At 46.1% G+C, this 71,134-nt stretch overlaps 4 protein-coding genes across 12 annotated transcripts in view; 1 reads left to right on the top strand and 3 right to left on the bottom strand.

The window, feature by feature from the left end:
- Positions 1-12,378, bottom strand: part of LOC144735112 (uncharacterized) — a 14,125-nt gene extending 1,747 nt beyond the window's left edge. The window contains exons 1-7 of the mRNA XM_078617527.1: positions 11,353-12,378; positions 8,375-11,139; positions 7,625-7,771; positions 6,895-6,977; positions 5,793-5,960; positions 2,199-2,490; positions 1-1,827 (exon numbers count right to left, since the gene is read on the bottom strand). The exon at positions 1-1,827 is cut by the window's left edge and continues 1,747 nt beyond it. Of these exons, the coding sequence (XP_078473653.1) occupies positions 1,433-1,827; positions 2,199-2,490; positions 5,793-5,960; positions 6,895-6,977; positions 7,625-7,771; positions 8,375-8,687 (1,398 nt within the window). The 5' untranslated portion in view covers positions 8,688-11,139; positions 11,353-12,378 and the 3' untranslated portion in view covers positions 1-1,432. The remainder of the gene's footprint in view (positions 1,828-2,198; positions 2,491-5,792; positions 5,961-6,894; positions 6,978-7,624; positions 7,772-8,374; positions 11,140-11,352) is intronic.
- Positions 12,379-15,295: 2,917 nt separating this feature from the next.
- LOC144735070 (putative ATP-dependent RNA helicase DHX35) lies at positions 15,296-37,381 on the bottom strand. The gene is made up of 22 exons (XM_078617465.1): positions 37,292-37,381; positions 35,102-35,229; positions 34,581-34,673; positions 33,919-33,996; positions 33,408-33,512; positions 31,984-32,045; positions 31,748-31,817; positions 30,845-30,904; positions 30,173-30,285; positions 29,723-29,819; positions 28,521-28,688; positions 27,854-28,064; positions 26,711-26,835; positions 26,475-26,529; positions 25,330-25,425; positions 24,206-24,300; positions 23,586-23,663; positions 22,715-22,844; positions 21,049-21,130; positions 20,048-20,119; positions 19,248-19,359; positions 15,296-18,245 (listed from the first exon to the last, which is right to left on the bottom strand). The coding sequence occupies exons 1-22, from the start codon at positions 37,329-37,331 to the stop codon at positions 18,207-18,209; spliced, it is 2,109 nt and encodes a 702-aa protein (XP_078473591.1). The 5' UTR covers positions 37,332-37,381; the 3' UTR covers positions 15,296-18,206.
- A 915-nt stretch (positions 37,382-38,296) lies between these two features.
- C54H16orf87 (chromosome 54 C16orf87 homolog) lies at positions 38,297-50,123 on the top strand. Of its 2 annotated transcripts, none has more exons than XM_078617490.1 (4): positions 38,297-38,611; positions 40,489-40,594; positions 46,234-46,443; positions 49,200-50,123. In XM_078617490.1, exons 1-4 carry the CDS (start codon positions 38,543-38,545, stop codon positions 49,316-49,318), a joined length of 504 nt encoding a protein of 167 aa, XP_078473616.1. In that variant the 5' UTR covers positions 38,297-38,542; the 3' UTR covers positions 49,319-50,123. The 2 variants fall into 2 exon arrangements, with proteins under 2 accessions (XP_078473616.1, XP_078473615.1); XM_078617489.1 differs by having other exon boundaries at positions 49,197-50,123.
- Positions 50,124-56,561: 6,438 nt separating this feature from the next.
- On the bottom strand, positions 56,562-66,800 carry LOC144735270 (uncharacterized). Of its 8 annotated transcripts, none has more exons than XR_013588595.1 (9): positions 66,514-66,800; positions 66,159-66,261; positions 65,326-65,408; positions 63,712-63,779; positions 62,203-62,307; positions 61,586-61,676; positions 61,022-61,108; positions 59,656-59,797; positions 56,562-57,017 (listed from the first exon to the last, which is right to left on the bottom strand). XR_013588595.1 is itself a non-coding variant. In XM_078617781.1 (8 exons), the coding sequence occupies exons 1-8, from the start codon at positions 66,616-66,618 to the stop codon at positions 59,726-59,728; spliced, it is 714 nt and encodes a 237-aa protein (XP_078473907.1). In that variant the 5' UTR covers positions 66,619-66,800; the 3' UTR covers positions 56,562-59,725. The 8 variants fall into 8 exon arrangements, 4 of the variants coding, with proteins under 4 accessions (XP_078473907.1, XP_078473909.1, XP_078473908.1 ...); XR_013588596.1 differs by having other exon boundaries at positions 59,661-59,797; XR_013588597.1 differs by having other exon boundaries at positions 66,219-66,261.
- Positions 66,801-71,134: the final 4,334 nt, after the last annotated feature.

The following is a 71,134-nucleotide window of genomic DNA, read 5'->3' as shown; positions in this document are numbered from 1 at the left end:
TGCACCACGGCTGTACCGAAAAATCTACAGCTAGGGAAAAAATAAAAGCCATGCGGAGAGTGTTTCGTAGCAATCTCAGTTGTTGGGTCAGTCCTTGCAGCAGTACACATTTTCATTTCTCAAGGTCAAGGGTCACCCAGCCAATTCCGTTGCCCTCTGACCTTTCAATGAAGACCACGTTTATCAATATTTGCTCATTTCTGTCGAAGCCGACACCCATACACGTGCAGTCCAATTAATTTATACATTCACGTGTTCCTTGTGGTGCAGTGGGGAGTAGTGCTGTAATGATGGTCAGCGATCTGCACTACAGACGTCGAGGTCCAAGTTCGATTCCTGGCCATGGCTAACATCAATCGTGAAAACAGCACTGGTCATGAGCTTCTCCGCACCTCCGATTAGCACGCTTGGCTATGTACGGTGCGAAAGAAGTTCAACAATCATACATTCTCCTGGTGCAAGGTGTAAATGTCAGCACTGTGGAGAGACTAGGGTAATTCATATTTTATTTTACTGTTCGTGTGTGTTTTGCACGTGTTCACGTTCTATGCGGAAACAGTTCGGTACCTCTGCACGATTTCAACTTAAGTGTCAAGTTGTGTTGCCATCACGAAATCGCCACTATTGAAGACAATTGGCCACAGTGATTCGCGTATTGTACAAAACTTGGGAAACACGAATCGGTGGTAAATCGACGTCGCAGATACGAAGACGAGTCTTGCCCCAACAGATACCCCCGTCAGCTTCCGCACTGCCAGCAGTTCATCGCTTCAAGACAATCTCGTGTTGGATACTGTTGGATATTGAGGGACTGCGTTTGTTATCTTGCTGTGGTCTGGAATTGTTCCTTGCTGTTGTTTTGCTGCCTTGCCAAAGCTTGGGAGTTGGTGCACTTATGCAATTTGAACTTATATACTTTATCCATTTTATGCATTTATTTATTGGTGATTTGCTCACCTTTCCTATACGTTGAACTGCTATCGTGTTTTTGCACCGTTTGTTGTTGTCACGTTCTGACCTGCCCCTAATAGACATCTGTGAAAAAGAGCTTCATAGCTCATCGGATTTCTCCAGGAATAAAGATTCTGATTCTACAAAGACGCTGCACGAATCTGCAAGATGTTAAATCCCTCGCCTGGTATACAGGAGGTTGTGGGTTCGATCCAGACCTTGCATATTTCTCCCTGTGGTTGCGTGGATTTTTCTCCAGGTCCTCCGCGTTTTTCCTCCGCATTCAGAATCAACACGCGTTCAGAGTATTTGGCTGCTGTAAATGTCCACACGATAAGCCACTTGGTTGCGCTATCATTTGTGACAGCCAGGTCACTTCTGAAAAAGAGCGATACGAGTCAGTGGGCCTTACCTGGTAAAATAAAAAAATGTAGTTTTCTTTTTTTTTAGTCGATTCCTCGAGGAGTTTTTTTATTCCGTCTCAGACGCTCAGCTTTCCCGTAGCGGCAGCCGTCTGTTCGTCAGAACCTCTGGCGGCGCGGTCTGCCTCCATCGCAGGGCGAACTCCTCGTCCGCCCGCGTCCGCCCTCGACGTCTCCGCGGCGAGAGGCGTTCTGGGGTCCGGAGGGCCGTGCCGACCGCGGGGGCCCGCGGGCCCTCGCGATCGGCCGGGCGGGAGGCCCAGCGTGGAACAGAGGGACCCGGCGCGGGGGGGGAGGCCGCGCCGCGCCCGCCACGAGCGCCGCCGTTCATCCCTGCGCTCGAACCTCCGCATGAGCAGCAGCTGCTGGCGCATCAGCGCCACCTGCTCGCGCATCAGCAGCACCAGCTCCTGCTGCAGGGACGGGGATGCGCGGCCACTGCGCGCTCGCACGCCTGCACACGCACGAGTACGCACAAGCGCAGAAACAAAGATTCCCCTGTATAGCCTTAACAGACTGTTGGGGCAAGTGCTGTTCGCGAGCATCTATGGAGGCCGGCATGGAACACGAGGGGGTGGGTGGCCAACACCGCGCCTTTGTCTCCCCAGTGGCGATGTTTAAACACAGCACTAGGTTACTCATTTGAGGCCGAGTCGACCTAGGGGAGGCCCAGGGCCGGTTCAGATAATCGTCACCGGTATTGGCCGTGAGCCAGAATCGAACTCAGGTCGACGGATTCATAGAGCAGTGCACTAACCGCTGCGTTACCGCACCCCGCACAGAAGGAAACACACAACGCGTGCGCGCTCGTTCACCAGTCCGTACGTTTGCCGTTACCCCCATGCAGTCCGTCCTCCCAGGGGGGTGGTGGGGGGGTCGCGGCAGGGTCACGACCCCTGACCCGCGTGCCTTCTCTCCGCAGCAGCCGCCCGCTTCTGTGGTGTCGTCGCTGCTGCTGCTGCTGCTGTGACGACGACGACGTGGTGGTGGTGGAATAGAAGTCATCCCTGGCGGATGCATGGGCTCCACCCCTGGCTTCGACCTCCTCCTCTGCCAGCTCCACTTTGACGGACACTGCGAACTCTGCCTCCTGAAGAGTCGCCGCCTCCTCCTTCAGCTGCCGTCAAGAGGTGCGCCACAGAGGGGGAGTGGGTCGTTAGCCCTTCGATACACGTGTGTGACAGCATGCCACGTAGTAGTAGATCATCATTACCACTAGCCCTGGCATTAGCCCACATGCACAGCGGTGGTGGGAATAAGGAGAGGGGGGGAGGGGGCGACGGGGTAGATAGCCCCGAGACCCAGAAAGTATTTTCTTATCAGAGAATAGACATTGCACGTGGTTTTATCAACGTTGGGATCCGATTTAAAAGGCTTGTAATTTGAGGATCGCCTCCCCCTGCCCACCCGTCCACCCTCGCCCCCACCCCTCCCCTTGAGATGTTTCCAGATCCGCCACCGACGCGTAGCAGCTCCCAACAGCCCTGCGACAAAGTGTGACGGCCGACTGGCCTAATGGGGAACAAACAAAGACGTTAAATCACAGCGGTGGTCGCGCTCTTGGCTCAAGAGGCTCGTAATGGCCACGTACGTGCAAGAAGCCAAGTGGGCACCGCTGACATCACAACTCCGGGTCGATACGATGATTTGGCCACCCGTGATTAAACTAACACTAAACTATTTCTTTTTATTTCACCAGGTAGGGCCCACTGAGCTATAATAGCTCCTTTTCAGAAGCGACCTGGCCACAAATGATAGCTCGACAAAGTGGCTTATCATCATGCGGAAATGTACGGCAGTTAAATACTCTTGCTTCTAAATGTGGAGGGGAAAAACAGACGACCCAGAGGAAAATCCACATGACCACGGGGAGAGAGAGACCCACAAACTCCAAATATACAGGCGTCAGGGTCGGGATTTAACCCACGACCTCCCGTATACCAGGCGTGACGGTTAACATCTCACCACCGCAGCACCCTTATTTAACCGTTTTTTTCCAGCGTAGCGGGTTGATGGTCTCCAATTGGCTGCAAATACACAACCGTTCCGGATTCATACAGCGCGGCTAAAACGCAACCGCGTCTCAAGACTACGTCCCCGGTGGCTCGGAGGTCAGAGCTGTGAGCTGGCACCGGCGCAACCACCCGCGGTTGAAGCGGGGGCCCCTCCAGTGCCACGGGTTTAAAGGTCGCAGGCCAGTCGTTGATGACCGTGCAAAAACAGCCGATTGTGAAACATTACGTTCCTTTTTTCTTCTTGGTTCTTTCGGTAAAGTCACGTAGAATGGAAATAATAAAATAATTAAAATAAAACATAATAAAATAATTCTCACGACGTTTCGGCCACAACGCAAGCAGCCGTCCTCAGGTGGAGGACAGGTCTGTCGAGGAGACAGAGTCCTGTTCTCCACCTGAGAGCGGCTGCTTGCGTTGTGGCCGAAACGTCGTGAGAATTATTTTATTATGTTTTATTTTTATTATTTTATTATTTCCCTTCTACGTGACTTTACCGAAAGAACCAAGAAGATGAATCCCTGCAGTCACGAAAGCTTTAAATCGAAAAATTCCGTTCCTTCTTCACTCATCTTGGCCGATGTCCAATTTTGACAATTGTTGAGGTATGAACAGGGTGCCTGAGTGAAGTGTGCCCCCTACTGTGGAACGAATGCAAACGCAGCTCGAAGGATTTATTTGGGAGTTCCGTGACAATGTTCACTTACACTGTGGGAATCCGAGGAGCTTATGAAGCTCTTTTTCACAGACGTCCAGTAGGGATGGGTTCAGAACGTTGCAACAAACAAAAACACGATAGGAGCGCAAAGTATAGGAAAGGTAAACAAATCATTATGAGACCTCCTTTGCCAGTAGTAAGATATAGTAATAGGTTTTCACCCTTTTATCCGGCACCAACACTGACACCTTTATACAAGGGATCATGTTTGCAATAACCACAACACAAGCAGCCAAAATGCAAACAAACAGAGACAACTCTGATAATGATATGCACTGTCCTTGAAATTGATTGGTCCAAACATGATCCCTTGTATAAAGGTGTCAGTTTTGGTGCCAGATAAAAGGGTTAAAACCTATTACTATTTCTTGCTACTGGCAAAGGAGGTCTCAATGTAAATGCTTACCCCGAGCTCTCAATACTCTGATAGTGAGCTGTTTTTGAGTTGTACGCCTTTTGGCGTCATCTGGTCCAACACCATGTGAGACTAGGCTCTAAGAAAAGCTGTCTCGGGTGTGGACCAATCAATTTCAAGGACAGTGCATATCATTAACAGAGTTGTCTCTGTTTGTTTGCATTTTGACTGCTTGTGTTGTGGTTATTGCAAACATGATCCCTTGTATAAAGGTGTCAGTTTTGGTGCCAGATAAAAGGGTAAAAACCTATTACAGTAAACAAATCACTTTAAAACATAAACACAAATGAAACTTTTTTTTTCACCAAGTAAAGTCCAAATGTGTGTATGTTGAACTTCTTTCGCGCCGTACGTAGCCAACCATGCTAGTCAAAGGTGCGAGGGAAGGACAACAAACTATGGGTCTCTGTGTGAGCCTCTGCCCCCCCGGGATTTTGTCTAACACATGGGCCAATAGATTCCTTTCCATGTGACACGATGCCGATAGCACGATAAGAAAAGTTTCGGGGTAGAGGAGGTGGAACATTTGGGAAAAGAGGGAAAATTTTGAAAAAGGAAAAAAAATCACTAAATTCAGCTAAATTATACCTTGGAGAATTAAGAAAAATAATCATCTTAGATTACCTCCTGCGTCAGCAGTTCTCCTGCTGCGTTTGCCTCACCGGATGACGGTTGCTTGTGTTGAGATCGAAACGTCGTGATCTATTAATTTTCTATCTATGTGACTCTACCGAAAGAACCGAAGAGTATGCGATGAACGTTTGTCTGTGGCAGCACCCTCCTGAGTGCAGAAAATAGAAAAAGTATCTCGAAGGACTCTGCGATATACGTCTGGCCGCAGGCCAGTCTCTTAACACGCGCAGTGTGACGCACTGCCCCACGATAATTCCAACGTTATGCCAAGAGCACAGCTATTCATATTAGAATTGCGTACAAGACAAGCAAAAATAAAGCATGCGTGGCGAGTTGATGGATGGGTGTAAGCCAGCCCACCCAATGATTTTACGCAAAAAAAACTTGTGGAACGATTCAAGTTGGTGAATCAAGCCAATATGGATGTCAAAATCTCGTCAAAATCCAAACTCTCCCAGACGTGTCTTCCGGCTGCGCCGCGTGTTGTTCGGCACGATGTCCGACGTTTTGATCCACGTGCCGGGAATCTACCGAAGACGCTCGCCGGTACAACGTGAACACACTTCGGAGAGCGATGCAGCACAACCGTGACAACCTACTCGCTCGTGTCACGGAAGCACATTTCAATTATCTTCACTTACCCCGGGTGCGTAATCCTCACAGACAGGCACTCCCGAATTGTCCTCTTGTTGCTGCTGGTGCTGCAGTTGTCTGGCCTCTATCCCCACTTCCACGTCCTCCTCCTCCTCCATCACCAGCAGCTCCACCTTCACCGCTGGACAAACCTCCTCCTCCTTCAGTAGCTGTGGCTGCCGGGGGCACGGCACGCGTCAAGAAATCACTCGGGGCCCGGCAGAGAGGAGATCTTCATCTCGGCAGAGCGTGACCCACAACCCACGACCGCATGGCGCTTCCAGTCTAAACTAAATTAAAACTAGTTTTTATTTTACCAGGTAAGGCCCACTGAGCTATAATAGCTCTTTTTCAGAAGCGACCTGGCCACAAATGATAGCTCAACGAAGTGGCTTATCACGTGAAAATGTATAGCATCCTAATACTCTAAACGTGTGATGTTGAGTCTAAATGTGGAGGGAAAAACCGGAGGACCCGGAGACAAATGCACACGACCACGGGGAGATAGAAATGCACTTCCGATTATCGCGGTTGGTTACGTACAGTGCGGAAGAAGTTCAACAGACATGCAAACTCCAAATATACAAACATCAGCGTTGGGATCGAACTCACGGCCCCCTGTATACCAGGCGAGGTAGTTAACATCTCACCGCCGTGGCGAGATCCAAACTGGGCAACCCCAACAAATGGGAGCGTTTTTGTTTTGTTCATCAGTCATTGAGCAGAGTTCCCTGGGCAAAGGAGCAGCAGCAGCAGTAAGAGAGACAGCTGGAGGTTTCCTGACAGTATTGTCCAGTAAGAAGACCTCCCCATGCGAAGAAGAAGCAAGGACATTGACAAAGAAAATGGAACAAATGCCTAGAGGAGCTATTGGCTACGTATGGTGCAAAAGATGTTCAACATAAATACAACATACATACAACATACATACAACATACATACAACATACATACCTACATACAAGTCAGTGCATAAAGAGACGTGGAGAGATGCACGCTTGGAATTAGACCGAGCGTCCGGCTATCTCGTGTACAAGAGAAAATAACCGCTGCTGGTCGCTGGCTGTGGTGCCTGTGGCTCCAGGTGGTGTCTGTGAGGTTGTGCCATCACCTGCGGGCGTTTGTCTTCGTGCAGGTGCCGTTGCAGCGCCACCGCTCCCGCTTCTTCACCTCCACCTCCCGCCAATGGCGAAGCTGCCAAAATGACAACTGATGAGCCGCAAGCTAGGGGGTGCGGTCGCGGTTACAGGCGGACGAGCACATGTCATGCGAGGTCAAGCATGCCGCTTCGCAAACCCTCCATTCGGCCCGCGTGGAGTGGGCTGTGCCTCCCCACTATACAGGCCCCACGGCACGCTTAGCTTAAGAGATTTGACAACGGATTTAATTGTAGGCCGTTAATCCGTTACCGCGATTTTACCTGGGTTTCAAAAATTTCACTTTACGATGCGAAGTTAATTTTGCCGACGTGACGATTATCGCGATATCAGTTCTGTATTACTTTGTAACTGTTTATCACAATTTATTTGTGGCTGACGAGATGTGTACAATTTTTATTTCATAAAAACAAAAAAATTACTTACATTTTTCTAGCTTAATTTATGGCAATTGCATGAAAAAAATTACAATTTGCAACTAGCAGTTTTCACGCGGGGCGGCGAAAAACCACAAGCAGCCAGAGCTGACGTCAAAAAATTTCCGAAGCTCCGTGGTCCTACATTGGAATATTCGAAAGAGACAGACACGGGAAGGGTGGTGGTGTGGGAGGCATTGTCTGCTTCTCTATATTGTGACTGCTATTTAAACCTAGGGCCTTCACAGGCCGCCTCTCCCGGCCTCACCGGTTGCGGACGAGCCGTGTGACGGCTCGGTGGGAGGAGGCCCCTCCAGCGGTGGCAGAGGCGGAGCGGGAGAAGAGGGCCCTGTGACCGTGCAGGGCTCCAGCAGTCGCTGCATGCCCTTCATAAACCGGAACGCCATCTGGACTCCTGCAACGTCGGGCGGTAAACGTCATGCGGTGGCGGCGGTGGCATGCATGCCAACCCTGTCGACAGCGGGTGGGGCAAAGCGTGGGTACGGTCACACTTGCCCTCCCCCCACTAACCCGCGTTATAGCAAGCGCCACGTGCGTTCTCACCGCGCACGTGTCAACCTTATCGATTAAAGTACGTAGATGCCATTTTTTTTTTCTATTAAGCCATCAACAACTTTGCAAACAGCTGGGATTTAAACGGAATCCCACCTCCGGTCTTCACAGAGCCACTGCTCCACGCACCGGGGGGGGCGGGGAGCCAACACCGCCACGCCACCGCCAATCACCAGCACGCCACCGCCACTGCCACTCACCGGCACGCCACACCACCGCCACTCACCGGCACAGCACCGCCACTGCCACTCACCGGCATGCCACCGCCACTCACCAGCACGCCACTGCCACTCACCGGCACGCCACTGCCACACCACTCACCAGCATACCACTGCCACTGACCAGCACGCCACACCACCGCCACTCACCGGCACAGCACGGCCACTCACCAGCACGCCACCATCGTGACTCACGAGCACGCCACGGCCACGCCGCCGACACTCACCGGCCGCCGCCGCAGCCTTCTGCTTGTGGTAGAGGCTCTTGAGCGTCTTCCAGCGGTAGCGGATTTGCTGGATGGGGCGGAAGAAGCCGCGGCGTGCCATCTGCACGCGCGCCGCCTCGAAGATGTGCGCGTTGCGCTGGCGCTTGGCGTCCAGCTGGGACACGACACCCATGCCCTCGATGATGGAGAGCAACGCTAGCGTCTCCATGTCCGACCAGTACACGTAGCGCCCGCACGGCTGCTGCTGCTGCTGCGACGATGCCATCGTGATCCGGCTACAGTTTCTGTCCCAGGCGTTTGTTTCGGCCTTCATTTGTTGCACTTTTCCCGTTTAGGTTTTTTTTCCTTCCAGTTTCAATGTTTCATTCTCACCAGCTTCCACGTGTTATTGTTGTTCAGAAAAACGGAAACAACCGGGAAGAGAGGAAGACTTCACAGGGAACGGCTTGACGACGACATAAGAGATTAGTGCAAGGAGGTTGTCCCACTACCTGAGCATATTGGCACGAGAGGAAAGTGGCAACAAATGACAAAATGTGCAGTGGACACCTATGGACTATCTGCTCATGGATGGTGATGATGATGATGGTGGTGACCAGCTTCCATTCGATTTGTGTCGAATCACTTGGAGTTTATATTTCATTTACAGTTCTTTCAGTTTTAGTTTTGTTGTTCTGGTTTAGGGTGACCGATGGCTTGACGACGTTTGTTTCCGTGCGGTGGATGTCAATGCAGTCTCGCGGTGATTTTAAAGTCTTTTTTTACCATTAGCAAAGCTTCAAACTTGTGTCAGACACAACTAAGATTGGCACCTGCAAGAGCTGCCTTTGTCAGTTCTACTGCTGCCTCAATTTCCCCGTGGTTCTTGCGGCTTTTGTTGGCCCGTGAGAAAATCGGCTTTGCTCATGCTTTGGGCAGTTTGTGGAGGAACTGACATTTGACATCAAAGACCTAATTTCCGTTGCTTAGGTAAAGACTTGGTATTTTTTTTAAAGGCACAAATGCTACGTGATAAATGATTACAAGTAAAATTGCAAATTATGGTTAATCGTCCACGTGAAAATAGACTATCAATAGAGTTTTCCTTGCAAGTGAAAAATATCCGTTGTACTCGGTTAAATAAAGTATATCGCTTACAAGATAATTAATCTCGATGTGCCCTCTCCTGGTTAAATTACTTCAAACACAAGGAGACCTCAATGGGCTACCATCTTGTTAAAGGCCACTGAATTTAAATGTTAGGGTGTTTAGTGGACCACATTACCCTTTTTTCTAATTCAGTGTAGTAAATATTTCAGGGCTTTTTTCTGATAAACGTATTATCGATACTAAATTCAGCATTTAGGAGCACTCAGCCTCCGTGGAAAATTGCTCATAAAAGCCCTCTCGACCTCCTGTTAGGCCAAAAAAATCAATCTAAATTCCTTGCGCACCTACAGGGCCCACACATTGTTAGCCCTTGGCTCATAATGGCAACAACAAAAACCAGCCCGAGTAGATTAAACTGGCTTTGAGCTGTGGACTTCTAAAATGTATAATAACCGCCGCACAGCAATACATCTGGCTAGAAAGTGTGAGGCTTTACAGCCGAGACATCGCTGCCAGGTGGGCAACAGAGGGCAGTGTCCGCAACATCCATCGCTGTGCTCTACTTTTATGTTGCCACATCTTTCCCTTCAGCAAAATCCGGCCTGTATCCGTGTGGTTAATACTAAACAACAGCAATAATAATTATTCACGTTTAAAAGGCGGATTTCATTTGTAGACCCCAACACGCCACTGTCCAGGAAACAAAACAGAAGCAGCTGGGTAAACGGGCCAGAACTTAGGCGGGGTTAAAGGCCAGATTGAAGAGGCGAGTTTGCAAGACGGCACTTAAATATAGCCCACGACTCCGATCGCCTTATTAGCGAAGCGTTCCGAAGCCGAGGATGGGGATGTCGCGCTGGCAAAAAAAGACCCGGCTTAACTCCCGGTGAAGTATGGTCAAATCACCCCACACGTGGGCTTAAGGAGGAGGCCCTTAATCCATCAGCGGACTTACCACAAGGGGGACCCGCAAGTGGATTGAAATTTCTCCGGTCGCCGAATTCGAGTTGCACTGACACGGCTAGCCGGACGAGACGCACACACGTGGTTGCATTACAACGTGGGCTACAGCAACAACAACAACAGCAGCAGCAGACCCATCGCCCCACTTGCTTCGACTTCTATGGAGTCAGATGTGTCGACAAACCAGCCCCAGCTATAGTAATAGGTTTTTACCTTTTCAACTGGTACATACAAGGCATCATGTTTGCAATAACCACAAGACAAGCAGTCAAAATGCAAACAAAAAGAAACAACTCTGATGATGATAATGATATGCACTGTCCTTGAAGTTGATTGGTCCACACCCGAGACAGCTTTTCTTAGAGCCTAGTCTCCATTGGTGTTGGACCAGATGACGCCAAAAGGCGTATGTCCCCAGCTACCCCCCATCAACAACAATGACCGCTCAGTGGCCGTGACGTCACCGCAGCGGCTGTGCCAGGCCAGGTGCACTTTGAGGCCACGTGACGTTGTCGAAGGACCGCTGGCAGGAGGTCACTGGACAGCCCCAGCAGCTGCCACGTGCTGTTACTGCGCAAACTTTATGCGATTTTATCCGCCCGGCGCTCCGCTCGTTGTTGTGAGCGTCGCCTCCTCTTGGCCTCGCCCAACTGCACGGCAGCGTCCTTCACGAACCTCCTCCTCCTCCTCCGCAGAGGAAGATCTTGAAACCGCTGGTACCGGTCATGGACAAGTAGCACATCAGTACCGGCACATACACAAAACGTTACACATTTTGAATTAACACGACACAGTGCACAAGCACACGTTCTACAGACGGTAGTTACACCACCACCAGCTTAACAATCGCAAGGGACAGGACCGTGCCGCACGTTGTGTTTGTACATCAACACAACGGAATTCGACGCCAAGATTGTAAACTGTACCGATGTACTTGTGCTGTATGAATCTTGTTACAAATGTGAGGAAAGCCACCGATCGCGCAAAACGTCGCGATTTGTGGGGGGGAGGGAAGGGGGCGGCGGCGGAGGGGGGGTTCCCCCCTCACAAAAATAACGTTCCCGCGACGTTCGCACGACGTTTGCGCAACAAATGGCTCCACTTTGACGACGGCGGCGACGAAGAGGTGGTGGGTGACGTCACGCGCGTCGATGAATTGCAAGCTCCCCTCGCGCTCTGGGAGGGGGGGGGGTAATCCAAAAACTATAATCCCGGAGCAGATTCCGGTGGAGCACGGAGCGGATTGCGACTACGTACGCGAGGTCTGTTGTGAGAGTCCGGATCCGTTTAGGGGGGTGGGTACCGCACCGGGGTTTGCTTGAAACAGCAGCTGGATCTGTCGACGTTGTGGGCGGTGCCATTCGCAAGCGCGGGGAGGGGGCGGGCGAATAGAAGGGGGGAGGGTGAGGAGGGGGAACCCGGAAGCGATGCACTTTATTGTTATCACATGCAGTGGAAATCGATGGTAAATGTATCGATGGTAAATGTATTTACCATCGATTAATGGTAAATGATGAAGACCGCTTGTGTCGCGATCGAAACGTCGTTGGTTTTTTGCTTTTATGATTTATTTTATTTATAATTAAATGTTATTTTTTTAAAAATATATCTACGTGACTTTACCGAAAGAACCAATAATATGTATTTACACAACGTGGACAATTAGAAATGTACCATTATTACTAATCATTCATCACTATAGTTTTGTATTAAAATATCAGACAGCGTTTAGGCCATTCACACTTGCAATGAAACTCTGGTAAATGTATTTACACAACGTGGACAATTAGAAATTCAACATTACAAATTATTCACTATAGTTTTGTATTCAAATATCAGCGCTTGGGGCCATAACACTCATCCAATTGTACGTAAGGAGTTACACATGTACGGTCCATGTACATGATGTACCTGAAATCAAATTTTCCACACTTTGCTCAGTTTCTCCACAAACTGCCCAAAATTAATTCGGGGCCGTCCATAAATGACGTCACACGATTTTGGACGATTTTTGACCCCCCCCCCCCCCCCTAGTCACACGGCGTCACAAAAAGTCAGACCCCCCTGAAATATGACGTCACAAAGCTCTTCCCCCCACCCCCCCCAAAAAAATATAAAACATGCTTCAAATCACTTTAAACTATTGTCATTGTAGTGCATATTTAATGTGGCGCTGCACTCTGATGTTGTAGGAGAAAACATTTATTAAAAGTCAATTTAATTAAGTATAACGTGTTGTCTATATGTATTTAAAGTTGCGCATTTTGATGTGACGTGACATTTCTCAAACCCCCCCCGCCCTCGTCACACATCGTCACAAATTTCTGACCCCCCCCCCCCCCCGAGGTGCGTGACGTCATTTATGGACGGCCCCTTAGCAGGGGCAATTTTCACACGCCCCAACAAAACCCGCAAGACCCACGGGGCAATTGAGGCAAGCTTTGCAGGTACCAATCCCTTGGTTTGCGTCTGACTCAAGTTTGAAGCTTTGCTAATGGTACCAAAAAAAAAACCAGTTTAAAATCACGGTCAGACTACATTGCTACATTGACCATTTAAGTTATTTCGGTAAAGTCACGTAGGTAAAAAATAAAAATTTATAAAAGTAAAATAAAATCACGACGTTTCGGAGGCAACACAAGCTTCCTGGCCCATCCCCCTCCCCTAAACCAGTATATATACGGGGTAGTATCCCTTGGAATCTCTCATTTACTTGATTGCAGCAAGCGTGCTGTGACGGTTCCACCTGAAGACGGAAGCTTGTGTTGCCTCCGAAACGTCGTGATTTTTATTTTACTTTTATTAATTTAGATGTTTTTACCTATGTGACTTTACCGAAAAAACCTAAGAATATGAATACTTGCAGTCACGAAAGCTTCAAATCTAGAATTGACCATTTAAATCAGCCCTATTGGTTTTCCGGTTTTCCAGACGCACCACACAACACCACAGGAAGACATCGCGACAAATAACCTCGGGTTCGGTGCCGCATTACTGTATCACTCCGCTCAGCCACTCAGCTCAAGAAAGTAGTTCGTCGTCGACCGCTCAGAAACCGCGTCACAACGGTGCGCGTTCCACGTTGTTGTGCAAAGTAGTCCCTCGTGGAAGAACCGCGTGAAGAGAGGACTTACCGTATAGTCCGCTTGAGAGCACGTCTTTCTGGACTCTTAGTTCAGTCGTTTGTGGAGTCTTAGCGCGGTGATTGTCTGCTCACTGTGCGAGGTGTACAGCTGTAGAATTGTAATGTATTGCAGTATCTTCTTGGTTCTTTCGGTAAAGTAACGTAGAAGGGAAATAATAAAATAATAAAAATAAAACATAATAAATTATATTACAATAATAAAAATAAAACATAATAAATTATATTATTTTATTATGTTTTATTTTTATTATTTTATTATTTCCCTTCTACGTGACTTTACCGAAAGAACCAAAAAGATGAATCCCTACAGTCACGAAAGCTTTAAATCGAAAAGTATTACAGTATATTCATTTTCATGGGTAATGGTGAACGTAAATAAGATAAAGTTGTACAGCATCGCTGAAAAAACTAACAATTGTCGAAAGAGTAACTTTACCGAGCTTTACCGAAATAACCAGAGTATGGATTCTTGCAGTCACGAAAGCTTCAAATCAAGATTGAGTAATAGGGTTTTAAAAACGAAAATTAAATGGGAGTATCCACGTGGACGGATAGGATGGCAACATTCGTCGTTCTTTGGCAAGTTGGACGGAACTCCAGGACTGGAAAGGAATAAAAAGGCTTTTACACCATTGGAACCGCCTTTTGGCGTCATCTGGTCCAACACCATGTGAGACTAGGCTCTAAGAAAAGCTGTCTCGGGTGTGGGCCAATCAATTTAAAGGACAGTGCATACATTATCAGAGTTGTGTTTTTTGTTTGCATTCCGACCGCAGGTATTGTGGTCAATGCAAACATGACTCCTCGTAAAAAAAGGTGTCAGTTTTGTTGCCAGATAAAAGGGTAAAAAACAATTATAATACAAAGGCCGTCTGCTCTATATTAGGTGTACGGTGCTTTTCTGGAAGACTTTGCAGTTTTTTCCTGGATTTTTCTGTTTGCATAGTCACTTTAAGATGTTTTTTGTTTGTTGCGGTTGCACCCGATTCAAGAGCCGAATGGCTCACAGGGCTATACCAAATAAATGAAACTGAAAAAACGTGTGTGCGTGTCTCTCCTCTCCCCGTGGCTGCGTGGATTTTTCTCCGGGTCCTCCGGTTTTTCCCCTCCACAATCAGAAATGTGCGTTTAAGAATATTTTGCTTGCGATAAATGTCCACATAAGGGAAATATTAAAATAATAAAACAATACAATTCTCACGTTTCGATTGCAACACAAGCAATCATCATCAGGTGTGAAAGCCACAGCAAGAACATTTTCTTGCTGTGGTTTTCACAAGAAAATGTTCTTGCTGTGGGTTTCACACCTGATGATGATTGCTCGTGTTGCAATCGAAACATGAGAATTTATTTTTATTATTTTATTATTTCCCTTCTACGTGACTTTACCGAAAGAACCAAGAATATAAGCTACTTCGTTGAGCTATTTGTGGCAATGGCGCTTCTGAAGAATATCTATATAGCTCAGTGGGACTTTCCTGATGAAATAGTTTAATGGTTAAGAAATGTATTTATTGTATTGGGTAAGCCGACAGTGTCCTCGGGGAGATCTTATAATGAGGGGGTGCCCGCACCTGCACCCGAATCTGCGTTATAACCGGGGAGCACTGTTTGCAAAAGTGCTTTGCCCAGACAATGAACATGCTCGCGCCATCGTACCCCTAAATGTATTTTTTTCCGAGGAGACACACGCATGTAGGAAGGTGTCACATAATCCACGCATATGCATAAAAAACTTGATTTATTTATACACAGTTTAAAGTCTGAAATGACATATTTTAGATTTTCAGGGCGAATTTGAATATCCTGACGCAGCGGTTTGATGCTGGAACTGCTGTATTCAACATCTTCCAGGAGCACAGCGATTCAACATCAAACAAGGCATCGACACCATCCCCATCCACAGTGAAGGAAGAGAGCACGGAGGAAAAACGTAGAAGAAAACTCCAACCTTAATATTAAAAGTGGAAATCACAGTATCGGGCCCAGACATTGGCTCAATAAAAAATAAATATAAAAATGAACAAATCACAGTACACACACGTGTCGACTCGGTCTTGAACACGGTCTTATTTTACTAAGACGGATGCTCTCCGCTTAACCATCCCACTGCCGCCCGGCTGTCAGGTGCTTCAGGTGGACACGCCTCTGAAGCCTCCGAAGGAACCGGAGGGCACGGGGGTCATGTGCTGTTGCTGCTGTTGCTGCAGGGAGCAAGCGAGCCCTCGTCTGCACACGCGCCCAGCGCTTGCCGCACGCCTCGTGTGGTCACGCAAAACGTGCGAGAGTCTTGGCGGATCCAAGGGTGGGGAGACGGGGGTGATGTATATGTACGTATGTTTAACTTCTATCATATTGTACGGGATCGCCTCCCCCTTGAGACCCCACAATTAGATTTTTATATTTACCACAATCAACACATTTCATGTTTTGTTAACGTGCGGCTTGAAATATCGCCAATGCCGTCTCACCCCTTGGGAAGTTTCGAGTATTTGGCTGCTATAAATTTCCACATACAGTAAAACCTTGGATTGCGAGTAACTTGGTCTGCGAGTGTTTTGCAAGACAAGCAAATTTCTTTAATAAGTATTAATTTGATAAACGAGCGAAGTCTTGCCATACGAGTATTACGTGTATACGCTTTGTCTGCCAAGCATCACGTGATCACAACGAGTGCTTTGATATACGAATGCTTTGGATGCTCGCAATCCAAGGTTTTACCGTAAGCCACTTCGTTGAGCTTCTGATAAAGAGCTATACAGCTCATTGGGCCTTACCTGGTGAAATAAAAAGTTTAGTTTCAACTTACTGTGGTGCACCCAAATATACTAGTGGGTGGACAAGTGGGTGTAATTTACAAAATTTGTTCCGAGATAAACTCAGCCTTAATTTAGTCTCTGTACCTATACTGGGTCTGCCCTAGGTCGACTCAGCCTTAAAATAGTATGAATCTATACTCTCGCATAATTATTATAACTCGTAACCATACTACTATCCCTACCACTACCCCTAAATATATTCCTAACACTTGAACCTAACATTAAGGTTACACTAAATACGAAAACAAATGTGTGCCGGCATCATAGGCAGGTAGCCTTCATCTAGGAGTGGACCAATCATGGCTGCCAAGAGGGTCAATGTTTTACAACATTACCACAATTTTTTCTGAATCTTAAGTTTAATGAATTAGTGCAACAAAACATGGCACACAATTCGTACTATACACTGCAAGTAGTATTTACACAACACTTACAATTTTTGTACAAAAATATGTTTTAAATGTATCTTTAAATAACTTGGGGTAGGGTGGGGAATTTCTTCAACGTGTTTGTAATCTGTCCCTTTGAGTATTATGCATGTGGGAGCAAACCAGAGGAAACCCCTTCATAAGAGGGGATAACACTGAGGCTGGTTGTTTAAGCAGTGCGTCGCATATCCGACTCACTGGCGAGGGAGGCATAGGTAGATCGTTGAAAATGTTGTTTAAGTGAACAGGCTCATAAAATGGCGACTCCACATCCACATCTGGCACTGGGTGCGGTCGATTAATTGGTCCGGGTGGATATATGACATTGTAGAGCAAGAACTCTATTTACGTGGCGGATGCATCCCTGGAAAGCACGGAATTTGACGGACAGCGTACATCTAAAACTATTTTACCACCGACTTTAATGATATAAATTTAGGACACGTTCCTAGGGGTAATTTTTGGGTGAAAGTTTGCACAATGCCACAAAGGATAACAAAAGATGGCCAAAACGATATTACACAAGTTTAAATATATACAGTAATACAAAGTCCTCACCAGAGATGGCGGGAGAGATTGTATTCAGAGAGGGTAGTACAGTGTACAGTATGGCGGCGATGTAAACAAAGAGGCTTTAGCGCCCACTAGGGAGCACCATGGCATAGCGCGTATTGACGCACACCACTCAACCTTCCCGCGTTCTTTTCTTTAAAAATTTCAAAACGGAGTGAATCAATTCATTTAAAATCCCATTATGTTCCCTAATTCGTTGGCTATGTTACAGCGAAACAAAGTAGAAATAGGAGCAACGTAAACAGAGGGCTCACTGTACTGTGTGTCACGTCTATTTGATGTAATCACATCCCACCATCTCCCGGCACGCACGATGGCTCCGTCTCTGCACAATCCACCGACCCCCACCCACTTAAATTTCGATTTAAAGCTTTCGTGACTGCAGGCATTCATCTTCTTGGTTCTTTCGGTAAAGTCACGTAGAAGGGAAGTAATAAAATAATAAAAATAAAACATAATAAACGGCTGCTTGCATTGTGGTCGAAACGTCGTGAAAATTAGTTTATTATGTTTAATTTTTATTATTTTATTACTTCCCTTCTACGTGACTTTACCGAAAGAACCAAGAAGATGGACCCCCACCCACTTCCGAGTCGCTAGCTCACAGGACTCGCCGTGGCTACCGCCGGGCTCGCTGTGCTGCGTGTCACGTCTATTTGATGTAATCACATCCCACAGGTTACCATCCCACAATCTCCCGCACGCACGATGGCTCCGTCTCTGCACAATCCACCGAACCCCACCCACTTCCGAGTCGCTGGCTCACAGGACTCGCCGTGGCTACCGCCGAGCTCGCTGTGCTGTGCGAGACGCCGCTACGATGGTCGCGACCGCTTGGATGCTTGAGAAAAATCCTGCGTGCGATACACGGGCAGCAGAGAATGGCGGCCCTCAACCAGAGTACATACACAGAACGCACAACCCTGCGCCGTCATTATCAGCAACGAATGAAGGTTTATCTCAAATCGTCGCTGTATAGTTCACGGTTCTGCAATGTAACAACCCACTGAGCACCGACACACAAGCCGATGTCATTGCTCCATCTCTTTGGTGGGCACTCTCTCGTGTTCGTTCCATATCCTTGGGCTGCCGGTATTCTAGACCATCGGCCATCGTCCCTTCTAGCGACATTTCCTGCCCCAGCTCACTTTTAACAGTTTTAATGACCTCTTTTAATAACTGGCGTATAAATGTTGCGTGTACGAACATCACGCTCCTGGTTCATATAAAGTCAACTCTTGAAATATCTGGGGTAATGGAAGGAGGCGTGACCCGATAAAACAAAAATTAGGAAAATAAAAAGAACATTTAAATTCGGCTATACGAACGTATTTATTCTTAACTTGCGGAGAATGCAGGTGATAACATATAATTACTTTTACAATGGTTTACTTAGCAAAGCGTCACCAAGTACCATAACTATTCTTCATGAGAGTTCTGCAAAGCTTTCACAGTAGTGCGCGAAGATCATGATGTATATTCCCAATTTAATAATTTGTGGGTCACTTTTCATTTTGACAAATATGGCCCCTGACGCAGGCACGCAACGGCCTACCCTTGCAAATAACGTCACGGGATCTTGAATGTCAACTGTGAAGTAGACTGCGTGTATTGTTACAGTGAAGAAACCCGTAGTGTTAATCAGCGTGGTCGTTGAATTCTAAACCGTGAACCTTTGCGTGGAGCAGCGAACGCACGAATGCTAGGCTATGTCACCGCCCCGTTGGATGACTCATCATTATCTTTGACGAAAATAACAACAAAAATCACCCTTTCGGCATTTATTTTCGTCACTAATTTCACGAACCAAATGAAGCGGTGAGCGTCACGAGAGCGACGCGGTGACAAAGCCTCACCGTGCTCTGCTGGAAGAAGTGCGGAGCAAGTTCCGTGAGCCAGGCCGGCTCCACCGCCGTCACGTCCCTCATGAAGAAGCGAGATGTCTGCACCACCTCGTTAAACACCACCCTGACGCGCGCGCGCACACACACGCACGCATAGAGAGACCCTCATTTAGGATTAAACATTGGAAGAGGCTGCTGTGGTGCAATGGCTAGCACACTGGATTAGCAATAGAGAGATTGCTGGTTTGACCTCACACGGCAGCTGAAACAAATGGGATATCTTAAATGCCCCTGGCTTGTCCACCCAGCAGTGCAAATGGGTACACCACCAGCTCCGACAAGTAAAACATCATGATGACAAACTTTACTCTCATATGAAGAGCAGGTGGGAAAGTCCTGTCATTTACTGTGGGCCAGCAGTGGACTGCAAGGAATCTCAGAAGTAACTCTGTGACCTCCGCTTCAGTGGGCCATTCTCTAACAGATGGTTTGCATTGCTCTGTGAGGGACATGAATGGATTCTAGATTTGAAGCTTTCGTGACTGCAAGGATTCATACTCTTAGGTTTTTTCGGTAAAGTCACGTGGGTGGAAAAATAAAAAAATAATAAGCTATATGATAAACCTATTCTTATTTCTATTATTTTTATTATTTACTTATTTTTTACCTACGTGGCTTTACCGAAAAAACCTAAGAGTATGACACGAATGGATACTTGGTCCCACCATGTGATGGCGAGAGCACAATCGGGGTTACAATTTTACGAAAAATCACGGGTTTATGAAGTATGAAAGACGTTGCGTTATCATTACCACTGCGGTGGCTTCTCTGCATAGAGCATGGAGGTCGGGTGGATGTGGAGCTCAAAGTCGTCGCGTACCGTCCTGTTTAACAGACAAAGAGAAAAATCCAAGCCAACGTAAATCCTCTGCCATAAATTGTTGCACTACGCGTTGTTTCGCATAAACGTTGATGAATTATGGAAAATATTTATTTGTGAGTTTAAGTGCTGTTGATATGTGCCTATTAAGGCCGGCAATGTGTACAAAGAGTGGTGGGGGGGTGGCAGTATTGGACTTGGTGGCAGTACCAAGTCCAGTGGCCTTTGCTGATGTTAATACACCACCAAACCACGTACTTATTACGGCTGAGTCTACATAGCAGAGACTCAGAACTGGTTCGGATATCACTCACACTGCTGATGTGAGCCATGGCACAGAACCGAACTTAGGTCGTTGGGTTTATAGCAACTACGCAACTACTCCCCCACGACACACCCACTCATGTCTACACACGTAAAGCCCTGAGAAAAAAACAAATAGCAGGGATCCAATCTCAGGTGCTCAACAGCACCAGCAGAATGTCTCTGACCATGGCCATTGTGAGTTTTCTTAGAGAAGCAGGTAGAGACCCATCTTAGTCCAGCACCTGAGCAGTGCTGGCCATTGCAAGTCCCCTGAACCCCACAGACAATTTTGCTTCTCCTAAGCCAAACATTCCATGATTGCGTGGGGTGTCTCCACGAGCTTCCGTTCCGTGCCTCTTCTCTCGTCACATCCACCCGTCCTCGCGTCTCGTTCCACCCCATCCTCCCATCTCCCCCTCGGTCTCCCGCTCTACTCCTTCTGCGTTGCACCTTTAGCATCTCCATATGGTAATCTTCACATTGCACCATCTTTGTCTCTTCTCAACACAAACCATCAAAGTCTCACCTCCTTAACCTTCACAATAATCTCAGTACCCCCTGCTAAAGCTCTAGCAACGACCACCCCATCGTATTAGAATGCATTCGGTAGTGTGGAGAACGCCGCACCTGTAGGCTCCACTGTGGTGAAGTTTGGCGGCATTGGCGAAGAAACCGGACACAATGCATCTCCGCACAGGGTCTGCGTCTCCTGCTCAGGCACACAGAGCGGGAAGACCAGACACACAAAACACACCGGCTACAGGGACGATCTCGTGCCAGAGTGCACCGCTTTAGGGTTTCAAAGATTAAAATGCTTCTTGATGAATTTTTTTGGAGAAATCTGTTCCACAACCCACACTGTGTGAATATTAATTTCTGGGCCTAAAATTTCCCGTATTTTTTTCTATTACTTAACCATTTTTTATTGAATTCAACACGGCGCTGCTACGTTGTTTTTTTCATTTCACAATAACTTACACACAAATAATTCAATAATATTGCATTGCCTGAATTTAGCTTATTAAAGCATGAACAATTAAAAAAATGCACATTTACATGCAACAATCACTCTTTGCAGGACATATAAATGGTGTGTCCCTTGTGTAGATGCAGGCCCATTCAGATAAGTTTTATGACTTCCACCTACCAAGACCATTCTCCGGCACAAGGTAGTAAACCCTGCTTGTTGTGAGAGTTCCGAAAGAACATTTATACTGGTAGGAACCTCCTGGTTACACCAGCCCAAAGGGGATTATTGTGTCCGTCCGTCGTGCAGGGAGGGGCTAGGTGGGGAGGGTGGGGAGGGGCTAGGTGGGGAGGGTGGGGCTGGGTGGGGAGGGGAGAGGAGGGTGGGGAGGGAGGGGAGGGGCTGGGTGGGGAGGATGGGGCTGGGTGGGGAAGGGCTGGTCACCCCGTGGTGCCCTTATAAAACTCAACGTTTAACCTACTCACGTCGGCTTGTGCCCGCCCTCACAGTCGGGCATATTTGCGGAATACACCACGCCGCCGTTGACCCTGGCCATTGACCGAGCAACCCAACGTTCCTACCAGCTCCCTCCGCAGGAATGTGTTTAATCTTAGAAAATGACATCAATAGCAAACGTGGAATGCCCACGTGCACATACCGCCCTCCCTCAACCCATCGATGGAAGAGGGCCTCCCCACACAGTTGAGGTCAACCAAACTTCGCCACGCTTCTCAATGCTCTTCGGTGGAAATAGGCAACTTAGGATCAGTTGTACAAATTATAAAAACTATATTTTTTTATTCTACCAGGTAAGGCCCAGAGCTCTTTTTTAGAAGCATCCTTGCCATCACAAACGATAGCTTAACGAAGTGGCTTATTACGTGGACATTTATTGCAGCCAAATACTCTTTAAACACACGTTTTCCAAATGTGGATGGAAAATATTCTTAGGTTTTTTCGGTAAAGTCACGTAGGTAAAAAATTTTAATTCATAAAAGTAAAATAAAAATAAAATAGAAATCACGACGTTTCGGAGGCAACACAAGCCTCCGTCTTCAGGTGGAACCGTCACAGCACGATAGCTGTATCGAAAAAACCTAAGAATATGAATCCTTGCAGTCACGAAAGCTTCAAATCTAGTGGAGGGTAAAACCAGAGGACCCGGAGGAAAATCCACATGACCACGGGGACAGCATGCAAACTCCAAATATACAGTCAGTTCAGATATCACTCGTCAATGAGGTCAAACTCAAGTCACCGGATTCATCGTGCAGTGTGCCAACCACTGTCCCACCGCTCCCCTGGCCTAGGGAGGAAGAAACGTACCGTTGCTGGAGTTGCTGGGGATGTGGAACCTTCGAAGAAGCTTCCGAAGCTGCTCCTGCAGGATTCCAGCCCGCACCATCCCCTTGTAGTTGAGGAAGTGTTGCTGGCACCAGGCAGAACTCCTGTTGTGCTGAGTTCCATACAAAAATTAACCCGTAAAAACAAAGTTTTTCACTATAAATCCTTTATATGCGTGTTCAATGGGCCACAACCCAGCCCACATTGGTCTTTGAAACAGACGGCTAGAGTCCTCTCGTCCTCTGGCTTGAGATGGCTGCCACCTATGGGTCAGATGATTGCCTGCCACCATTAAGCAATTGGTAATTAAATATAATTTTTTTTTCACCTAAAAAGTGTAAAATTTTGGAAAAAAATTATTCATGAAAAGAAATTGTCACGCACAACGAGTCTGTGTACAAAATGTCAGCTCGATTTGATCACGGGAAGTGGGTTAAAAAACGACCGAAAGATTTGCACGGTCGTAAGCGCGCAAGCAAGCAAGTAAGTGAACTTAATATAAAGGATTTAAAAATGGGAATGTTTGTCGAGAGGTCACCTCGACCAACCATCGCCACTGATGCCAACGCATATCTTCCCACGCTTCCTTACACTTTCTGGATTGTCTCCCATTTTTTATCACTACAGTCGACACGTGACCTCGAAATGTGCAAGGTGATTTATTACACATTCCTAAAGCAGAGACCAATTTCTCTACAATTTTCCATTTGTTTCAACTCTAAAGGGGGTCTCTACCCTTCCACCCCCCCCCCCCACTCAAAAAACCCCCATTAAACGCAGAATACTGTACATCGGCCCACGATATTTGGAGGACACATTTAAAATAGCAGCAGTCAAGCAGTCAAGAGCTCACCTTCACGAATGCCTCAAACACGTTCAGCATCGTCATGTGATCGCCCTCTTCCACGGCAAACTTACGCTGCTGACGAGCCTGCAAGCAACACACCGGAGTCACGGTGGGCAGGATTGGTGGATCACACAGAGATACTCGTGTGCTGCAAGACTCGTAAGCTGCACGGCTGCAAGATGGTCGCAAGAAACAAGCATGTTGACCTATGCGTAGTTTCTTTTTTTGGGTCATCCTCTCTTACAGCTGGGTTTTCTCCGGGCACTGCTTTCGTCCCACACGCATATAAATAAGCAGTAAATTAAATGGCAAAAAAAACCCCCCCAAAAATGCTCAAGAAAGACAGTGTTCACACTCAGTTTATCCTCCGTAAACAACTATAATGATCGGAGACGGCTTTGGCCTACGATCAAATAACTTGGAATGCACCCGGCCTCATCACATCTCGGAAGATAAGCAGGTACGAAGCCTGCCTCGTGTTAAAATTGCTGACCACCATTTCACAGCCGGATGCCATAATTGGAACCGGGGCTGTGCTATGTGGGTGCATGGACTCAAGTGCTGTACGTATACAAGATCCCTTGACGACGATCGATGATGAGGAACTTGTGTGTTGTTTTGCTTACGGCCTTTATCTTCTGGTTGGGCGGAGAAAGGAACACGTTCTGAATCTGCATCATGGCGGCGATGGTGATAATCTCTTTTGAGCAGCCAAAGGTTCCTGTGAAATAAACCCATAAAATGTCGTCACCATTGTTGAGAAACAACGATTTTGAACACTGCTCAGTGGTCACAACACTGAGCCAGGGACCACTGCGATCCTGGGGTTGAATCTGGATGCCCGTGCTCGATGAAGCTTGGTTCTCAGGTGCATTGAGTTCATGGACTCAATTTAGTCACCAATGATTACACACTAAATCTCCCCATCATAATAAACTTGATGTGCCACTTTAAATCAGCATATTCCATTTCTGCCAAGTTAGGGATGTTTGCTCGATTGACATGAACAACCACAGTAGGTCAGTGAAAGTGATTTCCCTCCTGTAGACAGAGGCCTACTGAAGTGACTTATAGCTCTATAAGGCCTTCTTCTGGGGTGGTTCTCGGACACAGCATGGTGAACTGCTCACCGCGAGAGGTCCAAAAAGACATTTGTGATACTACAATTACTACCATAATAGCCCAGAAATGCGTGTAACGCGCGTGACGTCACTCCACATGCCGCACCCCCCGTCATTAATAATAAAATATTCATGAGCGGGTGGAGTGTTACACTCACGCGGAATAAGGTCGAGCGGAAAGATATTTTTTTTCGCAAAGTCGCTTCAAACATGACGTTTCTTTACAGAAAGTCACGGTCAAAAATAAATATACGCAGCACAGTGCTACATACGTACGAGACGTCACTGCAAAAGAGCCCCCCCCCCCACCCACCGTCATTACGTCATTGCTATCATAAGCAAGAAAAAATTAACGCAAATTCGCTTTAAATTTGACGTTTCTTTATTGAAAGTTACTCAAATAAATAACTCTACGCAGATGTTCCTTAACGTAAATATTACAGCTTCCTTCCTAGGACGGGCAAAAGGCTAGTTGTAACATAAATGACAACTGACAAGAGGGGGCAGAAGCCAAACGAATAAGTGTGCTTCAAAATATTGTGAATTTTACATCAGGGCTGATTAGGTACTTGGCTGAGGGCATCAGTGGGACGATTTCAAATTTGAAAGAAAAAAAACAGACTCTGTACCTGATTCAAGCAGCATCTTGGCGTACATGGGTCCCATCGGGAACTCAGCCATGCGCACTCCTAGAGGCTCCGTCAGCTGACACTGCTCATCAAGGCCTGCGTGTGCACAAGAGTGGGGAGTGGCGGAGCAGCAGTTCAGTGCGCTGCGCTACAAACTCGGCAACCCCGAGTTCGATTCCCGCTCACGGCCAACACCAGCGACGATTATTCTGAACCGATCCTGGGCCTCCCCTAGGTCGACTCAGCCTCAAAGTAGTACCTGGTGCGGTGTGTAAACATCGCCACTGGGGAGATAAAGGCAGCCGGACATGGTGCTGGCCACCTATCCCCTGGTGTGCCATGCCACTTGCCCCAAGTCTGTTAAGGCTACACAGGGGATCTTTGTCTTTGTTGTGTATTTGTGCATTTACACAAAGAGGAAAGAGCAGTGCCTTCGCGGTTAGTTCACGGTGCCACAATCCTGGACATCCCGAGTTTGATTCCCAGCCTTGCACGTCATCATTGGCGCTAGCCGAACATGTCCTGTACATCGTCAACAATGACTCAACCATTCTCGAGTAGCTGGCACCGTGTGTGAACATCACCACTGAAGAGACAAAGGCGGCCGTGCATTACACTGGCCAGCCTTAATAGGCGCTCGCTTACATCACCCATCCCCCATGCTCTATACAGCAGCTAAACAAGTGTAGTCTTCCTGTGCATAAGCAACCCTAGGTCAACGAAGGCTACTTCCTCATTAAACTTACTGATCAACTAAACAATTTTTTATTTTACCAGGTAAGGCCCACTGAGCTGTACAGCTCTTTTTCAGAAGCGAGTTGGCCACAAATGATAGCTCAACGAAGTGGCTAACCGCGTGGAAATTTAAAGCAGCGAAATACTCCAAGCGCAACGTTGATTCTAACATGACGACGAGGGCGCGTCTCTCCACGTGACAACAACCACTGCTGGCTTCTCACACAGCATGCTCCGTTGACTTTGCAGGGATGATGGGCGAAAGCCCCATGCAGTGGCGGAAGTGACCGAGGCGTGCGTTAACATGCGGCCCCGCCAAAGGTATTTTAACATCCTATTTGGCCCTCAGTAATGACTCGGGGGTCACCCACCCCCCTGCTTTAAATGCACGGGAATTCAAGCGCACGCACCTCCCAAAGCGTAGAGTAGCTCCACGGCTTGCACCATGGACTCAGCTGGAGGCGGCTGCAGAGAGAGAGAAAAAACACGGCCAAGGGTCGCGTGAATTTACAAACTGGATGACAAACGCAACCTGAATTAAAAATGTCTTGTTTACAATGAAGCAGCTTAGTTCCTGGCTCGGCTCCGATGTGCCCGCGGGAAAATAAAAGTGTAACGCCGCACGAGCGAGCACGGTGAGCCTCACCGAGAGGAAGGAGAAACGCAGGACGTTGTCGATGCCGAGCGCCTTGAGCTGCAGAATGACGGGCGCCATGTCGCTCCGCCGCATCTCGGGCTCCGTCGCCTCGGGCAGCTTCGCGAACTCCGACTCTGTGTCAGCGCACGACCGTCGGCACACTCAGCGGCAGAGCGGGGTGAGCACGCGCAGCCACCGCCAACCGTGTGGGACACATAGGTAACTTGGAAGGAATCCTAAAGGTTAGCTCTGTGATATGTGCTACCGTGGGGCGTTTTCTAACACACAAAGGGATGCATTGCTCTGCGAGAGATCCGGACGAATTGTTTGTCACATGGCATGGCACGGAGAGCACAATCGGGATCAAAACTAGGATTACATTTCTAAACCGACACTGCAACCGATACTGCGTGCTGTGAGCGGGCACGGCGCACGCGTGAGTGGTGTGTCTAGAATCACGCCCGACCGCCCTTGCCTCCCGAGTGCTGATGTTCGTTCACACCCCACACCAAGGTATTCGTTTAAGGCTGAGTCATCCAAGGAGAGGTACAGGACCAGTTCAGATAATGACGATTGATGTTAGATGTTATCCGTGGCCGGGAATCGAACTTGAGGCCCTCAGGTTTGTAGTGCGGTGCCCTAACCACTAGACTTCCACTCTTCACATTCACGACCAGGTTGCCTGTGCAGGTGCAGTTCGACCTGCCTTAAAACAAAGACCTAATGCAGTGTGAACATAAGCACTGTCGAGACAAAGGTCGCCTGGCATTGTGCCGGCCACAGCGAGCCAGAATGCACCGTGCCAGCCTTCATGAGTGCTCGCTAACAACACTCGCCTCATCGACACAACACCTAACACAGGACAGCTTGCACCAGAGGTCGCAAACGGGTTTTGATTCCTTACCCATACCCGTACCCGGCCGCACCAGGGTCGCAAATGGGTACCCGTACCCGTACCCGGCCGGGTACGGGTAGCCGTTCCCTACCCATACCCTACCCGAAATGAGTGACAAACGGCTACTCACCAGTGACTCACGGCCTACCCGTACCCGGCCGCACCAGGGTCGCAAACGGCTACCCGTACCCGGCCGGGTACGGGTAGCCGGGTATCGGGTACCCGGTTGCGACCTCTGGCTTGCACGCTCACCGTACCTGGATAGAGACGGTAACACTTCCCCGGGCGGCTCCGCCCGGCCCGTCCGGCACGCTGCTGTGCCGACGCCCGCGATGCCGGCGTCACGAGCAGCGCGTCGACGGCACGGCGAGGGTCGTAGGCGCGCAGCTTCACAAAGCCACAGTCCACCACGAACGCGATGCCCGGCACCGTCACCGAGGTCTCCGCCACATTGGTTGCCACCACCACCTGTCCGGAGGTGCGGTTTGTTACTAACAAAATAGGGGTTAATGTTCAGTACATGTTCAACATGAACGTCATAGGAACAGAATCGGAAGAAAAAACGTATTATATTCATGTACAGGTAGTCCCCGACTTACGATATTTGGATCTTACGACAAAATTGTAAAATATTTTGCATTTCGCACGGCAGGCAAACACAGCAGCGTACGAGGTACGATACTGTACGTTGGGACGCTGCCGGGATGTACTGTACGCATATAGTTTATACAGTACTGTAAATTGCTGTTTTGCTAAATTATCACCATTCTTTAAGACTCCTGGGTCGGCTAGGCAATTTTCGACTTACGATATTTTCGACTTACGATGGGGTCGTCGTAACGCATCTCCATCGTAAGTCGGGGACTACCTGTACTTCATCGGAACGGGAAAGGGTCAATCATCCGCACGTTTTCAGACTCTGACCTTGCGACAGCTGCGGCCGACACGCTCAAACACCTTCATCTGGTCAACGTAAGGCAGCCCCGCGTACATGGGCAGGGCGCGCACGTGCTTGTGCAGGCTGCCCTTGCTGCGAGCCGCCGCCGCACGCACCTCCTCCACCACGGCCGACACGACGTTCTCCACCTCTTCCTGAACGGGCGCAGCGGCGGGCAGGCGAACGAGCGATCCGGCGGGCGAACACGCAGGTGGTGGGCGGGTGAATGAGCAAGTGGGCAAGTTTCAAGTTTCATTTATTAGGTATAGCCCTGCGAGCCATTCGGCTCTTGAATCGGGTGCAACCACAACAAACAAAAAAACAAAAACATGAACAAGAAAACATCTTAAAGTGACTATGTGTAAACAGAAAATCCAAGAAAAGACAGCAAAATATTGCAGAAAAAGCACCGTACACCAACACTGTGTGCAAAAATCCCAGTGGGATGCAAGTCAAACAACAACAACCACAAGACAACTTAGATTAAGGCCATCAGTCTAACTCTGTACTACAACAAACAAACATGGCCAAACCGAAAAACTTTTCAAAAATCACCAAAATAAAGCCATAAAAGCAATGAAACAGTGACCATAGGAACTGTGACCGAATTTTCACAATAAACGACGTAAACAATATGTAAAGCCAAACTCTGCAGCCATAGCTGGCTGCATGAGTCACTCCACAACAGCAGGCGCATCAGTCGGAGTGTCAACATTTTTCAATGCACCTTTAAGATCAGCACACTAAATCAAAACACAGATCATACTTTGCAGCGATCATACGGAGTCAATGGAGCGGGGGCAAGCAGGTGGGTGAAATGAGCGGATGAATGAGTTGACGAGTTAGCTGAGCGGGCAAACAAGTGGGTGAGGTGCTTAGATGGGTGACCATCATGCACAGCAGCTGCTGCAGGGCTGCATAGTGAGCAGCAGAGGGCAGTGTAACATCATCTACTGTTTGTAATTATACGCTCCTGTTCTATGGTCTGTGCCTTCGCCAAATGACTGGCATGGTGAATTATGATTAAATGAACCCCATGACCCGCACGGCCAGGGGAGGCTCTCATCCAGCTGTGGATTGACAAAGGGCTGTGCAGGTAGAAAATACTGTGGTTCAGCCTCTGCTGAACTTGTGCTCGATGTGGCAATGGAGGCTGTTGTAGAACGCTGAAGAATGTCGCGGACGGTACCTGTCCGGTCAGGAAGGCCAGGATGTCTCCGTCCGCTGCATCGTTGTGAATTTTCATAATTGTCTCTACCGTGGTCTTCACATAGTCTGGCACAGGACTTGAACACACACAATACCGACAATGAAAATAAAACTCATGACATCTTTATGTAGCATCTGGCGTTTGTGCTTCGCTGTGCCGGATTACATGAATTCGCCACCACCGCCCAACTCTCCATAACATGTAATCCACTAAGCAGCATTGACACTCAAATGCACGGGAAAACGATGGTTATAAAACACTGAATTGACATAGTTGGGAACATAAGTACTTGCAACCGCCAGTCACCCTGGTCTGCTGAAGTGTGACAAGTGGATTGGACTCACGAGTTCTGCCCGTGAACCTTTGTCACTCCACGTGGCCACCAAGTGCACCTAGCCTGGCACAAGCGAGTATCGTCGAGGAAGTTACCTGTGCGTGTAGAAAATCTCCACGGGGTAGGTACGTCCCTCCACGGTTAGGATGGCACTTGTGTCCTTGTTGGGGTCCGATGTGTCATTGTGGTTGAAGAACTTCTGGAATTTCTAGATTACAAGTGCAAAAATATATAAAGGTGCAGCCCTGCAATTACTTGCTCATGTCACCGGTGGCGGAAGGGCCTCCATGAGAGGGGCCGTACAGTGGCTGGTGCACAAAGTCGTGAAAAGTCCTTTGTGTTCCCAGCGTTGGTTTGGTCAGGGTTAATTTAGTCAGAATTTCAGTCTTTTAGTCTTAATCTACCAAAACTTGCAGAATTTGTGTCAACTCTTCATCTGTGTACTTTATTTAGTCATTAAAATAAAAATGGCAACTAAATTAAATCCACATATTAAAACTGAACTTAATATTCCACAGGTTTCCGTCAACTAGACTACGATTAAAAGACGAACAGGCCGACTAAGTTAACGCACGGGTTGACAAATCAGCAGCCGCTCACTACTTTTAGCCTGAGTTGACCTGTAAGCAGAATGGCAACGATGCAGCCTGGGTCAGTATAACCGTAGCCCTGAGAACCAACGCCACCTGCTCATCACATGCAACAGCACGGCATAGATACTGGAATTTTAAAACCACGCTAGCATCAAGCACACAATCAACTCATACCTCTGCATCAAGAGTAGCAGATGCGACAATGATCCTCAGCTCTTCTCTCTTCTTCTGTATCTGCAAAGAATAAAAATGAAAAGCACTTAAGGTGAACTGCGATTAACATCTTGAAATAAAAACAAGAATTACGACAGAAATAGAGTGAAATCTTGATTTGAAGCTTTCGTGACTGCAGGAATCCATACTCTTTGGTTCTTTCGGTAAAGTCACGTGGGTAGAAAAAATAATAGATCACGACGTTTCGATCGCAACACAAGCAATCACCTGAAGACGATTGCTTGTATGGCGATCGAAACGTCGTGATCTATTATTTTTTCTACCTATGTGACTTTACCGAAAGAACCATAGGAATAGAGTGCTTTTGGAATATCGATTTGATCATCAATGTGCCCGAATAAGAAAGGTGGTTTTCAATCAGTACGTATTATCCACTGTTAGACAGATCAGAATCAATGACACTAGACTGAAAAGTACTCCAGGACACATGAGAGAGATGCATTCTCGAAATGTACAATGAAAGACAGGGGAACACGATAATCAGGAAACAAACACAATCTGAGAAATTGCATTGACTGTTAACAAAATCAGGGGGCTTAGGCGAAAACTGGTGATGGTATGGCAGCCCAAGGAGAAAACAAGGGCAAGAGAGAGCGAGAAGATCAGCTCAAGAGCGCGACACATTGTGGCACCGCAGGACCATGAGGTTCGCTGATGGCATGGGCAGCTCTTCATTCAGCAGTGAAAAGACAATGGCTGATCACGGCAATGTATTTACACATTAAATATGAAGGCACAAAGTAAAGGGAGTACAGCCATTCCATTAGATCGAGGTTACTGTCAATCTTAACTCATCATAGTGATGTTAAAGCTTTCCTATTTTAGATAAAGTAATTTTTTTACCTTTCTTAGCAGGCCAAGAGCGATATCGGTGTACAGAGTCCGTTCATGGGCTTCATCCAGTATAATAACGCTGTCGGCAGAAAAAAAAATTGAACTCATTGAACCGTCGCACAAAGCTAACCGACAACCATACCAGGAGCCATACTGCATTCGACACATTCGTTACGGTAGGATAAGTTGCAGTGGTGTCACCAAACCTCAGCATGACGGACTGTGTTGCAGTTAAGTGGAGTCACCTGTATTTCTTCAGCAGTGGATCAGCCATCATTTCCCTCACCAGCATGCCGTCCGTCAAAAACTGTCCGCAAACACCGAAACATCACACACTTTGGCATTCATGCAGATGAATACCCAGTGAACGTTTCATATGTTCAGTAGTTCAGAGGCAGTGGGGGGAATGGTACTGCTAGGAACCTCCTGGTTACACCAGCCCACAGAGGATTATTGTGTCCGTCCGTCGTGCAGGGAGGGGCTGGGTGGGGAAGGGCTGGGTGGGGAGGGGAGGGTGGGGAGGGGAGGGTGGGGAGGGGCTGGGTGGGGAGGGGCTGGGTGGGGAGAGTGGGGCCGGGTGGGGAGAGTGGGGCTGGGTGGGAGGCGGGAGGGGTGGGGCTGGGTGGGAAGGGGCTGGTCACCCCGTGGTGCCCTTATAAAACTCAACGTTTAACCTACTCACGCCGGCTTGTGCCCGCCCTCATAGTCGGGCATATTTGCGGAATACACCACGGCGCCGTTGACCCTGGCCATTGACCGAGCAACCCAACGTTCCTACCAGCTCCCTCCGCAGGAATGTGTTTATAACCTCATAATGAACAGTTGGTTTTACCACCAGAGGTAGTACCAACAAGTGGGGCAGTGCTCCATTTAAATAATGTGGCCATATGCACCGTGTCCGCATATTATGGATTATTTTTTGGGGGGTGGGGGGGGAGTGAGGGAACGTTGAAAAAAAGTTGGGGAAAAAACCAAAATCGCACTGCAAACTGCATGCAAAGCAATGCTGACTTGTTGCTCACTGCAACTCCATGCTGCGCAGAAAAGTCACGTGCCAGCTCGTCCTAATTGAGTAGAACTTGACCTCCCAGAAGACCGTGGGGCCAACGGGTTATATATATAAAAAACTTTTTTTATTTTCTATGTGGAGAGAGCGGTATACGAAGGAAACATTGCCTGCCGATGTAGTTTTTTTTTGTAGTTTAGTAGTGGACTGAACAGTAACTAACATTGGTTAAGTGATGGGTTTTTTATTTTTTTATACATTTTTAGCACACTATAAAAAGCAAGAAAGAACACTATAAGCTAAAAAAATACAATATTTGGTCATTATAGATATAATGGGGTAAAAAAAACCTTTATCATGGTACTCCACCACAGTTTTTCCAGTATTTGGAGGACAAATTGTGATCACGATATAAGTAGTTAATGTGTTCAAAGTAGTCTTATTGTAAATAAGACCACTTTTAATAATACCAGGACACTTCACCCTTGAATTAGCCCGGTGTTTGGAGGACAAACCGTAATAACTTCACAAGCTGTAAATGGGCTAAATTTGTACTTCATTGAAATAACAGATATACTGGGTCACCCCACCCCTGAATTGTCCTGGTATTTCGAGGACTGCGATCGATGGGAGCTGGGACCGATCAACGATCTAGGCCACAACCTTTATGCGAGTGGCTTGAGGGTCACTGCAGTCGTCAAAGCGAATGCAGTAGCCGACCTCGTGACCGAGCAGCGCGCCTCTCTCCTCGGCAACTCGCGCTGCGACCTGGCCACATCATCCAAGGTGAATGGAGGTAGACACGAATATACAGACACACACACGCAAAGCAGTGAGTACATGGATGACACGCTGAAGCAGTTTGGATCACAAGGACAAAGTGTGGCGTGTTACGGAAACAAGGGACGGGACAGGAGGGAGATCCAATGCTGTCGACGTCCAGTTTGGGGATGACACATGATGATGATTTACAAGAGGGGCACACTGACATGCTGTTCAAAAAGAGTTTGTTGCGTGTCAACGAAAACCAATATAAATAAACTTTTTTGCAAAATAGGTGACATTTTTGCCAATGGCCTTCTTACACATAGCAGAAGAATGGCCGTGGATGAATGTGCCGAGTATTGGAAACTACTCGGAGCAAAGACAGACAACTAGCGGTGTGCGTTTTCACCGTGGTCGCTGCGACCCTCCGTGGTTGCGTGATGGCCACGACGTGTCCCTCCGCTGTCCAGCCGGCTTCTGCCAGGTACTGCGCAAGACGACGCAATTAGACACGACAGAACACTGCTGTGGCACATGCACCTCGTTCTCCCTCTCCAATTAGAAACAGATTAACTTGTCGGTGCAAAACAAGTTGCCACCGATACTTGTTCGAAAAATGACAAGGTTATTATTTTCCACCATTTTTGCCATTTATTCACTAAATTGTAGCTGAAAAGGTTATTTCATTAATAAATGCAGTAGGTTTTATAAATATACAGCCCTTTGTCATTCCACTGCTTGACAAAGGTCTTTCCACACCTTGGTGATCATGCTGGTCATCGTGAGTTCGTGAAGGGGATGCCACGGACCAGTTCAAAATATCACTTATCAATGACATCAGGCTATGTGTATCCAGCAACTGACCTCAAGTGGCCAAGTTTATGGTACAGCGTAATAACCATCGCACCACATCTGATCAGATTTAAAAACATACACATCTCTCACAGTTTACCCCACCACATTGAGCACACATCTACAGGAAAGGCACAATAATAAAGTATAGTGAACCACTGATTGTGCTATGTATATCAAACTTTAAGTCACTTCCACAGCTCCAATACCCATGCGTACCTGGGGAATTTGTGTGCTTTTACCGCATCCAGTCTCACCCACAATCACCACAGTGCGGTATTTCTCCACCAGGTAAAGGACATGATTCCTGTGCTGAACAATACATTGCACAAGGAAAAACAAATCAATAACTGAAAAAAAACGTAAATGTAGTTAAATCATATCCTGGGCACATATATAACCATTTCACAATGCACTTAGCATACGAGGCGGGAGATGCATGGCATGAAGATGAAGATGCACGAAATCGGAAGGCGATATGTGGCAGGATGTGTGAAGTCGAGATGGGAGATGCATGGTTTGAGATGAATATATGTGCAGTCAGAGGTGAGATGCATGAAGAGGTGAGACATGAGTGGACAGGAAGGAGGTCTGAAGTCAGATACGTGTATGGCCTGCCATATATGTCAAGGCAGGTAATACACTGAATTTAAAGCAACAATCCTGACACCTCAAAATGCTTTGATAGCAACTATGAACGATGGCAAGGCGCCATGAGGATTGTCGTGCACTGCAAGTACCATGAATATGGGCAAACGCTGTCGCTGCTGCTGGATGGAAAGGGAGGTGTGAGGGTTGTACACAAATGCCGTGGAGGCCTCTTCCCCCGCAGTAGCTCGCTCCTCCCCAACTCCAGGCGCCTCCGTCCCTACCACATGAACAACGTGCAATGTTCATCTGTATGAAACATTCTCCATAGTCTAGATTCACATTATCATCGTCAGCAGCAGCAGCCACGGGCACTCCACTGCTCGATGAAGGCTAAGCCGTCACAATGTTACATGGTTTTGCGATGGAACAGCAACTGCACAAGAGCTGATTTTATTACATACATTACATACTCTCGGCCGTGTGGTGTGGGAAATATACTGTAACAGAGACAGACTCGTACAAACAGCGACACTGCTCCACACACACATCAGTCACAAGAAACTCGGGGATAAATTGTTACGAATGGCATTTTCTGGCAGGTCAGTGCATCTCTCTCCACATGTCACCTTTGGGATTCTTGGGATCCACGTGTTATCACCAGAGGCCCAAGAGCCAGACTAAGACACCTTCACTCTTTGTTTTTTTACCTACGTGACTTTACCGAAAAAAACAAAGAGTATGGACCCTTGCAGTCACCAAAACTTTAAATCTAGAATTAAAACACCTTTAATCAGATGCCAATTTCAGTACCCATGGTGAAAAGTGGTCTCCAACTCTTATTATTCACTTCCTCTGTCCTCTGTATGTGCTGTGAAGGGCCCTTGCCCCAAACTTCACCGTATATATACAGTATTAATTTAAGTGTTATTTACGAACGCGTTACATTTTTTACGTGTGCCTGTGCATCACTGCCAACGCAGCATCATAAACTAATTTAACATTTTAGGCACCTTTGTGATTCTCGGGGCTCAGTGTAAATACCAAGGCTCAAGAGCCAGAGGGGCTGTGGTGGCACACGCCTTTAATCCAGCACTGTGCGAAGGTTGGTGGATCGCACTCATCTCGTGAAACTCCCTTCCCGTGAGCGTCAGGGTGCCATAAACCCTGGCTTCCAAGGCGGTAGTACAGCAAATGTGGACTCCACCTGTTCCTTCTGTATGGGACGGTCCTCCGGTTTTCCCTCTACATTTAGAATCAGCTTACGTTCAGAGTATTTGGCTGCTATAAATGTCCACGTGATACGCCACTTCACTGGGCTAATATCATTTGTGGCCAGGTCGCTTCTGAAAAAAAGCTACATTGCTGTGGGGCTCATAGATGTCAACCCATACGGCTTACACGTATTCTTGCACAGGGAAATTGAGTTTTCACGTCCATACGGCGTACAGCCGTTTCAATACGGGCTTTGTAGGGTGAACTGAGATTTATCAGAGCATGGGGTGACCCATAAGGTCTGAATTGGTCTGTAATAAGCTAGGCACTGACAAGGGGTTGACAGGTATGTGGGGGCCTTACCTGGTAAAATAAAATGTAAAGTCACGTAGAAGGGAAATAATTAAATTAAATATATAAAACAATAAAATTGTATTATTGTTGTGAGATTTTAATTTTTTATATTTTTATTCTTTTATTATTTCCCTTCTTCGTTACTTTACCGAAAGAACCAAGAATATGAATCCCTGCAGTCACGAAAGCTTTAAATTAAAAAAAATGTTAAATGTTACCTCCTGTCTCGCCAGGGTTTTCTGTGGGTGCTCCGGTTTCTTACCACATGTATAATTGTCTGAAAACATCTTAATGTGAACGACGATATATTTGATTCCTACAATAATTATAAATTATATATTTTATTAAATGCTCCACTGGGATTCTTGGGTTTCGTTTGAATGATCACGCCTCAAACACCACACTCAGGGACGCTTGCAATTTCAATGGTCCGATATTCACACAAACACGCTTCGAGAAGAAAAGTAGAAGAGCTACATAGTTACTTTATAAGACTGTCATTAAATGAATACGAGAGTAAGCACCAGGACTAAGTGCCCAATCCACATCCCACCGAGCCTCTCGCGATATTTCAACCGAGGAAGCTGCGCCTCTCCCGGCCAAGAATCTAGGAAAGACCGTTGTTAACAAGGCCTCAACAACAATTCCGTGCATACAGCAACAGTTGCTATTTTTTTTAATGACATTGCACAAGCGAGGGATGACTATAAGAGAAAGGTAAAATGCGGCGAACGAGCGAGCGAGTGAAGGACGAGGTGAAATATATCCCGCACCTGGCTTCCAGAATTTTGGAACCACTCGTGTGGCCGCCATGACGGTCAGACGCGTGCGGGCGGCGTTGACCAATCAGCGCGCAGCACCGCGATGACGTCATGGCGGGAAAGTTACGGGATAATTAAATAAATATTTATTGCGCAACTTTTATTCTAACTTTACCGAACCCTCTAACGTTGATCCCCCTGTTCATTTCAGAATCTTCGCCGTTGATTGTTCGAAGATTTGTATTTTTGTTGCAATGTGTGCTGTGACGTGACCGGCGGGGGGTGGCACGACGGGGATTCGATTTCATAGCGCGCATTGACACAAACGCAACCCCCTCCCCGCTTGAGGACCGCATTACCACGAGTTGAGAAAAAAATGTTAAAATGTTACCTTTGCAAATGTAACATTTGACGTTTTAAAAACTCAAAAAATACGACGGTTAAAAAAAAATCAACAACAGCAAACAACATCGTCAAAAGTTAAAGGCGTTTTCAATGTGCTAAATATACGGAATGAATCATTCATATCAATCCGCGGGTCTTTCATATTAAAATTCGTGTGAATTGACTTCGTACACCCCCTCCCCCATCTACACCCCCCACCCTCCCCCATCTACACCCCCCACCCCTCCCCCATGTACCCCCCCCCACCCTTTACCCCTCCCCCATCTTCCCCCTTATCCCTCCCCCTCCTTTCATCCCCCCTTCCCCACTCCCACCGACCCATCCCCCTATCCAACCCCCCCCCGATAACTTCCCCCACTCCCCCCTCCCCATCCCCACGAATGTCCTTCGCGCGCCCCCCCCTTCTCTCCGAACTCTTCTGTGATTGGTCACCCCCTCCCCCCCCCGTATCCTTGGCCAATGAACGCGGCCGTAGGCGTGGTCGCCGCGGCAGCCTCGGTCACGTGCTCGTCGGCGCAGGCCAATAGCGCGCGGGTCAATCGAGTTGGAGGGGAGGGGCGAGATTGGGGTGGAGGGGAGGGGCGGGGCTGGGGGGGAATAAGAGGGGGAGGGGCTGGGGGGAAGGAGGAGGAGAGGGGGGGGGATGGAGGAGGAGGGGGATGGGCAATGGGGGAGCCCTTTGTAAATTTATCGCAAATCGAAAGTAAAATTTATAATCTCGCCACCTTTATTATTCGCGCGCGAGGCGATTAGTTAATTATCATTTATAAATTGTTGCGAATTATTTAGTTTAATGTCGTTCGTGTTGACGCGTCGCTGAATCGCGATTCGTTTTGGCGGAGGTTTAAACTGAAAAAAATGTCCGCAAATAAGTCTAAAAAGAGCACCAAAACGGCGACTAAGAACTGCCCCCAATGTGAACAACAGGTAAAACGGGGGGGGGGGGAGCGCTCGTGAGTTACGATAATAATTGTAAGAAATGTATATTCGCACGTCAAGATTTAAAAGCAAAAAAATCTGCAATAGTTTTTTTGAGTTTCTGACGAAAGTTTGATGCTTGAGGGAGGGTTTCGCCTCGCAATATCGCGCGCGGGTTGGCAGTCGTTAAGCAATGGTCGATATTAAGTTATCTTTTATTTTTTTAAGTCGTCGCCTTCTGCTCGTTCGAGTTGTTTTTTTTTAAACCTGAAAGCGATGCGTTTGTTATCGCTCGCGAGTATTTTTTCTTGTTTTGTTTTTATTTTTAATGAACAAAAAAGTTTGTAAAGTGTCCCTTCGTAGAGCGACTAAAGTAATATTTGGCGTTGCCTGCTTGGCACTACTCTTAATGTGTACAGTATTATATAATGTGCGATTGTTCTACGAGTTGTTTCGGTCGTTTCTCATTTTAGTCTTCGATAAATTGTTTAATTTGGCACAGTTTATTCGTGTTTATTTTGCTCGTTGTGAATTTAATGTTTTTTTGTTTGTTAAAAAGTTGCCCCGTGTTCTACAAATTAGGTCAAAGGTGATTTCTTAACGCCGATGCCAGCGTATTTATGTTTAAAAGTTGAACTTTTAATTGTGTTTTAGAGTACAGTGTTAGTGAGCGATGTTTAAGGCTTTAAAGTGAGTTATAAAGTGCCTCGCTTAATTGTATTGATTTTGTCACGTACTGTATTGCTATTCAAGTGTACATTGTATTGCACTGTACTTCACAAAGGAATGTTGCTTTAGGCTTGTGCTATAATTATAGTTATAGCGTAGTTATTATTGTAGTATTTAGAATGTTAGGTGAAATAACGTCGTGTACTATATATAAATATAATAAAATGAACATTAGTCATACCAAATAATAAAATTACATAATACATCGATTAAAAATATTCAGCTTATTCATTATGATATTGTCTTTGTAATTGTATGATGGGCATCATAACATTTAATAATCTTAACCAAAGTAACATTTTACTTGTTGGTGAGATTTACCAGTCTTTCGTAATGATACTAAATAAGTACGATCAAATCTGTAAGGATAAAGCATTCAACAGATTATAATTGTTTACACAACCTTATGCTATTGACACTTAATTATTGTGGTTATTTCATTTTAGTGTATAATGGAAAGAAGAGTTAGTAATGATGGTGCCTGTAAAACATTCCAAAACTAAATTAGACAAGTCGAAATAATATTGTAGAGAAGCGATGACATTGTACTAACTGGTACATAGAATATTTATCGTGACCATCACAAAGAATTAAGCTTGTTATTAAGTGTTATAACAAAGCATTAATAATAATGGTGCTTCTTTAAACAATTCTTTCAATGTGTACAGCTTGGCCATGCAATATGAAGACACTAATTACAAATACAGTTGCTCTTGATAGTGTTAAGCGGTTATTGTGTTAATACGGTAATAACCGGTAGCTTTTGTTCGTGTACTTAACAGCTTTTAATCAATGCGACTTTATGCTGCTTGCCAATCGTTTTCATATTAACGATCGCTAATATTTTTTATTCATGATAAGTAATAATGGTGCATTTAGTAGCAACATACAATGGAATGTTTGTTATGCAAAAGGGGCCATTTGCCCGAAACGTCTGTATCGCGGCATAACATTTTACTTGGAGAGGGCAGTGTTGTTGAGGAATATGATTTCGTGTGTTACTTTCACGTAATCTTTGTTATCTCACCGTCATGTAGCAGCGAGTGACGGCCGTGTAAGAATGAGCAGCAGTAGTAGTAGTACAGTAATGTAATGCTCCTGTGCTAACCCAATGTGGCGTCCGTGTGTGTATTCTGTTTCCCCACGCACGAAATTAGATCCCGGTCGCTTGCAAGTCGTGTACTTGCGGGAACATATTTATCAGCAGAAAACTCCTCAATTTGGCCCAAGCAGACAAACCAAGACCTACCCCTGCTGTACACGGTATGAGCTACTAAACATTTTGTTTGCAGGGAAAGCTAAAAAACGTTGCGTTTGGAGGTGTAAATGAGTCTACTTTTGATTTAATCGCTTGAGAGCTGACTTGTGATGCTCGTGATTTTTTATTATTATTATCATATCCACTGCTGAATGAATGCTGCCCCTTCCCTTTGGTTATTGGAGGGAAGATGCGTGACCATACTTCACCACGCTGGTCAGTGCGGGTCAATGAAAGGGCACACAGTACTATCACAACTTGTGGGAATTCACCATTCGCATTGACGTGACCCTTTTAGGGTTGGCCCAGGCACACATCCAGGGGTGCAGTGCACGTATTAGGAGATGTTAACTACCTCTCCTGGTGTGCAGAAGGTCGTGGGTTTGATCCCGACCTGACGCCTGCTGCTGTATATTTAGAGTTTTCATGTTCTCCCCGTGGATTTTTCTCCGTGTCCTCCGGTTTTCCCCCTCCACGTTTTAGAAACGTGCGTTTTTAGCTGCTATGAATTTCCAAACGATGATAAAGCCGCCACTTGATTGGGCCAACATTTGATTGTAGCCACGTTGCTTCTAAAAAGAGCTGAATATCTCAGTTGGGCCTTAGCTGGTAAAAAAAAAAGTTTTTTGGAACGCTTGTATTGATGATGCCCTGGGCTCCCTTGCAAACAAGAGATGTTCCATCTCGAGGGATTTATTCGGGAAGAACATTTTAACAAGTAATTCAACTTCCGTATGTATGCCAGTTTTTTTTACATTTTAATTTGCATTTTGTGCGCAGCGCTGACTTGTTAAAATGTGTACCGAGGTGCATTGATGCAAAAAATGTTTGTCTCGACAATGTGGATGGACTTTGGCACTGCTTGTGTATCGTAATGTTGTATTGCACTCATAATTATATGGACGCATAAGTTAAATGCACTTTGAACAAAAACAAACTTAGTTCCTTTTACCAAACTGCCCGAGCATGTTTTCCAGATATTCTGAACCACGATGAGCTTGTAACAATACCACCCGCGGTCTTTGAGGCCACTCTAAACCCCATATTTTGATTTCGGCTTTTCTTGGAACGCAGATTTAAAACTTGATGTCAAAATGCATGATGTTAGAAAGGTGATTCATAAGGCACCCTTGGTGCAACCCAAGCTTAGTCTCAAGTCTTACAGACTTTACACCAACTCGCCTTTTATTTGATTTAAACATGCTAACTAGCCTGTGTTTATTATAGGGGTGATTCACCAAAACTTAATAAGTAAACCCTTTCCGTTGACTGGAAAACAGACAATTCCAACCGACATTATTCTGTTCCACTTTTGAAAGTGAGGCCACTTTAACAATATATAATGTGTATTGAGGCGTCCATTACCTCATCTTTATCAGCCTTTAAGCTATAATAAGTGAGGCTCAAAACATGTTCAACCAGAAATAGCGAAAAAAAATCGTCACTCGTGTTCACTTATTTTCAGCACGCTACGAAATGCTAAGAAATGCTATTGTGTTGAGCACGTTGTGAAGGCCTCTGAGCCCTTTTTCACTTGAAAACGTTGTTTAAATTAGCAAATACAAGTCTTGACTGATGACATGGATTTTGAGTGTGCTGGAAATTTTCCTCTGTGGTTCGTGGCTTTTTGCCGTGCTAAGTGTTTCCCCATTTTCATGTCCGTGGATTTTGGCTTGTGAATGAAATGTTGAAAATGTGCGCCGCCGCTTACAAAAGGCAAACACCACCTACCACACCCTAAACATACTTAAAGCACGTAAAAAAAACCCCAAGCACTGTATGTACAGTGCAAGGGACACACATTCATGAATCTGCAAGACACAGGATGTATGTAAATATGGTTGGGTGTCACGCCACCACTGCTTTTACTGTATGCCATATACTGTGATGTTTTCTGAACCTATTAAACCACACTGACCAGCATGGTGAAGTATAGTCAAACATCCTACCGTACTCAAAATGCATGACGAATTTCTTAATCCTTCAGTGGATTGACGCACGTTGGTAAATTATTGTTATTATTAATATTTAATCTGTTAGAGTTTGCATGGTTTTCAAATGAGCCATCATTAATATTTCACTAAATTGTGGGCTGCGCTTAGCACATGTTGCGCTCCCAGGTGGAATGAAGCGGTTTGGGTTGGCTCCTGTCCTGGTTTTTCCCGGGATCTGTGAATCTTGAGTGAATATTAGGATATGGTTCCCAATATCGCCATGGTACTCTTATCGGGGGGTGTTGAAGGATTTATAGAAGTCGCACAGAAGGAAGTGGCAGTACATTGTAGTACGCCTTGAATTGAAGCTTTCGTGACTGCAGGAATCCATACTCTTTGGTTCTTTCGGTAAAGTCACGTAGGTATAAAATAACATAAATCACGACGTTTTGGGCGCAACACAAGCGTCCGAAACGTCGTGATTTATTTTATTACCTACGTGACTTTTACCGAAAGAACCAAAGAGTATAGTACGCCTCTGTGCGTTTTTTGCGGATGTTAATAACAGGAGTTTATTTCATGGATAAACACGGATAAATTAAGAGTTCCTCATTTTACATTTAGAATAAGAGTTCTGTATTAAAGTAACCATTTAATGCGTGCAGGAATCTCTTCTATGTAAAACATGTAAATAAAAAAACTGATTTACTCAGGTAGTGCGGTTCTTTGTTAATCTTCTTTTGGAAGAAAAAAAATCACCCAGACTCAATGGGTTTTTGACCTGGGATTTAAATACGGATTTCCATTCATTTGTATGCACTCGCCATGCAGCCCCTTGCCCTGTGAGACGCTCCCTCCTGCTGTGAGATGCTTCCCCAGTAAAGTGGGAGTCCACGACATTGGCGGGAGCAGGGGACTGCCGTGTTTAGTACACTCATATAGATTTCCCTTTTTAAGAGTTTTAACAGATATTAAAAGAGCAGACCTACGTCTCCAAACACAAACGTTTTTTGAGTCTCTAGGCCGATGGGCTTTCTTGACCAATACTACTGTGGAGCAGTTAAAGCGAGCACACACCCTGGACTGGTTTTGTGCCTCTGGATCTCATTAGCAGAGTCCAAGCTTGTTAAACATACCACTGGGTTGCCAAATGTTATGGGCAAGGGCACTCTGTCTAAATGACGGGGCCACTGTTCAATGCAAATATCAATATTGTACTATTATTATGAGTGTGCTCGTTTACCCCGTAACGCCTCAATTGAGTCTTATTACTTTTTTCAGGAGGGTCACGCCAAGTTTCCACAGTAGGGGGCGAAACTTGCGACGTGTATTCCAATAGACTTTTTGTGTTGTCATGCAACATTTGGACGATGACGCCGACACAAAATTGCCTCCTTTGGCTCGTGACGTCACTGGATCATTAGCGACCTCGCGAATGTTTTAGTATAAATACACCTCCAAGTGTTAATTTAAAGTTTGAATAACATCTGCGGTGTTAATTAGGCCAGCTGGTAGATTCCAACCGCCTGAGCCTTTGTGTATATATATAAAACCTCTCCATTATGCCTTGTGAATAATTCCTGTGCAATAACCTACGTAGGCAAACATCTGTTCTGTGTTCACATACAAGATATTGTATTTTAGTCCATCGGCCTCTTGCCTGCTGAGTAATAGTGGTGTGGAATGTCGAGAGACCAGCGGAATAAAGCGGAATGGTGTGCAGGACACGATGTAGATTCAGTTTGTTTTTGAGATAAGCGAACGCGGGGACCACTTTGCATTTTGAAACATAAGCTGAAGCAAACCTGCTTTTAAGTCATAAATGCATCTCCACAGCAACAACAAAGACTTGGCACTATTCCAGGGAATGCAAGCGAATACGAAATGACAAAGTTTATCCTTGTCTTTGTGGCAAGTGAGACTCGTTTTATGGGGCATTTCTTATGCTATCGACTACTCGTGCATTTCCATTTATTACCTGGACTTTTTTTATTCCACATCTACCAGTTCGAGTTATGTCACTGTTAGAGCGTGTGCGCCAAGAGTCTCATTGCCCACATTGTGCCACGATGCCAGCGCTGTATTTTTAATCATCCTGACAAGGGCAGGCACGTGATTAAATACTCCCGACGTCATTTGCTAAGCGAGGCAAATTACCTGTGGTGACGATGCTAGAACTGGAACTTCCATTTTCTTTTGTATCCACCAGAATAATCCTAAAGCCTGGTATCGATCCCAATGATTGAATCGCCACGAATGCACCCGATCCCTTCACATCTCAGAAAGCTAGATGGAGTTGTGAAGTCGGGATGTATCACCACCGGTACATACCAGGAGTTGTAGTTTTGGGGCTGCGAGGTGTTGTCAGGAGATGGCAGTGCATTCTCAAGGATTTTCCAATTTCTTTGGACATGTCAAACATTCATTAACAGTTTTGGCCAAAGATCACTGCACATAAAATAGTCCAGAAACCTGATGAGGCTTTTGTCAGTAAATAATTTACGTTATTTTTTATTTCTGGAACCTGAATTTCAAGCCGTGGAGGCTGACCATGCCCTTTGTCTTGGCCAAGCTTTTGTCTGTTTAAACCAGAGACGAGATATGTGCACTTGCTCATTAGCATCCACTGAATATACGTTGTTGAGAAGGAATCTGTGGTAGGATGACGTGTCAGATGACTGCAATGTCTGTTGCTCGTTTCCTGCCAGTGGAATGAAAACACACAGTGTCGCTCTGAAGAATGGTTGCGGAAGTTATTGTGCTCGGTAACCTTTTTTTGAGGGTTAAATACAACGTTTGCTTCCTCCTTCAATTCGGTACCGAAAGAACATGTCAGATTGATTTTAGAAAAATGAAATTCCATGCAATTCGTGTCGCCACTAAATACAGAATTGAGCTGATTTTAATGTCTCCTTTAAGTTAGTTGTGGAGAAAGTACCTTTTCTAAGTTTGCTGCTTGGTAAGATTCAATTAATCTCCGGGAAGTTAAATCATTGTTGGTATTAATGTCCCTGTTTGAGTGGAGGGGTTTTTTTTCAGCCCCAAGCATCACATGGTACACCACAGACATATAAACACAGGCCTCTGCACCCCATCAAAACGTTTTGCGTTCAAATGGTTGCCATAGGATCGCTTGCATTTATGGCATTTGTTTTTAAGAGGGTTAACGTTCTGGGGGAAAAAAACACCTTTGAACAAGTACATTTTCCAAAAGTTGCTTGAAAACAATGTTTGTAAAACTTGAAGGCTAATTCACGTTACTCATTTTTAAACGTTGGTACGTTTAGATCAAATGACGTAATTTAATTCATGATCATATTTATTCATACTGGAGGAATGTCAGCTAGGAAGCTTTTTTTTTTTTCACAGATGTCCAGTAGTTTCACAGATCTGAATGTGTGTTTGTGCACCAGTGTTTTTTCGAGTTGTGCGCCATGTGTTGTACGTGACACGGTCCCAGCAGCTTGCCTCGCGTACCGAAGAGAGCTACGCTTGTTGCAAAACGTCAGACTGCCGCTCGATGTGCGGTACAACCCGAAAGTAAAAGTCAAGAGATATCCGGCACGTGCGCGAGAAACTCCTTGCGTTTCATCCACGTCTCGCGTGCCCGATTTCGATTCGACTGCAATTTCTATTTTTTGTAAAATGAACGAAAGTTAAAATGATCAATTTCCTCTCTCTACGTTGTTGTTGTTGTTTTATCTTCCAAGTCGAGACAAAACCAGAGTCGAAACGCCGGCGGCCCGAACGCGCGCGCAGAGATCGCTACGGCTCGTGCTCGGGGAAATCGTCGGACGCGCGCAAGGTGCCATCGGGCAGCAGCAGCAGTAGCAGCAGCAACGGCGGTGGCGGCGGCAGGGGGGACAGCCGCAAACGGGGTCGGCCCAAAGGGTCACCCAACAAGGGCAAAGATGAGAAAGGTGCGTCCGCAAACAACCCAAAATTAATGCCGTTCGCCTCGGTCGTCCGTCCGTTTGCGTTGTCTTGTCTCGTACATTCTGCCCGGTTTGCTCCAAATGCCTTTTTTGAATTGTTATGTTTGTATGTTGAACTTCTTTCGCGTCGTACGTAGCCAACCGTGCTGCTCTGAGGTTGTGACTTGCTGACCTGCCCACCCCCACCTGGAAAACTGTTCAAAAGGAGCTTCGTTGTTTATTGGATTCTTCTAGTTTAAATAAAGCGTTTGATTCTGATAAAGTAAAATTTACTTTAATGATTGGCTTTATTATTTGTGGTTGGTACAGTAAGCGAGTCGGGCTTACTGTCGTCGTGACCAATTATTCAGTCGCTGGAGGGTGCAAGACTATTTTTTTCCTTCTGGCTTTTCCTTGATTTTTTTTATTTTAATGTGTTTTTGATTTTATAGGTACGACTACCTTAGTTTAATTTACACTAAAGTTTTGCAATGCCCTCTTTAGTGGGGGCGAGTTTTTACTCAAGTATAAATGGAATTAATGAACGTTGGCTTGAGGCATTGGTGATCGGATCTGGGGTGCCACGGTGGCGAGATGTTAACTACCTCGCCTGGTATACAGGTCGTGGGTTCGATCCTGACGCTTTTTATTTGGAATTTGCATGTGTCTCTCTCTCTCCATGGTTGCGTGGATTTTTCTCCGGGTCCTCTGGTTTTTCCTTCTACATTTAGAAACCTGCATGTTAGAGTATTTGGCTGCTACAAATTTCCACCTGATAAGCCACTTTGTTGAGCGATCAATTGTGGCCAGGTCGCTTCTGAAAAAGAGCTATGTAGCTCAGTGGGCCTTACCTGGTAAAAAAAAAAAAACATTTAACAGACTAAGGATTAATTTAAATTGTGTCATTTTTAATGAACTGCAATCACAAGGTATTTGTAATTTTGAAAGTATTCTTGGAATTGTAATTAACCACAGGATTGCTCTGAAGTGACTAATAATGGGCACGGATGATGTCGCGACGTTTAGCTCCACGTACTGGGAGCGTCTTCGGGAACTGAACACGCTGCTGTCGTAACCCAAAACACATTTGATGGGAGCTATGCAAAAAACACAGAACTCCACAGCACCCCGACCGAGAAAATAGCTGCACATTAACTTTAATGGGACTGATTGCGCACCGCCAAAAAAGTGGTATTCACAGTCTGTCCTTTAAATGAACACTGCAGTACAACACAACACAAGGAGCAGGTTTTGTTTTCCGCTAATACACAATGGATTGATTCATCGCGAGAGAGAGAAAATCCCGCGCGGTTATCTTTATAAGGAATTGCTTAATAGCTTTGCGTTCGTGGTACTTGGGGCACCGCCGTTGAAAGTCTGCGCAAACACGTTGCACAATGGAACATAAACGACGTGACATTTTTTTGCACAGGTGATGCATAGTTGAGTTTCAAGCTTCCTTCCCACCCACATCATTTTAATACTGTTAAACAGAACGCGTCGCTTAATGTAAAATCGTGTCATTTGATACGTCCAATTGTTCAACACCCAAGTATCGTTGTTTATGTATGTTTAAATTCTAGATTTGAAGCTTTCGTGACTGCAAGGATTCATACGCTTAGTTTTTTCGGTAAAGTCACGTAGGTACGGTAAAGTCACGTAGGTACGTAGGTACGTGACTTTACCGAAAAAACTAAGAGTATGTTAAACTTCTTTCGCACAGAACAACCGTGCTAATCGGAGGTGCATATCCAACTGCAGAAGCCGAGGTGTAGTCTGTAATGTGACAAGGTCATATTTGTGAACGTGTCTTTATACTATGGCAGTTACACCGCGCACATCCGTGGGTGCAGTTAGTTCGTCATGGTTTATATTTTACGTTCTGATATATATATGACGCACTGTACTGAGTCTCTCTACAACACAGACGGCTCAAAATACCAACAGAATCGTGTTACGAGCGAGCGTACTCATTTGTGAGTGAAATGACCTTCGTGTTTCCATGTACACTATATGCTTTCCCCACATGCACGTGTTATTAATGCAATGTATTGTGTGTGTGTTTTACATCAGAATGTCGATTACTGTATGAGCCCATGAGCGTGTGTGCGTCACGCCTGTATAAACATAAATATGTAATGCTTTATATACAGAGGAATGTAGACCCACAATCCCCCCCCCCCATCGCCGCCCCCTCCTCCCCTTGAATGGCGGCTTTTCCACCACATAAGCAAGACATGGCAGGGACTGCACCTTTTATCGGAGTGGGGAAAATTAAATACACACAGGAGCAAGAACACTCAGGTGGTTGGAGAGTGTCTAATCAATAGCAGCAATTGTAATCGTGTGGTACTGTATTAATGGAGAGTTTTACAACTACCATGTTGAAAAGTCAGAATCCTCCAGGCTCCCCTAGTTTAGACATTGCCCCTCTGTCCACATGACATTGCTTCGACATGCCATTATTCTAAACATTAATAGTCGGTGCTGCAGAAACGACTATAACTGAAATATGTCAAATCTGCAATCCCAGGTGTTGCACGGATAATTGTTTTTCTCACGTGTGCATTTTACAGCCACAGGACCCCAAATTAACGTAACGTCCTGGCCTGCCCCTGCTGGACACCCGTGAAAAAGCTTCGTAGCGCATCGGATTCCTCCAGTAGAAATCCAGATTCTGATTGTTAACAAGTTCACTATCACGGGGTAAAAACTCTGCTGAACCTTCTCACCGCCTCTTTCCCCCCCCCTTCCCCCAGCAGAGAAATCGGAGCGCGAATACGACATTTACGCCGGACTGTCCGAAGAGAGGGCATTCGTGTTCGCAGTGGCGCTTGCCGAAATCAACCGTCGCATACTGAACCAGAGAGTGGCTCTCTGACGCACGCTCACCCCTCATCCCCCGCCCCCTCCTCACCTACCCACCCCTCCTTCGACGACCACCACCACCACTACCACCTTCCTCCTCGCATAACCAGACAATGGCCTCGTTTCCTCGTCACAAGCGGCGGTGTGAGCGACACAAAAACAAAAATCCCTTCTGCGTAAAGACCGACTCGTACGCTCTCGCGCGCTCTCTTCGGACGGCACACGTGCACTGGATGGAAATGCACTCCGCGCTGTTTGGCGTTGCATTATTCCAAGAGGCGCGATGCAACTGAACGCGTCCCGATTTCTTATTTTTGTGCGAGCACTATATATATTACAAAAATCATCCTTTCCCCCCCCACGCCCCACCACCCTCTTACCGTACTCAAAACTTGATTATTTGCGATGTTTTTTGTGATTTTATTTTTTGTTGGCGCTGGAGACACGGCATGTGTGTGTGTGTGTATATATAAACACTCAAGCCATCATTGAATCCCTTTGTTGGGGGGCGGGGGAGCGCAAGTAAAACGACATTTCCTCACTTGCACGGCGAACTACGGCACTACACTACTGTCTGACATGCATTGCATTAATGTTTTGAGAACAATGTTCATTTTTTTTATATTTGCTTCGTGTACACACTTGAATTGAGCTATATAAAAATAACGGCGTTATGTATTGATTGCATTCAACTTTTGATATTTGGTACCAGTTTTAAAATAAAGGAAATAAGTAAAAAAAAAAGATTGCACATTTTTAAATCTGCATGTACTGGCATCATTATGAAAGACTTTCATTAAAGTATTGGGTGATAATTGCATTGTCTCATGTACTATTTTGTTATCCCTGTGGTGTTATTTACATTGTATGATGAATCCATCCTTTTCGAAAACAAGAGCCTCATCCAATGGCTAGTAAATGTGTGTTCAGCTTTATTTGTATTTTTAAAATGTAAAATCTGGTGTCGGGAATTATTTTGTTCAATGTGCTGGTCGCAGCATATTGTGAAACCAATTTTTACCACAGTAGGGCCTTAATGTTGCCATAGCGTTTTTTTTTTAATCCAATTTCAAAACATGCGAGAGGTTTCCTGACGAAGTCTTAATACTGTAATGTATTTCTAGCGCAGAATTGGTCAAAGTTCTCGCTGGAAATCGGCTGCCGTAAATGGTAATAACAAACGTATTGTGGAGCAGGTTTGTCCAACCAAATATGTGCTATTTTCAGTCCACATGCATTATGAAACGCTGCATTTCATTGATTTGAATAGCATACCAATTCCACGCCATATTTTTTTTTAGTAAAAACTCACCTCCCACTACAGAGGGCATCGCAATACTTTAAAGTACATACATTAAACGAAGATAGTCGGACCGAAAAATCCAGACGCATGTATAAAAAAATATCAAAATGAGAGGAAAAGCTAAAAGGGGAAAAAAAAGTTGCAGAGTTTCCTAAACTGTTTCGATACTCGGAGCTAATCTTCGGGGCCGGTGGAAGAGTTCCACATCTTAGGCGCCACACTCGAGAAGGCCCATAATTATACTTGTGTAGCGGCTTTTCATCAATGATCTCAAAGCGCTGTACAGGACACAGCAGCAGACACTCGGCATAAAATAATATAAATCCATTGAAAACACATTCCTGCGGAGGGAGCTGGTAGGAACGTTGGGTTGCTCGGTCAATGGCCAGGGTCAACAGAGGCGTGGTGTATTTCGCAAATATGCCCGACTGTGAGGGTGGGCACAAGCCGGCGTGAGTAGGTTAAACGTTGAGTTTTATAAGGGCACCACTGGGTGACCAGCGCCTCCCCACCCCTCCCATCCCCCACCCAGCCCCACCCTCCCCACCCAGCCCCTCCTCGATTATTGCGTCCGTGGAACCAGTGGGTTCCTACCAGGATAACCATTTACTAAATGAACTAAGTTTAATAAGCGGAAAGGGAATAATAGGTTTTAAGGCGCATTTCTAAAATGTCCACAGCCTCGGAGTTCCCCCTCTGATATATCGTTCCAGAGCCTGGGGGCGACACGAGAAAAATCTCGGTCACCCATTAACCGAAACCTCGACCCAGGAATTCGGAGAGAACATCTGCATCATGCCCAGATCTTGGGGACCTTGAAGGGACACACAGGTGCAATGTTGTTGGCTGGGGCAAGATTGTTCACTGCTTTGTAAGTTAACAATAGGATTTTTGAACTGTATTGTGAAACTGGAAGCCCAGTGCAGTAAATACCCGTGACTTTGCTAATGTGGGAGGAATTGATGATGGTTGGGGGTGACACGGTTCAGCGGTCGCAGCACGTTTGCAGCTTGCTGTTCAGAGGTTGGTGGTTCGATTCCAGCGGCCCACCCTGGTCATTGCTGCAAGGTGTAATAAGTGGATCCTAAAGATCCTATTGACGACATTCGCAACAGAAGGCTTATTGATGTGGCTGCCGTCAAAGTCCACATTTTAATCCCAATCGTTGCCCTCCCCGGACTGCCAGACTAATGCCCCAAGTCGCTTGCAAACGACCCTATCCTGGTCGAGGTTCTCACCTGGTTGAGCAAAATAAACTTGAACAAGGCTTCATATTCTTAGGGTTTTTTTCAGTAAAGTCACGTAGGTAAAAAATTCAAATTAATAAAAGTAAAATAAAAATCACGACAGCAAGCGTGCTGTGACGGTTCCACCTGAAGACGGGAGCTTGTGTTGCCTCCGAAACGTCGTGATTTTTATTTTACTTTTATTAATTTTAATTTTTTACCTACGTGACTTTACCGAAAAAACCCCCTAAGAATATGAATACTTGCAGTCACGAAAGCTTCAAGGCTGAAACAGAGGCTTCAATTCACGTGCACAATTTGGGATAATGTAGGCCGTCTGTCTGATTCAGCATCAAGAACCACTGATCTGGCTGACCATACCCATCGCCGAATAAAAAACTCTGATACACGCACTATTGTGTTGTTAACAAATTGCACTTCTCCAATGACTTTCACAGCCACTCGCGCACTACACTGTCGATCGATACCAGTGTTTATTAACGACGGAAAATGTTCTAAGGCCGAAAAAGTGATGTTTTTTTTTTAAAGGCATGGGCTTAAGCCCGGAGAGAAAACTACAAGCAATGTACGTGACGACGTTTTACTGCGACTTCTCTTGGAAGGAGGGTCCGCTTGCCAGGCTGCACCAAAACGCAGGCGCTTTAAACGGCGTTTACAGTCAGTCGTGGTGGCGCAAGAATGAAGGACATTGCCTGAAATGTGCAAAGCCGAGGCGCTATGGATATGATAATGCTCATTAAGTTCCCCATTGGGATTTCACAACATGAATACTGCTGGCAACTGCAGCAGTCACGCTGATAATTCACTCCACACTTTATGCACCGGATAAGCAAAACAAAATTCACACACACGTGGCATAACGGCAACTACACAGGATATATTTACAGTCGATTACAGCAACAAAAAATGTGAACATTTAAAGCCACGTTGAAAACAGAATAAACGCATTTAAGTAGATAGTAAATAAATAATGCGAGTACAGTGTGGGAACTGAAATTTACCGCACAACTTACAAGATCACTCGGGAAGTAACATTGCAACGTTTTCTAAATGTTACGGTCAATGGTTATGTGGCTGCACAAGATACGTGGAAGGCATGAAGTTAAAGAGAGACCATTGAAAGCCGACGCGACGAACGGAAACTTCTGATAGGTTTATTGTTTTCTTTAAAAAAAGGGAAATACACGGCTGAAACAAGCAATCCATGTCTGACACAACAGCGACATAACGCACAATGGAATCATTGTTCCTGCGCTGCCGATACGAATGGGTAGGAAGCACCACGGAACGATTTATCCTGCGAACTGGTAAAAGTCGGAAGCCTCGAGGCTTGCCGAGCTGAGACGTCGCCTCTCTGCCCACCAATAGCATTCCTTCGATGTGCCATGAAAACGAGAACTACAATTTATGAAATCTGCAAACCCCAAGGATTTGCACGGAGAATTGTGTATTTTTTAAATTCCTAAATGTGCATTTGACATCCGCAATACCCAACACCAATGATGTGCTGTCACAATATACGTTAAACAAACAGTCCTGTACCTTACCAAGCCTGCATAGCTTCTTGGCATGAAGGAAAAACAAATGGAACTCTGCGTTGAACAGAAAATAATAAACGGCGATGGTGTTTATAAACATGCACAAACCTCAGCGCGTCATGATGGTTGTACCCTCAGTTTTTTTTCCACTGAACCATGTGCTTCAAATTAAATGGGAGCCACTCGCTTGAAAATCGTGAACACTACACACACAAAAAAACCCCAGGCTGCCACTTTCCATTCTCTTTGCAGGGAGTGCATTGTTTAATTAATGTATCGTCAAAACATTTCCTTTCGAAATTGTCATTCAGTTTAGCTGGCTTGTATGTATATCACAAAAAAAACACCGTTGGATGAATATATCTCCACACCAGATCGTTCGTGGGGTTGTTGAACAATACTGCTTTACCGCAATCACAAGTGTGGGTTGGTGAACGGGGGGGAAGAGGGAAGGGACATTTCTGATATCACTGCAACCGAGTGCATGTTTGTTGAACTTCTTTTGCACCGCACGTACTCTGATATCACTGCTACCAATTGTTTGCATGCATGTAGAACTTATTTCGCACCATACATAGCCAATTGTGCTAATCGGAAGTGCGGGGGAAGGACAACCAAACTCAAAAATCAGCTCTGAAGCAATGAGTTTTCAATCTGGAGGACTTAAGTGTATTGCCTCCAGTGGCTTCCTAATATCGGAAGAACGTTCCAGACGGCCGCAGAAGCGTCATCCGAAAGCGCGCGATGCGGTGACCGTCTTTGTTCGATGGCCAGACAAAAGCCGCTGCAAAGAAGACCAGAGTTTGCGTGATGGTTTACGAAACGAACTCGGGTTGCCGGTTTCATATCAAATGTGATCCAACTTAAGATGTGTCAAAAATATGTATCCTTTGCTATGCGCTGAGAGGATTTGACACAAGATTCAGGGACTGTCTTCATCCGGGATGAGTCGCAGCCCTGGGAAACCGCTCTGGCATGTCCGACGTTTAACTTGGCTTCTAAAGACACAATTGTGGATTTATATCCCCTGGTCATTTGTATCGCAATCATTGTTTGATGGTTGCCTTCCACTTTAGCTTTAATCTAGCTTTAAAAAAAAACATTCACCCTCAAACGTTTTAATTTCTCGCACAACTTCGAATTGCTCGACTTTATTGTTGGACTTTGTTTTCGTGGTTGTGCCGTGGAAGCTCTCCCCCCCGGTGCATTTTAGGATTCAAGCTCCCAGCCATGTGCAGGGAAACATCAGAAGCAGATCTGACTAGCGCGCGGCACAACGCGCACGCTATTGCAATGATTAAAATTGCGATGCGATTTTTTGGTATCTTGTTTCACCAACTCAAGCATTCCTTGTGTTGTTTAGTGCAGAACGACTCGAAGACGGAGCCCTTAGTAAGGGCTTGCGCCGGTTTATTAACACAAGGGATAACGGTTTACACCAGAGGTCGATGTCCCTACACGCGGACCTCAGGCTAGAACTGTTGCTTGCCTCGGCTATCTCTTGGGCTCTCCACCTCGAGTCGGGACGGGGGTTCAGCCAACACCACCCGAACGAGGAGAGCAGCACCCCGGCTCAGAGGTCGCAACCCGATACCCGTACCCTACCCGATACCCGGCCAGGTACGGGTACAGGTACCCGTTTGCGACCCTGGTGCAGCCGGGTACGGGTAGGCCGTGAGTCACTGGTGAGTCACCGTTTGTCACTCATTTCGGGTAGGGTAAGGGTAGGGAACGGGTACCCGTTTGCGACCCTGGTGCGGCCGGGTACGGGTAAGGAATAAAAACCCGTTTGCGACCTCTGCCCCGGCTCTTGCTGCGGTTGTCCCACCTGATGACGTTTGCTTGTGTTGCGATCGAAACGTCGCGATCTATTATTTGTCTCCCGGCGTGACTTCACCAAAAGAACAAAAGAGTAGAATTTTATAGAACATTTGACAAAACTAAATTTCGATTTAAAGCTTTCGTGACTGCAGGGATTCATCTTCTTGGTTCTTTCGGGTTTTTTTACCGAAAGAACCAAAATTTGACAAAACGTTAATCGGCGCTCGTAGGCAAATACCAGGACAGCCGGGTACAAGCGAGGTGGCCATTACATCCATTTTCGTTATCGGTGGTCTTGGTCCTCCTGTTATTGTACCCGATTAATGTCAACACGCCGTTCGATTTGATGTGGCACAAAATGTGCCCACGTCTCAATCCTTAACCGTGGAGGAAAAAAAGACCATTTTGGCGACCCCTGGTGAGAGGCAGCATACGTAATCCCCTGCATTGCAGCTACGCAAAGTACATAGAACATAACTCTTGACTTAAAGCTTTCGTGACTGCAGGAATTCATATTCTTGGGTCTTTCGGTAAAGTCACATAGATAGGTTAAAAGAAAATAACAAAAAACGACGACGTTTAGATCGCAACACAAGCAATCGTCATCAGGAGAAAAATAAAAAAAATAGCAGGAAAGCTGCTGAGGCAGGATGTTTTAAAGGTTTAAAATGGGTTGTAGCCCAAAGGTCATAGGTTAAGTGGGCGGGGCTATTGATGTTAAAGTGACAAATTTGCATGTATTGTGAGATATTTGCATGTCAATGTAAGGTCGCAGAGCCACTGACACATCAGGGAAAACGAGCAGCGGTGGCTGTGTTAGTGAGACATTTAACCTGTTCATGTAAAGACATTTAACCTGTTCATGTAAAACCAGAGTGGAAAATAACTACTAACATCGGAAGGTAGGATGGAAACATCACAGCCAGTTATACTGATAGGAACCTCCTGGTTACACCAGCCCACAGGGGATTATTGTGTCCGTCCGTCGTCCATCCAAAAATGGGAGGGGTGGAGAGGGTGGGGAGGGGCTGGGTGGGTGGTGGGGCTGGTCACCCCGTGGTGCCCTTATAAAACTCAACGTTTAACCTACTCAAGCCGGCTTGTGCCCACCCTCACAGTCGGCCATATTTGCGGAATACACCACGCCGCCGTTGACCCTGGCCATTGACCGAGCAACCCAACGTTCCTACCAGCTCCCTCCGCAGCAGGAATGTGTCGACTTAAACTTACATAAAACATGCCCCCTCTGTTCACACTGCCTAATGGGAGCCGGCACGAGAGATGCATTCTTCGAAGCAAATAAATGCCCCCCCTCCCGTGTAGCGTAAATCTCCGATGCTTTGTGAATCGGTTAACCCTTTCTTGCTTTATTTACAGACGTTGACAGAACAAAACAAATAATACATGAAGATAGATAGGATTACAACGTTTTTATGAACATCCCATTCCGCTTACACGTGTTTGAGAAAACAAGCGTACGGCGACGATGTTATGCAGTGTACAACAACCAAAGCGGCGGCGTAAAATAAAAGCCTCTCGAGACAAATACTAAAAAATTCCCACGCCAACATCAATTGCGGAAAAAAAACTCACGAAATAAAAGCCACGGCATAGCTAGACACAGCATCGTTTATCTGGTTCCACCACAAAACATTTAAAAAATTAAAAGGACTGGAACGGCAAAGACGGTGGTATATGCGCGTGACGGTAGTCTTGATTGTGGACACACGAGACGAAGCGGGTATGGTAAAGTGCGACGATCACCGGTCCTGGATTACCAACCGAGTTGCCGTCTTGGGAAACCTGAAAGTAAATTACGTAAGTAACACACCGCTCAAGATATTTTACATGTCGTTCTCCCCCTTTGCCTCAGCATTGCCAAGATATTCTCCTCATTCTCTCTCTGTGCCTTAGAGGCGATCATAGGCAGCGGCTCGGGCTTTTGTGCCAACATAGCCCACCAAACGTAACGGGACTGGCCTCGGGGCTGTTAGCGAGTAGCACCTACGAAGGCTAGCACGGCACACGAGAGGGTGGGTGACCAACACCACGCCCGGCCACCTTTCTTTCCCCAGTGGCGATGTTTACACACCGCTGTGCCAGGTACTCATTTGAGGCTGAGCCGACCTAGAGGAGGCCCAGGACCAGTTCAGGTAAGCGTCACCGGTGTTGGCCGTGAGCGGGAACCAAGCCCGGGCCGCTGGGTTCGTAGCGCAGCGCACAAAACGCTCCACCACCGCACACACAGACCCACGCAATGAATAACTTACAGACTTTTGTCAATCTACTGCTGAGTGGGGGAGCCCCCACACCATGAAGCACACGCACCCAGCGACCGGAATAATAAAAAAGATACTACTACCGCATTACGCATGTGGTATGATTTCATTTGTCAAGGAACAGCCAAGTAAGTTCGTCGAGTTGTCTGACAAGGGAGGGGCCGCCCCGATGGGCGCCGCGAGGATGGTCGTTACAATCTCGCTCGCTCACTCGGCTGCTGTCACGGACATTTAAGACGGCGAGGTTCAGCTGAGTACAATTGATTTCGACGAGAAATGTCCCCGCTGTGGTAACGAGGGAGGGCAAAGTGGCGACATCCACATTGTATTGCGCGCAGCCAACCACTTAAATATAAAAAAAAATCACAACAAGGGCTGAACACCGGCTCAGGGCTAAAACTTGAATGAGGCCTTAATTAAAATGGGGGGGGGGGGGGGGGTGGAGCATCTGTACTTGGAGCCTGCTAAGTCTAACAATGGACATTGAGCACCGTTAGGTTTTCTTAGCCACTCGTAATTCGCGCATGGCCTTACGGGTTCAGGCCACGTGTGAAACCGTTTTTATTTTTCCACCTCTCAAGCTTTTGCCAACGCAATCAAGAAGATGCCGCAGTAGCGCGTCGCAAAAGCTCGAGAGAACAAAATCCTCCACGCGAGTGCCGACCGAGGGTGGGGTGGGGGGGGTATGGTGTGGGGGGAGTACCACACACGGCTGCCGATGCCTCTGGCTCCCGTCTCAAGCGCGTGTGGCTCTATCATATCAACGCCTCGCCGTACACTCCGTGGCGAGAACAATTCCCACCGTGCGAGTGAAATTTGAAACAACTTGCAAACTGCAGTGGTGGTGGGCCACTGCTAACGGCAGGGTCGTCTCCACTAGAGGGCGATCCAAGCGGGTATTAGTCTGCCAGTTGCTGTGTGGGATTCCCTCATTTAATTTGTGACAATTCATTCAATTGAGATACACTCACCGCCACGCGCGCACCATACTGATGTGTCACCATTTTTCAGAGTTAGCACAGAGACAGATGCTGGGATTTCAACATTGTGAGCAACAATGTATTAAGTTAAAATTACACGAGCGAAACCAAATGCCCTCCACAAAAAGAACTTGGCAATTGACCCCATCTGGACTTTAATGAATTGAACGAAATATTTGATTTTGTTAATATATATAAATGCCGTCTTCAGATTAATAACGCCCAATTCTACACTTGGAGCTGTACCCGTCGAGACTCCATTTTCCAACCACTGGGACAGAACAGAACTGCAGGTCTAAATAAAAAATTATGCAATTTATTTAAAAATACATGAAAGTCACAATACTTTCGGGTGTGTGAGAAGAGTGCCGAGTTTGGATTTGGTCAATTCGATTTCCAAGGCATGATCATACACAAATGCTCCATGAACACAAGGGGACATGGAATGGGTAACAAACACAGCTGTGCCCCCCCCTCGCTGTTCTCCTGGTCACTTTCGCAGCCGCCGAGAGATGTTTGTAAAACTTCACCCACGCGATTGACCGGATAAAAATTTATACGTCACTATTAAATCGTGTAAAACACCCGTGGCACTGCTAAGACTTAGAAATGCGCCGTTGCAAAAAAAGAAAAGTTTGCATGGGCGCATTGTAACGTTGATGTGTTAAGGTTCTGGAATTAACAAACATTTAACAAAATCAACAGCATATCAATGTATTGTCAAGTCCAGCAATGCACAATCAGATTAACACAGGTCCTAGAATGCCACGTGGAGCCATTCACAGCTCAACCATTTTCACACATTTTTAATCGCAACAACAATAAACTGGGCCAACAGGCAGACTTCTAAAAACAAATAGACGTGTCCGTGCAAAGGTTTTTGCAACCAACTCTGCGTGCGACAAGAGAAAGCATCAAGCCGGCCTGTCTCGCCGCCACGGAGCACGCCGCGTCATTGCAGGCGGCACAACGCAAAATCCCACCTCCCGTAGCCGCCTTGGCAATTCCTTAGCTCTGAATAGTTACGGCAACGCTGCGCGCGGAAAATCGAAAAGAAACACCGTATAACTGCGTCAGATTGCGTTCAATGACAATCTTGGCGGTGCTCACAGGCAATGTTACGCAAGTTACACCGGAATGCAGATATATTGTGCTTCGCTGCGGATTCGTTGTTTTTTTTACTTTACATGGAGGTGTCGGCACAGTGAATTGTCTCTTCCGAGTTGGCCACAGGCCACAAGCAGGCACCTCCCTACGGCGCCCCTGGGCGCGACTCAGGATTCGTCAAGGCCGTGACTTGGCTGCAGATGCTGTTGACATAATCCTGCGGGAACAAAAAAAAGAGATAAAGACGAACATCCTCATTTAAGCTGGTAGTCGTATTTGTTTCGAGTGCCGCCTATTAGCAGGTTCCGACTGGCAAGAGGGGAAATTGAGGGTGTGTTCAGAACCACACTTTTGTCTTCATACATCGAGGGCAAAAATAAAAGTGAGCTCCCTCCACCCGACTTGCAAGGTTCAGGAATTTTAAACATTTGCCAATCCCTTTGATAGCCTTGCTCACTTACATTCCCTGAGTGCTTCGCTAATCCTATTGAAATGAGAATTTGAGCACAGGAATGCACCGCAAAGTGCATTATTCTAATTAATCCTATTGGAAATCAGCTTGATTGACCGCTTACTTCTAGAATCTTTCAGTGGTGGCACCAGACTAATGTCGATCTGGAACAGATACAATGGGAGGCTGATCAATGTCCGGGTGCGGTCAAGGGGTGGCTTTCTATTGTCAACCACGTTGTGTATACTGATGATCTGGTAATTGTTGCTCACTGTGTGTAGGAGTGGGAGACTACCGCTGAACCTGGCGCATGACATTAATGGGGGGGGGGGGGGGGGAGTCGAACCACCAAACAAAAGTACCTGCCTGAGCAATTTACGTCATGAAATCAACTCCCACGAGCAATTGGGCAGTTGTGCAGTCAGGTTCCCATACCTGGGCGGTGCGGTTTCACATAGAATCAGTTGGGCAGCATTAGCCTATTATCAGCTGACAAAATGATGACTGCTACTGTGAAGGAGGCAGAGGACGCTACCTGAGCAGTTGGGGGCAGTCGCCCTCCAACAACAACGCGGGGCGGAGCACGCACTCACAAAAAACAAGCTGAGTGTTAACAGTCAAAACAGAGCAGGTTGGCACAGGTGAGGAGCACAGGTGGTGTGCATCTGCCCAGTCAACTCAGTCGACACATAACTCCTAGGTCTGTCCCACAACAGACCCAGGTGTGTCAGGGGATAAGACACGTGGTTTTAAAGTGTATTGAGCCTGGCACGAGCCCTATGGGGACGAGTCACTGCCACTAGTGGCGAAATGTTGTCGCTATTGCAGCGGTGCGCAAGGACATGTTAAAAAAAAACCTCAATACGGCCATCAATAACATTAGGAAAAAAGGTAAATATACATCAAATGGGTGACACTTCAGGCAGTGGTCATTCTTCAGAGCAGATACATTCTTCAATTTAGCTCGGCGAGTGTGTGGCTCATGGTTACCCTCAGTTGCGTCATTGTGTGCAGAAAGTTGCTGTCCACATTCACGTTCAGTTCATCCAGCGGGGTGTCCAAAGGACATGACAGGACCTGCTCCAAGAAAAACACACATTCGTCTCAAGGACTCACATCGTCGCGACTCGGGGGTCAAGCCATTCAAGAGTTGATTTGTTGTTTTACCGCCCCACCTGTATATTCAGTTTTGTTTTTACACTGCATCGTTTCTAAGGTTTTCGTTTACAAGTATTGGAAGATGAGGCAAAGCTCACAGGAGCTGCGTAGCTCTTTTCAAAAGGTCAACAAAGTGGCGTACAATGTGGACATTTATAGCAAGAGCTAAATAGTCTAAATGCACGTTCTTAATGTTGAGAGAAAAAACCCGGAGGACCCGGAGAAAAATCCACGCGACCACGGGGACAACGTGCAAACTCCAAACAAACAACAGGCGTCAAGGTTGGGATCGAACCCGTGACCTCATGCATACCAGGCGAGGTATTTAACATCTCGCCACCGTGCAAGAGGAAGGAGGTCTGAAAAAGGGTCAAGGTTTCCAGAAAAACCACCCACCTGACCGTCGGCCAAGGGCAGGTTGATGCTGGGCTGATGGTTGAAAGGCTCTCCATTCTGTGAGATTTGCACGCCCGATGTCCACGCCATGCTGTGGGCGGAAAAAAAAAAGCAGGTTCACGAGCTGCTCATCAATGGCTCAAGCTCCATTCATAGTCATCATCGCCATCGCTAGAATCGGTCTCACTATCATCAGTATTAGAATCATCGTTTCGTGGCCAAAGCTAATTTGCTGATTTTGTCAAGGAGCATAAACCATCACGCAAACTCCAGTCATCCACACAACGGTTTCGGCAAACCATCGAACAAAGATGGTCACAGCATCGCGTGCTTTAAGATGCGTTTCTGTGGCCGTCTGGAATGCTCTTCCTTCCGATATTAGGAAGCCACTGGAGGAAATGCACTTTTAAGTTATCTAGATTTAAAATAATTTCTTCATAACTGCTTTATGTGTTTAGTTTGTTGTCCTTCGCCTGTACCTACGATTAGCATCATCATCAACACCACCACCAAAAACAAAACATCCTCATCAGCATCACCGCAATCATACAATTGCAACAAAACTAATGAAATCTAGACCTTGAGCGTGCACACTCAAGGCGTTCAATTGGCCGCACCTGGAGCTGAACCGGTACTTCTTCATGGAAGTGGTCAGGCTGGTTGAGTTGGGCACAAGGAACCTCTCTTTGCTCGAGACCGGTGTTACCCGAGCCTTCAAGAGCCTACGGAGGTGATGGAAGATAAAAACACAAGCACAACAATCGGCTCTCCACGTCCAAACAATTGACAGTCGTAGACAAAGAGGAATTGAGGGCAGACCTTCACCTACGCGCAGCAGTGGTGAGATGTTAACTACCTCACCTGGTACGCAGGAGGTCGTGGGTTCGATCCCGACCCTGATGCCTGTATATTTGGACTCGGCATGTTCTCCCCATGGTCGTGTGGATTTTCTCTGGGTTTTCCGGTTTTTCCCTTCAAACTTTTAATCAACATGCATTTAGAGTATTTGGCAGCTGCTGCTATAAATATCCACATGATAAGCCACTCTCTTGAGTTATTATTTGCGGCCCGGTTGCTTCTGAAAAAGAGCTATGAAGCTCAGTACGGCCTTACCTGGCTAAATTAAAAGTTTCGTTTTTAGTTTGCACCACTAATGGGGGTTCAAAAACACACACAACCCAAGAAACAAACAGCTCTCATCTTGTAGATAGTTACACCGAGGCTGTGTTGTTTCCCAGCGTCTCCGACACGTATTTAAACACTTCACTAACAATGCAGCCAGGTCACGGCGAAGTCACTCCCGTAGGTTTCACTGTCGACGCAGCGATGTCACCCTCACTGGAGAGCTATGGGGGGGGGGGGGGGCGGGGGGTGGCACATGTGAGTTTTGGAGTCTTTAAAAACACGTCTAGCAACCTGGGGACATACAGCCTAGGTCAGTGTTCTTCATTTCAAGGCCCGCGGGCCACTGGCGGCTCCTGATGGCCTTCAGTGCGGCCCCTGACGTGCGGCCACTGACAATACATAAATGTGAAAACACACCCCCCCCCCCCCCTCATCATCATCGTGCTGCTTTCAAACCCAACAATGGTTTCAAATGTGTGGGGGCCCTCACACTGATGATGTCTTGTCGGTGAAAGTACCCCCCCCTTCTGAAAATTTGTGAATAACAGCAGGATAGGTACAGGTCTACAATGAGGGCTTTGCCATTCCCGGCTAGCGCCTTTCCTTAAATTGGCACGCATGGTTCAAGGAATACTCCGCATGTGTGAGGAGCGGTAGTGTGGCGGTTAGCTGCCCTGCGCCACGAACATGGCCACCCGGTTCGATTCCCGCTCACGGCCAACACCAAGTGACGATTATATGAACAGGTCCTGGGCTAGGTCGACTCGGCCTCAAATGAGTATGTGTAACCATCGCTACTTAGGGAGACAAAGGCAGCCGAGAGGCGGTGGTGGCCACGCACCCCCTCGTGTGCCGTACTGCCGTTAAAAAGGTACTCGCTAACAGCACTTGCCCGAACAGTCTGCTAAGGCTATATGGGTGGGGAGGGGGTCTCTGTCTTTGCACCCCACACGTCAAACCAATGAGATTGCTTGTAAATCGATGAACTGGGCTGCCCGAACCTTTCCGAAGTCCTCTTCTTGATCGACTGGGACGTTAATCGAGTCTTCATTTCCGTCATGTTCATAGCCTGAAGAACGAGAGATACGACGCATGCATGATACGCAGCACCGAGCACTATTTGGTGCTATCGGACAAAAAGAGATGAAAGAATCACCCATATATCCTTTAACACCCATAATAAAGGTGGGTTTTTTTGTTTCGTTACATAGCGAGCACCCATGAAGGCGAGCACCTTTGAAATCCGGTGCGGCACACGACAAGGTGGGTGGCCAACTCTGCACCTGGCCAGCTCTTGTCTACCCAGCGCACACCAAATGCACGGCACTGTTATTGGTCTTGAGCGGGAACGCACGCGGGTCGCTGGGTTGGTAGCGCAGTGCGCTAACCACTACACTACCGCACCTCCCCCCATGTTGTCCCACGCGCACACACACATGAACAATCACATCCACCGATACCCGCACACCTATAAGTTTGTAAACAGCAACAACAAAAATCAGCCACGTGTGTGTAGAGCTTCAGGCAAGTGTCACATATGGAGCCGGTTTGTCTCATAGCTGGAGATGAATGGAGGGCTAAACATTCACGGTGAATGGACTCGCGTGTGTGTGACAAGTCTGAGCTTGTTTTGCAGGCGACTGTGCTCACTGCAGCACTGCAGATACGTGGGGATGACTGCACTGCACACAGATCAACTAATAGCAAAATAGGGGACAGAACAGTGGTGAATGACGATACCATAGATTTTTTAAGCTTTCGTGACTGCAAGAATTCATACTCTTAGGTTTTTTCGGTAAAGTCATGTAGGTAAAAAAAAATACTTTATTTCTATAAATTTTTCTAGTATTTTTTTTATAAAATAATTATTTTATTTCTATAATTTTTTCTAATATTTTTTATTTTTATTATTTACTTTTTACCTATGTGACTTACCAAAAAACCCTAAGAGTATGAGGATACCATGTTCACTGGATCACAAGGAGCTCGGGAAAGCAAGACGCATACCAAACTCTGGTAATTTTTGAGAAAAAAATGACGAAAATTAGACATTCCTGGAAACGGAGAAACAAAGATGTAAAATATATACAGTAAAACCTTGGATTGCGAGTAACTTGGTCTGCGAGTGTTTTGCAAGACGAGCAAATTTTTTAAATAAATATTAATTTGATAAACGAGCGAGGTCTTGCAATACGAGTAGTACATGTATACGCTTCATCTGCCGAGCGTCACGTGATCACAACTGATATACGAGTGCTTTGGATGACAAACGCGTTTCCGGAACGAATTATGCTCGCAATCCAAGGTTTTACTGTATACACATAGAGTAGTGAAATTAAGAAAAAAAAGTGTGTTTCAAATCTGGAGAATTTAGTAATGGTGGAAATGGCTTTGTGGTGACGATGAATGTATCCGGTGCCAATAATGTTCATCGAATTTATTTGTGCTTAACACTGCAAGTGGGCCTGCGATGGCACATGCCGCATTCTAAAGCGCAGCGCTAAATAGTGCTTTAAATTGGTGTGGGGGGGAAGGGAAACAGTGCATCTTATTCATCCCGATAATACAAACGGTAAATTTGGAAAAACCTTCATTATGCATTACATGTGCCTCACCTTTTTGGCTGGTCTCCTCTTCACGGTTAGAATTAATTTGGAGCCTTGGCCACCGCCGGCCTTGCTGGAAGGCAGCAACTCCGCTGCAAACGATGAAAACAAAGGAGACATTGGGACAACGCCCGACGGGCGCACATCACCTTGTACCAAATCGGCCAGAATGCTCCCGATCTTTCTAGCAATCGGGAGCAAAGCGGGGTTTAAAAGCCTGAACAGCAACTTAAGATGCGTGAACCACCCATCCGCAACAGGCGATTACAGGCAGCGCCGCAGCAGCCAAAGTCAACGTCGTGACGCACTTCTATACTGCCCAATATCACCAATCTGCACTGACCAGTGTGGTAAAGTATGCTCAAATAACCGGCCACGGACCATCAAGGAATGGGTAGGCTCTTGCACAGCAGTGGATTGACAAAGGGCTGGAGATATGAAGGACTGTTCAAGGCAACACGTGATTAAACACAATCCATAATTGCTATACGTCGCCAAGCAATCGGGTTGTTTACTTGTTCGCTAACGTGTAAACAAGTGAGCCGTTCTTATTTGGATTATTATTGCATCTCGTCACAGTATGATAGACTAACATCCACTGTCATGAACAACATACGTTAATTTTGTCCAACTCAAATAAATGAATGCAAAGTTAACTTAACCATCTTAAGCACTCGTGTGAAAGAACATTTGCAAGATAAAAACCAAGGATTGCAAACTAAAGAAACGAGGAACTATTCTTCCTCGTTAATCCAATGACAATTCTCAAAGACTTCATTAGAGGGTTAAATATTTCACAGTGTAACTTCGTGATGTGCTGAAGGTAAGTGAAAGAACATTGCCTTTTGTCGCTTTAGTGTTGATGACCCAAGATTGCTCAGGACATTCGTTTACCGTCTCACCCGATTTATCAATCCCATCGTCAGACACCGTATCTTCTTTCTTCTGGTCATGCGACAGGCAAAAAAGAAAGTAAATGTTAGGTGCCCCTTCGCAAAATTTAAGTCCACGTTTACAATGCGCAAATTGATGGTTACTCGACTTTCGGAGGATTTCAACGCGGCATTAAATCCTGAGGCACGGTATCGTTAGTGAGGGAAGCAAACGATGCCATTCAAGTGCAAAATTATAAAATGGCAAATTGGTACAAAAAGTAATTGTGAATGCAACTAAATAAATGCAAAAGTAAACACTTACCATTGCAGCTTTGCCATATTTGGATGCAAAAGACGAACAGAACACAGAGAGAAAAAAAGCATTGTCCTTAAGTATGCAAGAAGGTTCATTGTAAGTAAAGCTCATGGAAAAGAGTTACGCATGATAAACTCGAGCGTGCTATTTGTTCAAAGCTGCCCACTTCCGTAATCTAACTGAACATGTCCCACAACTGCACTCATACGCAAGCTGCTTTTGACTGCCCATCGAACAAAGGCGGTCACAGCATTGCGTACTTTCAGATGCGCTTCTGCGGACATCTGGAACGCTCTCCCTTCTGATATTAGGAAGCTACTGGAGCTATACACTTGTAAATCATCTAGACTGAAAACTCATTTCTCTACAACTGCTTTTTGTGTTTAGTTTGTTGTCCTTCCGCACCTCTGATTAGCATGGTTGGCTACGTACGGTGCGAAATAAGTTCAACATACATACATACATAATACAGCCCACAATCACATGAAGCACTTTGGAACGGGTTGCAAATTTAAGCAGGTACTCGAGACTATTTTTGACATGGAAATAGTTAACATTTTTCTCGCTTCCTGGCCAAATATTTATAAAACAACACAAGTAAACATTCACAACAATAATTACAGTACAAAAAAAACTTCCATTAATCATTGACTTAGTGCTCTGCAAAACGTTTTCCAGAATAGTTGATGGCAAGGCGATTTATACAATGTCATAATTTTCTGACAGGTGTGTGATATATGCATTGTATATAGACTGCACAGTTACATAGACTCAAGGAAAGCTCATGTTTAGAAAACCGTAGTTAAAAAACTTTCCATCACTCTTAATCTAAACCTGAATTGCACCAAAGCACACATTCAAGAGAAACTTGATAATGTGAACTGTAATATCATATCGTATCGTGGAAAATGACACAATGGGAATCGTTCAACAGCTGTACCCCATGATAGGCACTGCGAATACCTTTAAACTTGAGATAATTTGTGTTCAACAAGGAGCCCGGAGCCTTCATGAGGAGGTTGATATGTGCCTTGTCCACTTGAACGAGGTAGGAATTCAAAACGTTGGTTATCATGGCCAGATGCTCCTCAACTGCAACACAAAGGGACACAGCACCTCCCCTGGCATTGGTCAACGTGTTCAACAGAGGCATATCAAAACACCAGATTCCAACGGCAAACCACCAGCGACTTCCTGTCACATGGCCTCTGGCCGCGGCAGGCCGACCTGCAGCACAATGGACAGCGATGGAGCTTTTACACCATTGGAACCTCATTTGCCAGTAAAAAATATGATAATTGGCTTTTTACCCTTTTATCTGGCAACAAAACGGACACCTTTTTTACAAGGAGTCATGTTTGCATAGACCACAATACCTGCAGTCATAATGCCTTTTGGCGTCATCTGGTCCAACACCATGTGAGACTAGGCTCTAAGGAAAGCTGTCTCGGGTGTGGACCAATCAACTTCAAGGACAGCGCACTTAAAAACTACCACAAATTATAGCTCAACGAAGTAGCTTATCATAGTGTGGAAATGTATAGCAGCCAAATACTCTGAACGAGTGTTTCTAAATGCGGAGGGGAAAACCGGAGGACCCGGAGAAAAATCCACACCACCACAGGGAAAATATGCAAACTTCAAATAGACAAATGTCAGGTTCGAGATCGAACCGACGACCTCCTGTATACCTGGCGAGGTAGTTAACATCTCACGGCATCCCTTGCAGAGACACGTGGTTCGAGCAGTACAACTGCCATGGTTAATATTGCGGACGTATCTATATCGTAAATACACGCCGTCTGCTTAAAAGTCGACGTTAAAGATCCCCCCCGTGATGTTATTAAAATAACTGTGAGCAAAGGTGTACTAGGCATCATGGTCAACATTAAAAAATTACTTACATTTTTTTACAAATTTGGTAAAACTACACAGCAACACCACCCCTTACTGTGAAACACAGGGTCTTCTCGACAGCCTTGCTGAATAAGAATTACGCAAATATAAAGTGTACTCATGATCTATGTTATCTGTCACTGAAAGCATCACAGCTGTGCTAATGGGCACAAAGAGGGGAATATTGTTTAACGTGGCATGACTGTTTTAACATGCTCGGTCACTTCTCCACCGCAAAGGCCTCTTGCAGTGACAGAAGAGATGAGTTGTTGCGTGTGCCCCCCGCCCCCCCCCCCCAAAGTAATCTGACAATCCTTTTCAGCCATCAGGAAGGAAAAAGGCCCCCCCCCGCCCCCCACAATCCCATCCTATAAAAAAAGCAGAAGTCCCGTCATACCTGCCAGGCCAAAGTCTGCAATAAAGCCCGCCAGTTTCTCCTGCTTCATCTTGTTATGTTCCCTGGTCACATCATTGCTTATGGACAGGCCCGATTTCTGTGCCCGTGTCGATTTCTTGGCCGCTCGCCGTTTGGGCCCCATGTCCACGCCGTCTGGTCTGCCCTCGTCTCCGGCGCTACTCTAACTCTGTTAAGGAGGGGGGGGGGGGGAACGAACAAAACTTGAGACACATCACAGAAAAATCACTCATCATAGAACATCACTCATCATACAAACATCACTCATCACACAAACATCACTCATCACAGAAACATCACTCATCACAGGAACATCACTCATCACAGAAACATAACTCATCACAGAAACAACACACATCACAGAAACATCACTCATCACAGAAACATCACTCATCACAGAAACATCACTCATCACAAAAACATCACTCATCACAGAAACAACACACATCACAGAAACATCACTCATCACAGAAACATCACTCATCACAGAAACATCACTCATCACAGAAACATCACTCATCACAGAAACATCACTCATCACAGAAACAACACACATCACAGAAACATCACTCATCACAGAAACATCACTCATCACAGAAACATCACTCATCACAGAAACATCACTCATCACAGAAACAACACTCATCACAGAAACATCACTCATCACACAAATATCACAGAAACATCACTCATCACAGAAACATCACACATCATAGAAACATCACACATCACAGAAACATCACTCATCACTCAAATATCACAGAAACATCACACATCATAGAAACAACACTCATCACAGAAACATCACTCATCACAGAAACATCACCCACCATAGAAACATCACTCATCATAGAAACATCACTCATCACAGAAACATCACTCATCACAGAAACATCACTCATCACAGAAACATCACCCACCATAGAAACATCACTCATCACAGAAACAACACTCATCACAGAAACATCACTCATCACAGAAACATCACTCATCACAGAAACATCACCCACCATAGAAACATCACTCATCACAGAAACAACACTCATCACAGAAACATCACCCACCATAGAAACATCACACATCACAGAAACATCACTCATCACAGAGATAACACACATCATAGAAACATCACTCATCATAGAAACATCACTCATCACAGAAACAACACACATCACAGAAACATCACACATCACAGAAACATCACATCATAGAAACATCACTCATCATAGAAACATCACACATCACAGAAACATCACTCATCACAGAGACAACACACATCACAGAAACATCACTCATCACAGAAACATCACACATCATAGAAACATCACACAAACTCGCCAGTTTCTGAGCCGCGCGAAATGTATACATTTAACTTCTTTCGCACCATCCGTAGCCAACAGCGCTAATCGGAGGAAAACAAGCTAATCACAACAGCAAACTAAACACAACAACAGGCAGCTCAAAGAAAATCAGATTCCAAAACAACAAGAGTTAAAATTGAACATAACATCGTCGCGATTAATTTTATCTTAAACCTACGTGACTTTACCGAAAGAACCAAAAAGTATGGACATAACATTTAAACAACCAAAAGCACGCGCGCCAACCGGCGGGCAGTATTACCTCACATCCTATCCTATAATGTATACAATTATATAGTTATCCCAGAGCCACCATCTCACACCACAACATTGCAATCATCGGTCATGCTCAATCCACCGCTATCGACCGTACAAGCAAAACCGTCTGCAACTCATTAACGAGGCATAGCAAAACTACGACACGAACGCCTCTCTTATCTTACACAATATTTACACAGCGCCTCAATGTAAGGTGCCTGACAACAATCGCATACTTATAGATACGTGTCTATAATGTCTTAAGCGCACACGCTTAGCGATCTTACTTTAGCCCTTAGGCCTAGGCCACTGAGGGCCTCGGAGAGCGCCGCTAACGTTGCAACAATTCTAACTATGACAGTGGTCCGCCTAACCCCCAACCCCCCCTACCCCCTTTCACGATTGTAACGTTGTGTACATAAATAAACTAAGCTGTTAAAAAGAATGTCTAAGCTCACTTTTGACAACTCGTAAACGAAATATTCACCGGGTCTGGAGGAATCACGAAAATTGCCGCGCTCAGAAACCCGTCCGTTAACCGCCATTGACTTTGAACGGACCAATCAGAGTAGAGCCGGACCCCGCCGGGAGGGACGTCATCACGCACAATTATCGCCGTGCGTGATGACGTCACACCCGTGCGTGACCAACTTAAGGGTGGTTCTGCACGCATCAACGCCGTGCGTGATGGCGTCAT

The sequence above is a fragment of the Lampetra planeri genome, chromosome 54, assembly GCF_965212315.1.
Source record: "Lampetra planeri chromosome 54, kcLamPlan1.2.h2, whole genome shotgun sequence".
NCBI lineage: Eukaryota > Metazoa > Chordata > Hyperoartia > Petromyzontiformes > Petromyzontidae > Lampetra > Lampetra planeri.
This window is presented reverse-complemented; position numbering and strand designations above follow the sequence as displayed.

What these genes read in the sequence shown, in the direction of transcription:
- LOC144735270 (XM_078617781.1), bottom strand. Translation starts at nt 66,618, where the DNA reads ATGAGCTTTACTTACAATGAACCTTCTTGCATACTTAAGGACAATGCT. An exon ending in AATATGGCAAAGCTGCAATG is followed by an intron (nt 66,262 to 66,513) that starts GTAAGTGTTTAC and finishes TCGCATGACCAG; the next exon opens with AAGAAAGAAGATACGGTGTC. An exon ending in AAGAAGAGGACTTCGGAAAG is followed by an intron (nt 62,308 to 63,711) that starts GTTCGGGCAGCC and finishes TCACCTCCGTAG; the next exon opens with GCTCTTGAAGGCTCGGGTAA.
- C54H16orf87 (XM_078617489.1), top strand. Translation starts at nt 38,543, where the DNA reads ATGTCCGCAAATAAGTCTAAAAAGAGCACCAAAACGGCGACTAAGAAC. An exon ending in ACCTACCCCTGCTGTACACG is followed by an intron (nt 40,595 to 46,233) that starts GTATGAGCTACT and finishes TTATCTTCCAAG; the next exon opens with TCGAGACAAAACCAGAGTCG. An exon ending in CAAGGGCAAAGATGAGAAAG is followed by an intron (nt 46,444 to 49,196) that starts GTGCGTCCGCAA and finishes CCCTTCCCCCAG; the next exon opens with CAGAGAAATCGGAGCGCGAA.
- LOC144735070 (XM_078617465.1), bottom strand. Translation starts at nt 37,331, where the DNA reads ATGGCGGCCACACGAGTGGTTCCAAAATTCTGGAAGCCAG. An exon ending in GTGTTACCGTCTCTATCCAG is followed by an intron (nt 26,836 to 27,853) that starts GTACGGTGAGCG and finishes GCGCTGACACAG; the next exon opens with AGTCGGAGTTCGCGAAGCTG. An exon ending in CACCACAGTGGAGCCTACAG is followed by an intron (nt 20,120 to 21,048) that starts GTGCGGCGTTCT and finishes TCTGTTAAACAG; the next exon opens with GACGGTACGCGACGACTTTG.